The 72,089-nt window shown below is 50.5% G+C and overlaps 2 protein-coding genes across 2 annotated transcripts in view; both read right to left on the bottom strand.

Moving 5' to 3' along the window:
* Positions 1 to 8,833: 8,833 nt before the first annotated feature.
* LOC138786514 (elongator complex protein 5-like) lies at positions 8,834 to 47,893 on the bottom strand. The gene is made up of 6 exons (XM_069963497.1): positions 47,780 to 47,893; positions 26,861 to 26,921; positions 12,073 to 12,153; positions 10,262 to 10,470; positions 9,992 to 10,155; positions 8,834 to 9,052 (listed from the first exon to the last, which is right to left on the bottom strand). Exons 1-6 carry the CDS (start codon positions 47,829 to 47,831, stop codon positions 8,834 to 8,836), a joined length of 786 nt encoding a protein of 261 aa, XP_069819598.1. The 5' UTR covers positions 47,832 to 47,893.
* Positions 47,894 to 62,953: 15,060 nt separating this feature from the next.
* Positions 62,954 to 72,089, bottom strand: part of CLDN7 (claudin 7) — an 11,541-nt gene continuing 2,405 nt past the window's right edge. Inside the window, exons 2-4 of the mRNA XM_069950310.1 lie at positions 64,526 to 64,690; positions 64,148 to 64,232; positions 62,954 to 63,554 (exon numbers count right to left, since the gene is read on the bottom strand). Coding sequence (XP_069806411.1) covers positions 63,380 to 63,554; positions 64,148 to 64,232; positions 64,526 to 64,690 — 425 coding nt within the window. The 3' untranslated portion in view covers positions 62,954 to 63,379. The remainder of the gene's footprint in view (positions 63,555 to 64,147; positions 64,233 to 64,525; positions 64,691 to 72,089) is intronic.

Consider the following 72,089-nt stretch of genomic DNA (forward strand, 5'->3'; position numbering starts at 1 on the left):
CTAACCCTCCCCCCCCCACAGCACATGATACCCCAAGGTTACTACCCTTCCCCCCCACCAGCACATAATACCCCAAGGTTACTACTCTCCCCCCCACACACCACTACCACATAATACCCCAAGGTTACCACCCTTTCCCCACCACCAGCACATAATACCCCAAGGTTACTACCCCTCCCCCACAACCACCACCACATAATACTCCAAGGTTACTACCCTTCCCCCCACCACATAATACTCCAAGGTTACTACTCTCCCCCCCCCACCACCACCACATAATACCCCAAGGTAACTACCCCCCTCCCCCCCACCAGCACATAATACTCCATGGTTACTACCCTTCCCCCGACCACATAATACCCCAAGGTTACTACCCTTCCCCCCACCACATAATACTCCAAGGTTACTACTCTCCACATAATACCCCAAGGTAACTACCCCCCTCCCCTCCACCAGCACATAATACTCCATGGTTACTACGCTTCCTCCCCCCCCCCACCAGCACATAATAACGCACGGTTACTACTCTCCCCCCCCCCCACCACCACCACATAATACCCCAAGGTTACTACACCCCCCCCCCCCCCCCACCAGCACATAATACTCCATGGTAACTACCCCCCCCCCAGCACATAATTCTCCATGGTTACTACCCTTTCTCCCCCCTCACCAGCACATAATACCGCATGGTTACTACTCTTTCCACCACCACCACCACATAATACCCCAAGGTTACTACCCTCCCCCCCCCACCAGCACATAATACCCCAAGATTACTACCCTTCCCCCAAGACGACCACCACATAATACCCCAAGGTTACTACCGTTTCCTCCCCCCCCACCACCATATAATACCCCAAGGTTACTACCCTCCCCCCCCCCACCACCACATAATACCACCACCACATAGTACCCCAAGGTTACTACCCTCCCCCCCACCACATAATATTCCAAGGTTACTACCCTCCCCCCACCAGCACATAATACCCCAAGGTTACTACCCTCCCCCCACCAGCACATAATACCCCAAGGTTACTACCCTTCCCCCTACCACATAATACCCCAAGGTTACTGCCCTTCCCCCAAGACCACCACCACATAATACCCCAAGGTTACTACCCTTTCCTCCACCACCACCACATAATACCCCAAGGTTACTACCCTCCCCCCCACCACTTAATACCCCAAGGTAACTACCCTCCCCCCACCAGCACATAATAACTCAAGGTTACTACAGTTCCCCCACCACCACATAATACCCCAAGGTAACTACCCCCTCCCCCCCTCCAGCACATAATACCCCAAGGTTACTACCCTTCCTCCCCCCCCCCACCAGCACATAATAACGCACGGTTACTACTCTCCCCCCCAGCACCACCACATAAAACCTCAAGGTTACTTCCCTTTCCCCCCACCACCACATGATTCCCCAAGGTTACTTCCCTTTCCCCCCACCACCACATGATTCCCCAAGGTTACTTCCCTTTCCCCCCACCACCACATGATTCCCCAAGGTTACTACCCTTCCCCCCCTACCAGCACATAATACCGCACGGCTACTACTCTCCTCCCCACCACCACCACCACATAATACCCCAAGGTAACTACCCCCCCACCACCACCAGCACATAATACTCCAAGGTAACTACCCCCCAGCACATAATTCTCCATGGTTACTACCCTTTCTTCCCCTTCACCAGCACATAATAACGCACAGTTACTACTCTTTCCACCACCACATAATACCCCAAGGTTTGTACCCTTCCCCCAAGACGACCACCATATAATACCCCAAGGTTACTACCGTTTCCTCCCCCACCACCACCACATAATACCCCAAGGTTACTACCCTCCCCCCCACAACCAGCACATAATACCACCGCCACCACATAGTACCCCAAGGTTACTACCCTCCCCCCCACCACATAATATTCCAAGGTTACTACCCTCCCCCCACCAGCACATAATACCCCAAGGTTACTACCCTCCCCCCACCAGCACATAATACCCCAAGGTTACTACCCTTCCCCCTACCACATAATACCCCAAGGTTACTGCCCTTCCCCCAAGACCACCACCACATAATACCCCAAGGTTACTACCCTTTCCTCCACCACCACCACATAATACCCAAAGGTAACTACCCTCCACCCCACCACATAATACCCCAAGGTAACTACCCTCCCCCCACCAGCACATAATACCCCAAATGATACTACCCTTCCTCCCCCCAGCACATAATACTGCAAGGTTACTACCCTTCCCCCCCCCCACCAGCACATAATACCCCAAGGTCACTACCCCCCCCCCCCAGCACATAATACCCCAAATGTTACTACCCTTCCTCCCCCCAGCACATAATACTGCAAGGTTACTACCCTTCCCCCCCCACCAGCACATAATACCCCAAGGTTACTACTCTTCTCCCCCCACCACCACATAATACCCCAAATGTTACTACCCTTCCCCCCCACCAGCACATAATACCCCAAGGTTACTACCTTCCGCCCCACCAGCACATAGTACCCTAAGGTTACTACCCTTCCCCCACCATGACCACATAATACTCCAAGGTTACTACCCCACCAGTACATAATACCCCAAGGTTACTACTCTCCCCCCCACCACCACATAATACCCCAAGCTTACTACCCTCCCCCCCACTAGCACATAATACCCCAAGGTTACTACCTTCCCCCACCACCAAATAATACCCCCAGGTTCCTACCCTTCCCCCACCACCACTACATAATACCCCCAGATTACTACCTTTCCCCCACCTCCACTACATAATACTCCAAGGTTACTACCCGTCCCCCACCGCCACCACATAATACCCCAAGGTTACTACCCTCCCCCCCACCACATAATACCCCAAGGTTACTACCGGTCCCCCACCACCACCACATAATACCCCAAGGTTGCTACCCTTCCCCACAACCACATAATACCAGAAGGTTACTACCCCCTCCCCTACCAGCACATAATACCCCAAGGTTACTAACCTTCCACCACCCCCACCAGCACATAATACCCCAAGGTTACTACTCCCCCCCACCACCACCAGCACATAATACCCCAAGCTTACTGCCCTCCCCCCCCACCAGCACATAACACCCCACCAAGGTTACTACCCTCCCCCCCCACCAGCACATAACACCCCACCAAGGTTACTACCCTCCCCCCCCCACCAGCACATAACACCCCCAGGTTACTACCCCTCCCCCCACACCACCACATAATATCCCAAGGTTACTACCCTGCCCCCACACCACCACATAATACCCCAAGGTTACTACCCTGCCCCCACACCACCACATAATACCCCAAGGTTACTATCCTCCCCCCAGCACATAATACCCCAAGGTTACTACCCCTCCCCCCACACCACCACCACATAATACCCCCAGGTTACTACTCTTTCACCACCACCACTACATAATACCCCAAGGTTACTACCCTCCCGCCCCCCACCCATAATACCCCAAGGTTACTACCCTTCCCCACCACCACCACATAATACTCCCAAGATTACTACCTTCCCCCCCACCACCACATAATACCCCAAGATTACTACTAGTGATGAGCGAACGTGCTCGTCCGAGCTTGGTACTCGTTCGAGTATTAGGGTACTCAATGGTTCTCGTTACTCGGACGAGCATCTCGCGATACTCGAGGAAATCTCATTATCCGTTTCCTATAAGTTTGGGCGCTATTTCTCAGCCAATTAACATGCAGGAGACTCTTTGGTACATCCTGCGATGACGTGGGACCCATACATGTCGACAGCAGCGATTGGTTGGCCAGATCAGATGACCCTGCCATATAAAACTGGGCGCCGGCAGTGCTGGCTTCAGACGCATGCTGTGAGAGATCAGGGAGAGAGCTGCTGCTGGTCAGGGAGGGAATTAGCGTTCCAGTAGGCAGGGAATACTAGCAATACAAACAGCCCTTGTAAGGGCTTAAAATCGTTATTTTTTTGTATTACTAGACTGCTGGCTGGGACTTGCAGTGCAGCTACCAGGATTTCACCAGCACACTGTGGTGATCGGCTGCTGGCAAAAAGGGGGCATTAGGTGTGGCATACACCCCCCTAAGAAGTGCTCAGTACTATTATATGATTTTGTGGCTGGTGATCCTGGTGTACTACATTGTATTGCTGGGATTTGTAGTACACCTGCATAGAACTTCACTGCTCATTGTCCTGTGTAACAGGTGGCATAGAGCACAGACCACAACTTACACACAGACTCTATACGACAGACTCTATCCAAATACTAGTGTGACACTGACCACCAGTATATTTACTTATTTTTGTATTTCTTACTGAAGCCATATCCAAGCTCACTGCTAATTGCCCTGTGTAAGGGGGTGTCACACAGTGTATAGGTGCAGCCACCAACAGATTGTATACCACCGCCTCCAAAAAAATAGTGTGACCTGACCACCAGTATATTTTTTGATTTCTGTCTTTCTTACATAAGGCATATCCAAGCTCACTACTGATTTCCCTATGTGAGAGGGTGGCAGACAGTATATAGCTGCACTTGCACACCCAGACTCTATACGACTACCTCCAATAGTAGCCTCAGTAATATATTTTCTTGGCTTGCTGTGATCTGTAGTGCAGCTATCTCAGTCTTTACTGTGCAGTGTCCACAAAATGGTGAAGCCCAGGGGTAAGGGTCCAGGACGAGGGCGTGGGGTTCTAAGCAATGCAGTAGGCAGAGGCCGTGGTTCAGGGCAGGGTGACACAGCAGCACCTCGAGGAGGGAGCAGTGGCACACCGCAGATATTCACTCCCTAGCTTCTTCGCACAACTTGTGAACAGGTGATCACGTGGATAGCGGATAATGTGTCCAGTAACTTCTCCACCACCCAGTCTTCCACACAGTCCACCCACGCTACCCAAGGGAGAGGAACCCTTGCTCCATTAGCTCAGCCTCCTTCCCCACAGCCTGGCCCCTCCATCCACCACCACCACCGCCAGGCTCCCAGGAACTCTTTTCTGGACCCTTCCCTGAGTCAGAGCAACCGGAGCAGCCGATCTGTCCTGATGCCCAAACTATGCAGCTCACGCAGTCAGTGGGTGATGAGAGTGGGGACTTGTAAGCGGGGTTGGAAGAGGTGTATGATGATGACGAAGAGACCTATGAGTGCTAAACTCCCCACTCAGAGGAACCAAGGCCGTTCAGTGACTGCAAGTCGCACCCCTGCTCCTTCCCCTTTGTCACATGCTGGCTCTGTCAGTCCCCCCGCCCAGGCCCCAGGCACGAGCGCCTCCCGCCCTACACGCACCCCTTCACTTCCACTATGCTCCACACCCTCCAGCAAGGTGTCCAAGCGTTCAACTGTCCCTGCAGCAGACCTTTGCACGGAAGTGCAAGTACACTGCCACTCACCCGTATGCACAAGCCCTAAATGTGCACATAGGCAAACTGCTGAGCTTGGAGATGCTGCCATATCGGCTGGTAGAGACAGAGGCTTTTAGGAACCTCATGGCGGTGGCTGTCCCTCCGTACTCTGTCCCCAGCTGCCACTACTTTTCACAGTGTGCCGTCCCAGCCCTACCCCAGCACGTGTCGGATAACATCATCTGTGCCCTGACCAACGCGGTTAGTAGAGGCTGGGACAGAGTCTGACCCTGGTTCCGCTCATGTGCTGCCCACCCTGAGGATTGCGGGGCCTACCTCGGTTGCAGTCTCTCATGATTTGTATACCTCTTTCTCCTCCTCTTCTTCCTCCTCCTATTACCCTTCACGAGCATGTCGCCTCCATTTCGTAGCATAAGCAGTGCGGTGTTGAAACTGCTGAGCTTAGGCGACAAGAGGCACACGGCCCAGGAGCTGTTGCAGGGCATCACGGCGCAGACAGATCTTTGGCTCGCGCCACGGAGCCTCAAACCAGGCATGGTTGTGTGTGACAACGGGCGGAACCTGGTGGCGGCTCTGCAACCTCACACATGTACCATGCCTGGCCCACGTGTTTAACCTAGTGGTGCAGCGGTTCCTTAAAGAGTCACTGTCGTATTTTTTTTTTTTTGCAGAAATCAATAGTCCAGGCGATTTTAAGAAACTTTGTAATTGGGTTTATTAGCCAAATCTGCCATTATCTGCATGTAAAATGCCTTTTCCCAGGTCCCCCCCTCCTTCCTCTTTTTCATCCACTCCAAAAAATCTGAAAATTGTGACTTGTTGCAGGAGACGTCCCCTGTCTGCTCTAGGGAGAGGGGAGGGGGGAGGAGGAAGGAGGGAGTTAGCCGGCAGCAGAAAGCAGATAACAGAGGATTACAGGCACAGAGCTGGGTGACAGCTGTAATCCGAGCTCAGACAGGTCACTGGTGACTGTCACAGGAGATATCCCGTGAGGGATTTGTAGATTAACTCTTTGTTGTCCTGTTTTGGTCTTTTCTTTAGCTCTCTCCATAGGAGAACAATGAAGACAGGGGGAGAGCTTCAAACTGATTTTTCATGATAAAAATGCATTTTTCGGATAATAAACCCAATTACAAAGTTTCTTAAAATCGCCTGGACTATTGATTTCTGCAAAAAAAAATTTCACGACAGTGACACTTTAAGACCTACCCCAATTTGGCTGACCTGCTCACCAAGGTGCGGCGCATCTGTGCGCATTTCCGCAAGTCAACCACAGATGCTGCCACCCTTAGGGCAGTGCAAAGGCGCTTGCAACTGCCAACTCACCGACTGCTGTGCAACATGCCCACGAGGTGGAATTCCACCTTCCAGATGGTAGCCAGGGTTTACAGCAACGCAGAGCCATTGTGGAATGCCAGATGTCAACTCAAATCTACAATGAGGAGTGGACGTGGATGTCTGCTATCTGTCAGGTACTGGGCCCCTTTGAGGAGTCAACACAGATGGTCAGCAGCGATGCTGCCATCATCAGCCTCACCATCCTCACCATCCCCCTGCTGTGTCTGCTTCAAACCTCCCTGCTCAGCCTGAAGTCTGACACTTTGCCTTCGTCTCAGGAGATGGGGGAAGAACATCCGCCGCTAGATAGCCAGACCACCCTCACGTCAGTTTCTCAGCACAAAGTAGAGAAGGAGGAAGAAGAGGAGCCTGCTGCCGCGACTGAAGAGGGTACACATGCTCAATCCTAACTTGTTGAGCGTGTATGGCCTGAAGACGAGGAATTGTTGGAGGAGGAGGAGGAAATTGAGAGTCAGCCTATTGAGGAGAGGGAATTGCGTGTTGGTAACCTGGCGCACATAGGTGACTTTATGTTAGGCTGTCTTTCCTGTGACCCTCGGGTTAAAAAATTTTTTGACAACACAGATTACTGGGTGTTCACCCTCCTGGACCCTCGGTACAAACAGAACTTTTCCACTCTCATTCCTGCCGAGGAACGCAGTATGAGAGTGAATCAATATCAACAGGCCCTGGTGCAGAAGCTGAAAATGTACTCCCCATCTGACACCACTAGCGCCAGAGGACATACTTCTGTGGGCCAAAGAGCGGGGGAGAGAAGCGGTGGAGCAGGCAGCTTGTCAAGGGGCAGGGGAACACTCTACAAGGCCTTTGAAGGTTTCATGGCACCCCAGCAAGACTATGTCAACCGTCCCCAGTCTAGACAGAGTAGGGGGGAAGCCTTCAGGAAGATGGTGAGGGAGTACCTTGCTGACCATACCAACGTCCTTCCCGATCATTTTGCTACCTACAACTACTGGGTTGCAAAGCTGAATACGTGGCCCGAACTGGCGCTTTATGCCTTGGAAGTGCTGGGCTGCCCTGCCGCTAGAGCTAGAGCCGCTAGAGCTAGGTCTTCAGTGCAGCTGGTGCCATCATCACTGATAAGCGCACCCGCCTGTCAACTGACCGCTGACAGGCTGATGTTTATAAAAATTAACAAAGCCTGGATTTCACCTGAATCCAACTGTCCACCCGGGGAAAGCAGGTGAACATGAAGATTCTTGGTATCTCCTCTCCTCCTCCTTCTCCTGTTCCTCCTTCAATTCTCAGCCAACAGCCCATTCTACTTCCGCCATGCTGTGTCTGGCATAATTTTTGGGAGGCTCACCTGCTGCCGCTTCTACCTTGGTCACTGGGTCCTCACTACCATGCTGTGTCAGGCCTAATTTTAGGGAGGCTCACTTGCTACCTCACTCACTTTTAATGGTTCTCTCTGTCATGCTGTGTCTGGCATAATTTTTGGGAGGCTCACTTGCTACCTCACTCACTTTTAATGGTTCTCTGTGTCCTAACTGCCATGCTGTCAGGCCTAATTTTTTAGAGGCTCAAGTGCTACCTCACTCACTTTTAATGGTTCCCTGTGTCCTCACTGCCATGCTTTGTCAGGCTAATTTTTTGGGGTGGTTCATATGCAACCTCTGTTTTAATGGTTCCCTGTGTCCTCACCGCCATGCTGTGTCAGGCTAAGTTTTGGGAGGCTCCCTTGCTACCTCACTCACTTTTAATGGTTCTCTGTGTTCTTACTGCCATGCTGTGTGTTGGCTAATTTTTCTGAGGTTGAACGCCTGCCTTATCTACCTTGTTCACCGAGTTCTCACCGCCATGCTGTGTCAGGCTAAATTTTGGGGTGCTTCATATGCTACCTCTGTTTTAATGGTTCCGAGTCCTCACTGCCATGCTGTGTCAGGCTGAGTGTTTGGGAGGTTCATATGCTTACCTCTGTTTTAATGGTTCCGTGTTCTCACTGCCATGCTGTGTCAGGCTGAGTTTTTGGGTGGTTCATATGCCTACCTCTGTTTTAACCAGGCTGTTGCCCAGAATTTGGCATAATGGTGCGATTAGGCAGCCTCAGAGGCGTCCATACATGCTGACCCTGCTGTTTCCTGTCCATTTCCAGGTTTTCACACAACCTTTCCTCTAACGAACTTGTGTCCCCTGCAAAAATGCTCGAGTTTCCCATCGACTTCAACGGAGTTCGTTACTCGAAACGAGCAGCCGAGTATCGGGAAATACCCCTCCCCCAGCACATACACACGTACCTGTACCATGTCCTCCGCTTCTCTTTCCACCTTTCTGACTGTTTCCAGAGAGAAGTCATCACACACCCTGAAGGGTTCCTTCTATAACCAGAGTATAACCGACCGTCATCACCCTCCATAGCATCATCCTCATCACCCTCCATAGCATCATCCTCACCCCCCACCCTCATAGCATCATCATCCTAACTCCCCACCCTCATAGCATCATCATCCTAACTCCCCACCCTCATAGCATCACCTTCCCTACCTCCCCCACCCTCATAGCATCATCATCCTCACCCCCCACCCTCATAGCATCATCATCCTCACCCCCCCACCCTCATAGCATCATCATCCTCACCCCCCACCCTCATAGCATCATCATCCTCACCCCCACCCTCATAGCATCATCATCCTTACCTCCCCCACCCTCATAGCATCATCATCCTCACCCTCATAACATCATCATCCTCACCCCCCCTCATAGCATCATCCTCACCCTCATAACATCATCATCCACACACCCCCTCATAGCATCATCATCCTCACCCTCATAACATCATCATCCTCACCCCCCCCACCCTCATAACATCATCATCCTCACCCCCCCCCACCCTCATAGCATCATCATCCTCACCCCCCCCTCATAGCATCATCATCCTTACCTCCCCCACCCTCATAGCATCATCATCCTCACCCTCATAGCATCGTCATCCTCACCCCCCCACCCTCATAGCATCATCATCCTCACCCCCCCCACCCTCATAGCATCATCATCCTCACCCCCCCACCCTCATAGCATCATCATCCTCACCCCCCCACCCTCATAGCATCATCATCCTCACCCCCCCACCCTCATAACATCATCATCCTCACCCTCATAACATCATCCTCCTCACCCCCCCACCCTCATAGCATCATCATCCCCCCCCTCATAGCATCATCATCCTGACCCTCAAAGCATCATCATCCTCAACCCCCAACCCTCATAGCATCATCATCCTCACCCCCCCCCACCCACCCTCATCCTCCGTCAGTCACCTGGGTGACCACCCTGCCGCTCCTCTTGCGCTGGGTCAGGTGTGCTGTGAGGGTTCCTCCAGAATCGGTGAGGCTTATGATGGAATCGGCCAGAAGAGTCAGAGAGCGCAGGAGGCCGGGGGGGTGGAGATCAGTGTGGATCAGCGCCACCACACGAGTCTCACCTGTCAGGGACAGGAGGTCAGGTCATACATACAGCTGACAATATGGCAGGGCTCCTGTCCAGTGTAGCTCCGCCCACATGACACTAGACAATGATGGCATCCTTACCTCTGGAGAGCTCTCGTAGCATGTGGCAGACGGCATGTAGAGGGCGCCGCGCCAGGATCCAACTTAGAGAGTCCAGGACCAAGGTGACTGTGCCGCTCCTATCCCCCACCCGCTCCTGGATCCCCCGCACAGAGAGGTCACATAGAGTCAGCAAGTGTAAGCTCTTCTCCCAACCCAGAGGGTCCAAGAATCCATCATGGTATACAAGGCTGAGGGACAAGAGGACAAATACCATCAACATAGGAGGCACAAGGTCATCACAGTGACAGTCGAGCAATAACTCCCCCCCGCACCATCACAGTCAGAGCCGAGCAACAACCCCCCCGCACCATCACAGTGACAGCCGAGCAACAACCCCCCCCCACCATCACAGTGACAGCCGAGCAACAACCCCCCGCACCATCACAGTGACAGCCGAGCAACAACCCCCTGCACCATCACAGTGACAGCCGAGCAATAACCCCCCACACCATCAGTGCCAGCTGAGCCATAACCCCCACAACATCACAGTGACAGCTGAGCCATAACCCCCTGCACCATCACAGTGACAGTCGAGTAAAAACCCCCCGCACCATCACAGTCAGAGCCGAGCAATAACCCCCCGCACCATCACAGTGACAGCCGAGCAATAACCCCCCCACCATCACAGTGACAGCCGAGCAATAACCCCCCGCACCATCACAGTGACAGCCGAGCAATAACCCCCCCACCATCACAGTGACAGCCGAGCAATAACCCCCCGCACCATCACAGTGACAGCCGAGCAATAACCCCACACACCAACACAGTGACAGCCGAGCAATAACCCCCCCACCATCACAGTGACAGCCGAGCAATAACCCCCCACACCATCACAGTCAGAGCCGAGCAATAACCCCCCGCACCATCACAGTGACAGCCGAGCAATAACCCCCCCCACCATCACAGTGACAGCCGAGCAATAACCCCCCGCACCATCACAGTGACAGCCGAGCAATAACCCCCCCCACCATCACAGTGACAGCTGAGCCATAACACCCCGCACCATCACAGTGACAGTTGAGCCATAACAACCCGCACCATCAGTCAGAACCGAGCAATAAACCCCCGCACCATCACAGTGACAACCGAGCAATAACCCCCTGCACCATCACAGTGACAGCCGAGCAATAACCCCCGCACCATCACGGTGACAGCCGAGCCATAACCCCCGCCCCATCACAGTGACAGGCGAGCAATAACCTCTCACACCATCAAAGTGACAGTCGAGTAATAACCCCCCCGCACCATCACAGTGACAGCCGAGTAATAACCCACCGCACCATCACAGTGACAGCCGAGTCTCACACCATCAAAGTGACAGTCGAGTAATAACCCCCCCGCACCATCACAGTGACAGCCGAGTAATAACCCCCCCGCACCATCACAGTGACAGCCGAGTAATAACCCCCCGCACCATCACAGTGACAGCCGAGTAATAACCCCCCGCACCATCACAGTGACAGCCGAGTAATAACCCCCCGCACCATCACAGTGACAGCCGAGTAATAACCCCCCGCACCATCACAGTGACAGCCAAGTAATAACCCCCCGCACCATCACAGTGACAGCTGAGCCCCCCCCCGCCCAGGGTAACCAGGTACCACACCTCACCATTACAGTGACAGCTGAGCCATAACGAGGTGCTGCAACCCCCATAACTGCTCCTCTGCCCTCTACAATGCCCATAACTGCCCCCTACAACTCCAACACAACCATTCCCCTTCATCATGCTTTGCCTCTCCCCCTCACCACAACCCTATAACTACCCCCCACCACACCGCTCCCCTCACCTGGGTGACAGCTCCGGAGGTATCCCAGCACAGAATTCTTCTTTTGGAACCTCAAAGCCAAAGATATGGACATGCTCCCCTCTGTAACATAGCAACCAAAAGATTATGGTGACACACCTGCCCCACATACACCTGTACCCTCTACACCCATCCCCATCATACCCCAGACCATATACCACCCACATACACCTGTACCCTCTACACCCATCCCCATCATACCCCAGACCATATACCACCCACATACACCTGTACCCTCTACACCCATCCCCATCGTACCCCAGACCATATACCACCCACATACACCTGTACACTCTACACCCATCCCCATCATACCCCAGACCATATACCACCCACATACACCTGTACCCTCTACACCCATCCCCATCATACCCCAGACCATATACCACCCACATACACCTGTACACTCTACACCCATCCCCATCATACCCCAGACCATATACCACCCACATACACCTGTACACTCTACACCCATCCCCATCGTACCCCAGACCATATACCACCCACATACACCTGTACCCTCTACACCCATCCCCATCATACCCCAGACCATATACCACCCACATACACCTGTAACCTCTACACCCATCCCCATCATACACCAGACCATATACCACCCACATACACCTGTACACTCTACACCCATCACCATCGTACCCCAGACCATATACACCTGTTCCCTCTACACCCATCCCCATCATACCCCAGACCATATACCACCACCCACATACACCTGTACCCTCTACACCCATCCCCATCGTACCCCAGACGATATACCACCCACATACACCTGTACCCCCTACACCCATCCCCATCATACCCCAGACCATATACCACCCACATACACCTGTACCCTCTACACCCATCCCCATCATACCCCAGACCATATACCACCCACATACACCTGTACCCTCTACACCCATCCCCATCATACCCCAGACCATATACCACCCACATACACCTGTACCCTCTACACCCATCCCCATCGTACCCCAGACCATATACCACCCACATACACCTGTACACCCTACACCCATCCCCATCATACCCCAGACCATATACCACCACCCACATACACCTGTACCCTCTACACCCATCCCCATCATACCCCAGACCATATACCACCCACATACACCTGTACCCTCTACACCCATCCCCATCATACCCCAGACCATATACCACCCACATACACCTGTACCCCCTACACCCATCCCCATCATACCCCAGACCATATACCACCCACATACACCTGTACACTCTACACACATACCCATCGTACCCCAGACCATATACCACCCACATACACCTGTACACTCTACACCCATCCCCATCATACCCCAGACCATATACCACCCACATACACCTGTACCCCCTACACCCATCCCCATCGTACCCCAGACCACATACCACCACCCACATACACCTATACTCCCTACACCCATCCCCATCGTACCGCAGACCATATACCACCCACATACACCTGTACCCCCTACACCCATCCCCATCATACCCCAGACCATATACCACCCACATACACCTGTACACTCTACACCCATCCCCATCATACCCCAGACCATATACCACCCACATACACCTGTACCCTCTACACCCATCCCCATCATACCCCAGACCATATACCACCACCCACATACACCTGTACCCTCTACACCCATCCCTATCATACCCCAGACCATATACCACCCACATACACCTGTACACTCTACACCCATCCCCATCATACCCCAGACCATATACACCTGTTCCCTCTACATCCATCCCCATCATACCCCAGACCATATACCACCACCCACATACACCTGTACACTCTACACCCATCCCCATCATACCCCAGACCATATACCACCCACATACACCTGTACCCTCTACACCCATCCCCATCATACCCCAGACCATATACCACCACCCACATACACCTGTACCCCCTACACCCATCCCCATCGTACCCCAGACCATATACCACCCACATACACCTGTACCCCCTACATCCATCCCCATCATACCCCAGACCATATACCACCACCCACATACACCTGTACCCCCTACACCCATCCCCATCATACCCCAGACCATATACCACCCACATACACCTGTACCCCCTACACCCATCCCCATCGTACCCCAGACCATATACCACCACCCACATACACCTGTACCCTCTACACCCATCCCCATCGTACCCCAGACCATATACCACCCACATACACCTATACTCCCTACACCCATCCCCATCGTACCGCAGACCATATACCACCCACATACACCTGTACCCCCTACACCCATCCCCATCATACCCCAGACCATATACCACCCACATACACCTGTACCCCCTACACCCATCCCCATCATACCCCAGACCATATACCACCCACATACACCTGTACACTCTACACCCATCCCCATCATACCCCAGACCATATACCACCACCCACATACACCTATACCCCCTACACCCATCCCCATCGTACCCCAGACCATATACCACCCACATACACCTGTACCCTCTACACCCATCCCCATCATACCCCAGACCATATACCACCCACATACACCTGTACCCTCTACACCCATCCCCATCGTACCCCAGACCATATACCACCACCCACATACACCTGTACCCCCTACACCCATCCCCATCATACCCCAGACCATATACCACCACCCAATACACCTGTGCCCTCCACCCCCATCCCCATCATACCCCAGACCATATACACCTGTGCCCTCCACCCCCATCCCCATCATACCCCAGACCATATACCACCACCCAATACACCTGTGCCCTCCACCCCCATCCCCATCATATCCCAGACCATATACCACCACCCAATACACCTGTGCCCTCCACACCCATCCCCATCATACCCCAGACCATATACCACCACCCAATACACCTGTGCCCTCCACCCCCAGACCATATACCACCACCCAATACACCTGTGCCCTCCACCCCAATCCCCATCATACACCAGACCAATATTAATGCTCTATGTTAACTATGAAAAGTGTGAAAAGAGGATTGGACTCAAACCAGTGAGATATATAGGAGATTTATGAGTGTAATCTGCTGGTCATTGTAGACACAAGTAGGTTTACTTGTGATGGCCACCAGGGGGAGCTCCAGCAGGAAAACTGCTGGTAAAAGCAGCCTGAAATCCGGCTGCTGAAAAAAAAGAGGCAGTCCCTGCTCAGCTGCTGTGACATCATCACCTCCCTCCTCTTTTCACAGGGGAAAGGTGCTATTATGTGTACTGTTGGGCAGCGCCATTTTGTTGTTGTCTGCACAGCAGTCCAGATACAACAAGCATGTCCCTAGCCAATAATACACCTCAACCTGCTGCAGAACCTTCTAATACACCTCAACCTGCTGCAGAACCTTCTAATACACCTCAACCTGCTGCAGAACCTTCTAATACACCTCAACCTGCTGCAGAACCTTCTAATACACCTCAACCTGCTGCAGAACCTTCTAATACACCTTAACCTGCTGCAGAACCTTCTAATACACCTCAACCTGCTGCAGAACCTTCTAATACACCTCAACCTGCTGCAGAAGCTTCTAATACACCTCAACCTGCTGCAGAACCTTCTAATACACCTTAACCTGCTGCAGAACCTTCTAATACACCTCAACCTGCTGCAGAACCTTCTAATACACCTCAACCTGCTGCAGAACCTTCTAATACACCTCAACCTGCTGCAGAACCTTCTAATACACCTCAACCTGCTGCAGAACCTTCTAATACACCTCAACCTGCTGCAGAACCTTCTAATACACCTCAACCTGCTGCAGAACCTTCTAATACACCTCAACCTGCTGCAGAACCTTCTAATACACCTCAACCTGCTGCAGAAGCTGCTAATACACCTCAACCTGCTGCAGAACCTTCTAATACACCTTAACCTGCTGCAGAACCTTCTAATACACCTCAACCTGCTGCAGAACCTTCTAATACACCTCAACCTGCTGCAGAACCTTCTAATACACCTCAACCTGCTGCAGAACCACATACAACTCGCCTGCCCACACTCACCTCCCGCACTTCTCACCACCCATCCCCCGCATGCACATAGTATTCTTGTTACACTTATACAGACAGCTCATGCCTGCACACTTGGGAGAAGCAAATGTACAGTAGTAGGTAAATGCTTTGCTATGCTCGGCTGTCAGCCCGCTGCATTTGAGCTCCGCTCCAGGTGTCTGGAAAATCTGGGTACAGCTCTGGGAAACTTCTGTCAGGACTATCCAGATTTTCCAGACACCTGGAGCGGAGCTCAAATGCAGCGGGCTGACAGCCGAGCATAGCAAAGCATTTAACTACTACTGTACATTTTCTCATCGTTAATGCCCACTCATTCATACAGGCAGCTTATACATGCACGCTGATACACGCACACTCATACAGACAGCTGATACACGCACACTCATTCATGGATGCTCATACACGCACACTCATTCATGGATTCTCATACACGCACACTCATTCATGGATTCTCACACACGCACTCTCATACACGCACTCTCATACAGACAGCTGATACACGCACACTCATTCATGGATTCTCATACACGCACACTCATTCATGGATTCTCATACACGCACTCTCATACACGCACTCTCATACACGCACTCTCATACACGCACTCTCATACACGCACACTCATTCATGGATTCTCATACACGCACTCTCATACACGCACTCTCATACACGCACTCTCATACACGCACTCTCATACACGCACTCTCATACACGCACTCTCATACACGCACTCTCATACAGACAGCTCATACACGCACTCTCCTACAGACAGCTCATACACGCACTCTCCTACAGACAGCTCATACACGCACACACACACTCATACATGAAACATCAGACAGCTTTACTACAGAGGCTGGGCAGAAGGGGGGCAGATGCTGGGGGTGATGGTGGCAGAGGCTGGGGGTGATGGTGGCAGAAGGGGGCCAGAGGATGGGGGTGATGGTGGCAGAAGATGGGGTGATGGTGGAAGAAGGGGGGGCAGAGGATGGGGTGATGGTGGAAGAAGGGGGGGCAGAGGATGGGGTGATGGTGGAAGAAGGGGGGGCAGAGGATGGGGTGATGGTGGAAGAAGGGGGGGCAGAGGCTGGAGGTGATGGTGTCAGAAGATGGAGGTGATGGTGTCAGAAGATGGAGGTGATGGTGGCAGAAGATGGAGGTGATGGTGGCAGAAGATGGAGGTGATGGTGGCAGAAGGGGGGGGGGGGGCGATCTTGCGGTCCCTGTGGCCTCTCTCCACATACACGGCACTGAGCACACGTGGCCCTCCCGGCCGCACGCACCCGCAGGTCCCCGGTCTCTGGAAGAGGAGGCCACAGGGACCGCAAGATCGTTTGGTGACATCGCTGCGGATGGTAAAGCTGTATAGCGGAATCGGGGTCTGCACTGCACCTTCACATCCCGCTATACAGCTCTAATGCAGTGATGCCATCACACGATCCCGCTGCCCCTCTTTCAGAGACTGGGGACCTGCAGGTGCGTACGACCGGGAGGGCCACGTGTGTGCTCAGTGCCTGGTCAGCGGCTGTACGGGGTGGGGGGGGGGGGGGGTGCCTGCCGTGAGGGCCGCGTGTGTTCCCGGGAGGAGGAAATACAGCCTTTGCCCCCCTTCTGCCACCATCACCCCCATCCTCTGCCCCCCTTCTGCCACCATCACCCCCGCGTGTGCTCCGTGCCAGGTATATGGAGCGGGTCAGCGGCTGTACGGGGTAGGGGGAGATGGCTGCCAGAAGAGAAGCATGTGTCCTGGGGGGAGCGGGGTGATGAACCGATCTGGCAGTTTAGGAGCGAAAACGCAAGGAAGCTGAGGGGAGGAGAAATACCACAAATACCGGTATCGGTATTGTGCTGGTATATCCATTAGCCCTAGTGCAGGCTTCTATGCAATGGCGCCCCCACCCTCCCACAGCTGTGTACTGCGCATGTCTTTGGACATGCCTAGCACACAGCTCCTCTAACACAGTGTAAGTGAACGGGACGGACTCCGTCCCGTTCACTTCAATGTTATGTGTGTGCCGTACAGCGTCTGTGTAGGTGTTGTGAAATGACACCATACACAGAGGCTATTCAACATGGCAGCCCCCTGTGCAAACATGACATTGTTTTAAAACACTGATGCCACATGCCAAATAAAAAATACAAAACCACTTATTTTTTATAGTTAAATTTTTTTTAAAAAGAAAAAAAAAAAAAACGACATTACCCCTTTAAATGAAATCTGCTGCAGATCCTGTAGGTGTGAACGCACCATTAAAGTGACACTGTCACCCCCCTTTGTGCATTCTGACTTCTCTACACAGATGTAAAGGGTAAATTTAGCGTTTTTCATACCTTATATTATATCATACGTCATGCTGCTTGTTCAAGCAAAAAGTCATCTTTTATCAACTGCAGATTATGTTAGGTGGGCGTGGCCCCACCCACAACAGTACCATTGGCCCCGCCCCTTGACGCCCATTGGATGGCCGACGTAAAGAGGGTGGAGTCTAGACCTTTCGGACAGCCTGTTCCAATGGCCGGTGAGGGGGCGGGGCAAACTGTGTCGTTGTGGGTGGGGCTAATTGGCGCTAATGCCGCGAGGCCCCGTCCACTTAACACAATCTGCAGTTGATAAAAGATGACTTTTTACTTGAACAAGCTCCATGACGTATGATATAAAATAAGGTATGAAAACCGCTAAATTTACCCTTTACACCTGTGTAGAGATGTCAGAATGCAAAAAGGAGGGGACAGGGTCACTTTAAAGCGTAACTGTCATTTTAGGGCCAATTTTTTTGAAAACATTAAATATCAACAGTACAAGCGATTTTAAGAAATTCTGTAATAGGTTTTATAAACCAAAAGTGTTTCCTTCTGGACAGAAAAAGCAATCTCCCAGCCTCCCCCCTCACTGCAGAAGCAGCAGGATTTCTGTCTCCATTATGTGGCTATGGAGAGGGGAGGGGCTGTTAGGAGTGAGTGAGCACGGAGCAGTCCTGCACAGCACAACACCCTGCAATCTTCTCTCAGTAAGTTCATAGATAAGCACTGACCTTTCTGACCCCAGAATCCTGCGGTTTAGGTGCCCAGAGAGTCTACAAACAGCTGACCTTCATGTCACCTCTTCCTGCTCCCTCATCTCCCTCAGCCCCTCCCCCCTTCATAGGCTTACAATGGAGAGAGCAGAGCCCGTCTTCACTGGCTTCTCTGTAATGAAGACGTGTTTGCCTGATAATGCACAGATAAGAAGTCAGGGGGGGAGGCTGGGAGATTGCTTCTTGAGGACAGAAGGCGGCTTTTTTGGCTGATGAAACCTATTACAGAGTTTCTTAACATCGCTTATACTACTGATTTCTGCAATAAAAAAAATATGACAGTTACGCTTTAACTTAGATTTTTATAAGAGTGAGTTTGCTTGTCTTCTCCTCATGCATATACAGTGAAGCATAGGCCTATTGAATATAACTCATCTATTAGATTTAGCCATGTTTGGTTTGAGTTCAGTAATATAAGTTACGCACTTGCATCTAGTGGACCCTTGGGAGACCTATATGGAGGCTTTAGCATACACTATGGAACATTCATCAGTGTGCCTAGACATAGAACGAAGAACATTTGGTAAAGTCAGCTACTCATAGAAAACATGAACATAGTGAGTAGCTTGTCAACCTGGAGATCACAGAGTCTTTTTTGTCCTTTGTTGTGGGGGGGAGGGTCTTTTCGCTGGTCACTGTTAGATGGGCCTGAGCGTCTTGGCGGGTTATAGTTTGTTGGAGGGAGGATCATGGTGTGGTGTAAGCCACACCAATCTGCTAGATATAAGTTAGGAAGGTTTAGTGTCGCTAGGAAGTCTGGTAGCTCCTTGGACTCCCTTAAGGTAGTAATTCCTCCTGGGTGTCTCCCCATTAATGGGAGCCCCACATGTAAGGCAAGTTGTGTTCCTGCAGTTTCGTGATTAGAGGCTTCAGGGTTGATCTTTATCTCAAGGACAGCGGAGATAGGTCAGTAAAAGATAGATCTCAATCTCAGGTAGAACTCAATGTTGTGAAGTGATCTCTCCTTTCTCATTATATCTTCTTTTAAGCTGAAATAGTGGACCCAACATATCACGTCATATATCAGGGCTCCCCCCCCTCTGTCCAACTCCATTGGGGAGTCCTGTGCTCTTCCTAGAATGGTGTAGTTCCTGTCTTTTGAGATCTTCAGGCAGCCTGCGGATTCTGCGGATTAATGTTCTCTATGTCGTCCAGCCTTAGGGTCAACATTTGTGAAATTTCCAGTGATTTAGTGGTGTACATAAGCTTCCGTATTTGTTCATCATGTTCAGATTGTATTTTCCCCATGGACGCTGTTGTGTCTTTGAGGGTCTTGGCATCATTTTGCACTATGTTTAGCTCTTTCTGCCAGGATGATTTTAAGTCCCTGGCCATGATGCCGAGGTGGTTTTTGGTTGGCAGGAGTGTTAGTAAGGCCTGCAGCTCTGGATGGCCCTGGAGTGTCTTCATGGCCTCCTCAGTGGAAGGGAAGTGTTCTTGCATAGCTGCTGCGGGATTGTGTACGCTGAACATGAGATGTCTTGGGGGTAAAGTGATTTGTTTAGCCCATGTTTACGTGGGGGTTTTAATAGCGTTCTTTTATTCGGAGGATCTGTCAGTAATCAGATTCATATGTCGGTCTCTTAGTTTGTGCAGATTGTGCATGCAGGGGTGGTGTCTGGGCTGGTAGTGTTCTGTACTCTGATGTAATTACTGTTGGTTTCAGGGGGTCTCTTATCGGTAGGGGTGAGGGTAATTACCATGTTCATACATTCATCTCCTCATACGTCTCCTCTGTGCCTGTGCTGTATGCTGCTGCTGTTCTCTCATAAGCACTGGCTGTGTATGCCCCATCCAATATGGCCGCCATTTCCCCTCTGTCCTGTCTGCCCTCACACTGTGCTTCTTGGCTCCCTCTGCTTTCACTGAGGGTGTCAGGGGGTGTTTGGTGGCTCTCTTTACCCCTACTCACTGTTCCAAGGTGCTTTGTCTCTCTCTTAGATGTGGGAACCCGCTTTGCTGGAGCCGCTCGTGGGGCCAGGGTTTCCAAGATGGCCGCCGGAACTGCTTTGTTCTGGGCAAAGTTGAGCAAAGTGGGGCCCCAAATGCTGAAATATTGTAGCAGCAATTTAAGGTTCCCATACACTTGTTGGTGGTACCTGCTGCTCGTGGTGGGTTCGGCCATCAGTGTAAGGTGAATGGGGCTCTTTGTACAGTCCTCTGACATGATATCAGTGGACATATGGGGTTGAGCTTGATGGAAAATCAACATCCAACCTCTTTGTTCTCAGAGAGACAAGCCGTCATCAGATCTGTCTGGCTATGGCTTACCCCTCCTATAGAGAACACAGAAACGCTCAGCTGTGCCGAACATTCCTGTGTATGGGGAGGACAGGGCCAGATGAGATATATATATATATATATATATATATATATATATATATATATATATATATATATATATATATCTCATTAGTGATGTGTGTGCAGCCCTTGCTGTATATAGTGAACAATGAAGATATATACTAGCTGATCACGTTCCCCGGTGTCCTCAGGCCTTGTCTGTGGGATCCCCCAGTCCCAGCTCTCACTTCTGGTCCTCTCTCTGAAGTGATCGGCCATTCAGCCAATCACTGGCCGTAACAAACAGACAAGGCCTGAGGACACCGGGGAACGTGATCAGGTAAGTACCAGCTTTATTATGTTATACGCACAATCAGCAGACAATGATTTTTACACTTGCCAAAAGACAATGATCAGCTGATTACAGTTGTCTCTATATACACAGAGCGATATCGGCCAGGTTAGGACAATTTTTGCTCTGTATATTAGGGCCCTTAGTCACATTGAGTCAATTCAGAAGGTTACATGCCGGGACTGCCGCCACATGCGGGGACTGCCGCCACATGCCGGGACTGCCGCCACATGCCGGGACTGCCGCCACATGCGGGGACTGCCGCCACATGCGGGGACTGCCGCCACATGCCGGGACTGCCGCCACATGCGGGGACTGCCGCCACATGCGGGGACTGCCGCCACATGCCGGGACTGCCGCCACATGCCGGGACTGCCGCCACATGTCGGGACTGCCGCCACATGCCGGGACTGCCGCCACATGCCGGGACTGCCGCCACATGTCAGGACTGCCGCCACATGTCGGGACTGCCGCTACATGTCAGGACTGCCGCTAGTGGTGTAAACACAAAAACTATTTATATGCATTGTTTTAAAAAATAAAGTAAAAAATCACTATATCAGGACCAAATATTACCTCCATACCGTTATTGAAGAAAACGTTACTATATATAGGCCAATATTACCACCATAAAGTGACCGCCCCATAATGACACTATATACACGCCAATATTAGCACCACACCATGACCGCCACATGATTCTATATACACTATATACAGACCAATATTACTACTATAGACTGACCACCGCATAATGACTCTGTATACACTATATACAGACCAATATTACTGCCATAGAGTGACCACCACATAATGACTCTATATACAGACCAATATTACCGCCATAGACTGACCACCGCATAATGACTCTATATACACTATATACAGATCAATATTACCGCCATAGAGTGACCACTGCATAATGACTGTATATACAGACCAATATTACCGCCATAGACTGACCACCGCATAATGACTCTATATACAGATCAATATTACTGCCATAGAGTGACCACTGCATAATGACTCTGTATACACTATATACAGAGCAATATTACCGCTATAGACTGACCGCAACATAATGACACTATATACAGACCAGCACACACCATGACCACCACATAATGACTCCATATATACACCATATACAGACCAATATTACCACCATAGTGTGATCACCACATAATGACTATATACACACACACTATATACAGACCAATATCATGTGGCGGTCACTGTATGGCGGTAATATTGGTCTGTATATAGTGTATATAGAGTCGTTATGCAGCGGTCAGTCTATGGCGGTAATATTGGTCTGTATATAGTGTATATATAGAGTCATTATGTGGCGGTCACTCTATGGCGGTAATATTGGTCTGTATATAGTGTATATATAGAGTCATTATGTGGCGGTCACTCTATGGCAGAAATAACTCTATGTACACTATATACAGACCAATTTTACCACCATAGACTGACCACTGCATAATGACACTATACACAGACCAATATTACCGCCATAGACTGACCACCGCATAATGACACTATATATACACTATATACAGACCAATTTTACCACCATAGACTGACCACTGCATAATGACACTATACACAGACCAATATTACCGCCATAGACTGACCACCGCATAATGACACTATATATACACTATATACAGACCAATTTTACCACCATAGACTGACCACTGCATAATGACACTATACACAGACCAATATTACCGCCATAGACTGACCACCGCATAATGACACTATACACACTATATACAGACCAATATTACCGCCATAGACTGACCACTGCTTGATGACACTATATATACACTATATACAGACCAATATTACCGCCATAGACTGACCACCGCATAATGACACTATATATACACTATATACAGACCAATATTACCGCCATAGACTGACCACCGCATAATGACACTATATATACACTATATACAGACCAATATTACCGCCATAGACTGACCACCACATAATGACTCTATATACACTATATACAGACCAATATTACCGCCATAGACTGACCACCGCATAATGACTCCGTATACACTATATACAGACCAATATTACCGCCATAGACTGACCACCGCATAATGACACTATATATACACTATATACAGACCAATATTACCGCCATAGACTGACCACCACATAATGACTGTATATACACTATATACAGACCAATATCATGTGGCGGTCACTCTATGGTGGTAATAATGGTTTGTATATAGTGTCATTATACAGTGGTCAGTCTATGGCAGTAATATTGGTCTGTATATAGTGTATATATAGTCATTATGTGGCGGTCCCTCTATGGCAATAATAACTTTCTATACACACTATATACAGACCAATATTACCACCATAGACTGACCACTGCATAATGACACTATATACAGACCAATATTACCACCATACAGTGACCGCCACCTTGTTTTTTTCTCAATAAAATACACGGTGTTGCCTTAGTGACATCATCATACACTATACATAGGAGCTGCAGCCAATCAGCGGCCTCAGTGGTCACCAGGGAATGGCTGCAGCTCCTATACACAGTCTATTCACCTCAACACTTGGAGTCAGCAGTGCTAATACACACACACTAATATATATATCTATCTATATATATATATATATATATATATATATATATATATATATATATATATATATATATATATATCTCTATCTATCTATCTATATATATATATAAAAACAATCCGAGGACAGCATCTCCTTATAAAGTGCTTATTGCTTTATTGTGCCAGTTTGCAAAGATTCTTTATAAGGAGATGCTGTCCTCGGATTGTTTTTCTGGAATACGATTGGGGTGAAGGACCGAACCCCATGAGGACTGTGCATCCTGCACTGTGTAACCGCGGACCCAACCACTACTATTATATATATATATATATATATATATATATATATATATATATATATATATATATACATACACACACACACACACACACACACTAACACATCCATGAACACATTATACAGATACAACCCATCCAGCCCACACACTATACACAGGACATGTAACACACACTACAGTCATCCATTATACACCTACATTCATACACACACTACATGTACAGTATACTTACCCCCTCTAACAGCATGCTGGGTGTAGTTGTCCTTGTCCATGGCGGCAGCAGCAGCAGGAGGCTGTGCTCCTCACCCTGCAGCCCTCTCCTCCATCGTCCCGACAGCTCCACACCAGGAAGAGAGAGGAAATCACATGGTACAGAAGGGAGGGGGAGGGGGAAGCTACATACTCCGGAGCAGAGCGTCCTGCAGCCTCTGTGTGACCCCTGATAGCAGCCAGAGATCACTGACAGAGGCTGCAGGACGCTGTCTGTGCACTCCTGCACCTAACACTCACTGTAACTGGGGCAGGGGGCCCCTGGGGGATGGGGGCCCTGGGCAACTGCCCTCTTTGCCCCCCCCTAACGCCGGCCCTGACCGCACCTTCCTCTCCCTCCTCCACCCCCACACCACACCCTCCTCTCCCACCACACCGCACCCTCCTCTCCCCCCACACCGCACCCTCCTCTCCCTCCTCCACCCCCACGCCGCACCTTCCTCTCCCTCCTCTGCCCCCACACCGCACCTTCCTCTCCCTCCTCCGCCCCCACACCGCACTCTCCTCTCCCTCCTCCGCCCCCACACCGCACCCTCCTCTCCCTCCTCCGCCCCCACACCGCACCATACTCACCGCAACCTCCTCTCCCTCCTCCACCCCCACACCGCACCCTCCTCTCCCTCCTCCACCCCCACCGCACCCTCCTCTCCCTCCTCCACCCCCACACCGCACCCTCCTCTCCCCCCACCGCACCCTCCTCTCCCTCCTCCACCCCCACACCGCACCCTCCTCTCCCTCCTCCACCCCCACGCCGCACCCTCCTCTCCCCCCACCGCACCCTCCTCTCCCTCCTCCACCCCCACACCGCACCCTCCTCTCCCTCCTCCGCCCCCACACCGCACTCTCCTCTCCCTCCTCCGCCCCCACACCGCACCCTCCTCTCCCTCCTCCACCCCCACACCGCACCCTCCTCTCCCTCCTCCACCCCCACCGCACCCTCCTCTCCCTCCTCCACCCCCACACCGCACCCTCCTCTCCCCCCACCGCACCCTCCTCTCCCTCCTCCACCCCCACACCGCACCCTCCTCTCCCCCCACCGCACCCTCCTCTCCCCCCACCGCACCCTCCTCTCCCCCCACCGCACCCTCCTCTCCCTCCTCCACCCCCACACCGCACCATACTCACCGCAACCTCCTCTCCCTCCTCCACCCCCACACCGCACCCTCCTCTCCCTCCTCCACCCCCACCGCACCCTCCTCCACCCCCACACCGCACCCTCCTCTCCCCCCACCGCACCCTCCTCTCCCTCCTCCACCCCCACACCGCACCCTCCTCTCCCCCCACCGCACCCTCCTCTCCCCCCACCGCACCCTCCTCTCCCTCCTCCACCCCCACACCGCACCCTCCTCTCCCCCCACCGCACCCTCCTCTCTTTCCTCCACCCCCACACCGCACCCTCCTCTCCCTCCTCCACCCCCACACCAGACCCTCCTCCCCGCAGACCATGGTCTCCTCTGTCACCACCACAGCCTCCTCTGCCTCCTTTGCCCACACCACGGCCTCCTCTCCCTCCTCCCCCCAAGCCACGACTTCCACATTCTTTCTTCCACCATGCCACGGCCTCCTCTCCCTTTTGGCACACCACATCCTTCTCTGCCCACACCACAGCCTCCTTTCCCTCTTCTGCCCACACTACAACCTCCTCTCCCCAAACCACGGCTTCTTCATCCTTCCTTCCCCAATGACAGCCTCCCTCCTCCATTACGCCCTATGTCACCACCATGGCCTCCTCTCTGTAACCGCCACATCCTCATCCCCCCCCCCCTCCACACACACCACGGCCTCCTCCGCTCATATCTCCCACCCCTGAGCATAGTCTCTCACCTCTTCAGAGCGGCCATGATGAATGTGCACAGCACTCTCCTGCCAGGTAGGAAGGCGCCATCTGTAGAGAAAGGAGGCAGCTGTCACTACACACTAGGGAGGTCACCATACCACAAGTTTCCCTCCTTTCGTTCAGACTTGCCAGTAAATCTGGTGTCTTTTCCAGGGGGGTGGGGGGGTATGGTGGTATTGGTCAGGTCTGATATTGCCAATAGGTGCGTATAGATGGGGCGTCTTCAGGTTTAACGCCTAGGGCAGCAGCAGCTGTTAATACAGTCCTGGGTAGCTGTCATGTAAGGGAACCTGGTAAGCCTGCTTGAACAGATGATCTCACAATGGGCATTTGGAGAAGGCGCCCTTCACATCTCAGGGACTGCCAGCAATTTGCCAAAGAAGAATGGTCTAAAATTCCAGCCGAGCATTGTAATAAAATGGTTACCAGCAGCGGTTCGCAGTTATTTTGTCTAAAGGCTACCAAGTATTAGGCTGAGGGTGCCAATCCTTTTGTCAGGCCCATTTTTGGAGTTTTGTGTAAAATGATCGATGATTTGAATTTTTTTCATTCTCTTTTGTGTTTTTTTCATTGCAAGCAAAATAGATGAAGATATTATTATATCTTACAGAGTATTATCTGACAGAATGGCAGGGGTGCCAATACTTTTGGCCAGCACTGTAAAGGTTACCATCATGTCCTCCCTTCCTCCTGTAACATATATAAAGGTTTCCATCATGTCCTCCCTTTCCCTTCTTCCTCCTGTAACATATATAAAGGTTTCCATCATGTCCTCCCTTTCCCTTCTTCCTCCTGTAACATATATAAAGGTTTCCAGCATGTCCCCCCTTTCCCTTCTTCCTCCTGTAACATATATAAAGGTTTCCATCATGTCCCTCCTTTCCCTTCTTCCTCCTGTAACATATATAAAGGTTTCCATCATGTCCTCCCTTTCCCTTCTTCCTCCTGTAACATATATAAAGGTTTCCATCATGTCCTCCCTTTCCCTTCTTCCCCCTGTAACATATATAAAGGTTTCCATCATGTCCTCCTTTTCCTTCTTCCTCCTGTAACATATATAAAGGTTTCCATCATGTCCCTCCTTTCCCTTCTTCCTCCTGTAACATATTTCCCTTCCTCCTGTAACATATATAAAGGTTTCCATCATGTCCCCCCTTTCCCTTCTTCCCCCTGTAACATATATAAAGGTTTCCATCATGTCCTCCCTTTCCCTTCTTCCTCCTGTAACATATATAATGGTTTCCATCATGTCCTCCTTTTCCTTCTTCCCTCCTGTAACATATATAAAGGTTTCCATCATGTCCCTCCTTTTCCTTCTTCCTCCTGTAACATATATAAAAGGTTTCCATCTTGTCTCCCCTTTCCCTTCTTCCTCCTGTAACATATATAAAAGTTTCCATCATGTCCTCCCTTTCCCTTCTTCCTCCTGTAACATATATAAAGGTTTCCATCATGTCCTCCCTTTCCCTTCTTCCCTCCTGTAACATATATAAAAGGTTTCCATCATGTCCTCCCTTTCCCTTCTTCCCCCTGTAACATATATAAAGGTTTCCATCATGTCCCTCCTTTTCCTTCTTCCTCCTGTAACATATATAAAAGGTTTCCATCTTGTCTCCCCTTTCCCTTCTTCCTCCTGTAACATATATAAAAGTTTCCATCATGTCCTCCCTTTCCCTTCTTCCTCCTGTAACATATATAAAGGTTTCCATCATGTCCTCCCTTTCCCTTCTTCCCTCCTGTAACATATATAAAAGGTTTCCATCATGTCCTCCCTTTCTCTTCTTCCTCTTAATAGGGTTAACCTGGATGATTCTATTCCTTGGATATTTCTTCTTTCTTGAATACATGGACACAACAAGTGTTTTCTCATCATAAACTGTTTCTCAGAGACTCCTTATCAGTTCATGGCTGACTGTCTGGTACACAGAGAATGTTATGAGAAAGTGTCTTTGCACACAATGTATTTTTCTAACCTTTTGACCTATATATATATATATATATATATATATATATATATATATATATATATATATATATATATATGGTATATATATGGTAAACAACACGTTGTACCAGCCTGACTGCGCAGGACAGGAAACTGCTGACCATTTATGGACTGACCTATCAGAGTGTGACATGTATTTGTCTTGTGACTTGAAACCCCGCCTGTATTGAAAGTTTATGTATTTCATTTGAATACACTGCGCATGAGTAATACCACCCCATATTCTGTCTATAAAAGTTAACACAAAACAATAAAAGGGCGCTTCCCAAACTTGTGTTACTGATACATACATCAGGTGTCTGTGTCTGTGATTTTTAAGTAGAAATGCAGCTGCTAACTTTACTTTTTTTTTTATTCTCAATTTTATTTAGTTTTCAAATTTAATAAAACCAACAAAACAGTATACACCCAGAAGGGTGCAAATGCACAAATCCATAAATCATAACAAAATGGAACATCGAGCAACTACAATGTAACAAAACTGGATCACTCCATATCTCCCGAGTCAGTATTACGTGTGTATGAAAAAGCATGGGAGTAAGCTAACGCTCTGTCCTGGATCAAAGAAAAAAAAAAAAAAAAAAAAAGAGAGGAAGAAAGAAAAAAGGGGGGAAAAAAGGCGGGGGGAATAGGGAAGGGTAGACCAGTCCTCACTGAGCCAGGAGGGACTTATATTTAGTCATTTCAGTGAACTGATGCCAGTAAAAGGATGTCCAGAAAAACCTAGAATTACGACCATGCAGCTGTGCAGTGAGGTCTTCCATGTGTATGATGTCCTCAACTTTGCGGATCCACATAGAGACACTAGGGGGATCAGGGCGACGCCAGAGAGCAGGGATACATGCACGTGCAGCGTTAATCAGATGTCGGAGAACAGAGTTTTGAGAGAGATATCAGACACGTGCAGGAGAAAAAATTATGAAGAAAAGGGGAGTTGATGATCAGTAAAGGTAGAAGAGACATGCCACAGTTCCTTCCAAAAAGGAACCAATTTAGGGCAGCTCCAAAACATGTATAAAAGGGAGCCCTCTCCACCACAGTTTCTGCAGCAGATCGGTGAGACATCAGGAAAAATACGGTGGAGACGGGTAGGGACCCGGTACCATTGAGAAAGGAGTTTATATCCAGCCTATTGAAGGTGCAAGAAGATAGAAGAGGAATGAGCACATGTAAAAACTTGTTCTACCTGAGCTGCAGAGAAAAATGTTTAAATCTCTTTCCCAGGTGGTGAGAAATGGAGGTGGTGGCTGTTCTGGTGGAGAGCTCAACATGTTATAAAGAAGGGAAAGGGAGTGACGGAGGGGGCCCGAACCCAGACAAAGGGACTCAAATGGCGTAGAAGAGCGGGCAAAGCAAGAAGGGTTAGGAAGGAAGTGGAGAAAATGGTGAAGTTGCAGTGCTCTCCAGAGCCCCAAGGGGGCAAGGTCTGAGAGATGCTTGAGTTCAGAGAGGGGAAGCCATGACGGGCCGTTGAGGAAGGAGGTAGCACGAAAAGCGCCAGTCTGAAACTAGGCACGAAAGACCGGGTCGTCCGTGCCGGCTGAGAACGAAGGATTTCCCAACACAGGGAACATCAGGAAGGGGTGTGGGGCCAAAAAAATGGAGGAAAGGTGTTTCTGACATATCCTCAGTGTCGGAGCAACAGTGGGATAGAGACCGACAAAGCAAGAGGAGGCCAACAGCCACGGAGCCGCCAACAGGGAGAATGGGGAGAGCGCCATCTCCAGGCCCACCCATAGTGGCGATGCCAGTCTAACACCTTAGAGAGGTGGGCAGCAATATAGTAGTGATAGAGGTTAGGGAGTCCGAGTCCCCCTCGAGCTTTAGAGCGGTACAATACAGATTTTGCTAGCCTGGGTTGTTTATGTGCTCAAATAAATTTAGTAAGAAGTGTTGAGAGTTGGCAGAAGTAGGACAAGGGCACCGCCACCGGGAGGGCCTGGAAAATATAAAACAAGCGAGGCAAAACATTCATCTTGAAGATAGAACAGCGTCCAAACCATGTAAAGGTACCCTTGTGCCACCTGAGCAAATCTGTTTCAATGCGTTTAAGCATAGGCGGGAAATTTGCCTTGAATATGTCAGAAACAGAGGGCGTGAGTTGAACACCTAGGTATGTCAGAGAGGTACGCGACAAGCAGAAGGGAAAAGAGGAGGGAAGAGAAAGGTTAAGCACTTCAGATTTTTTAAGTTGATCTTGTTGTTAGAAAGGGTTTGGTAACGTGAAAGCTCCGAGAGAAGGTTAGGGAGGGAGACTTAAAGTTGAGTGAGGAAGAACAGGAGATCGTCTGCATACACCACAACTTTATGATCTACAGGCCCCACTCGCACCCCAGAATTATTCGCATTGTTCCTGACATGTCTGAGAAAGGGCTCAAGGGTCAAAATAAAAATAAGGGGGGAGAGGGGACAGCCCTGTCGCGTCCCATTAGATATAGGGAATGATGAAGAGAGAATGCCATTGACCGAGACCTGAGCCGAGGGGTGGGAGTATAGGGAGCCCATCCACTCTAACATGTGAGGTCCGAGGCCAAGGTGTCTGAGCGTGGCAAAGAGGAAGGGCCAACTGACTCGGTCAAAGGCCTTCTCCGCATTAGTGGATAACAGCATGGTTGGAAGGGCTGCAGAACGAACGTGGTGGATAATATTAAGGGCCCTGGTAGTGTTGTCACGGGCTTCTCTCGTGGGCATGAAACCCACCTGGTCAGGATGTATGATGGGTAGAAGAAGAGGGGTAAGGCGGGTGGCCAGTATTTTGGAAAAGAATTTAAGGTCCAAGTTCAGAAGGGATATAGGACGATAATTTTGACATTGGGAGGAGTCTTTGCCTTCCTTGGGAATGACAGAGACATGGGCACGTAAGGAATCTGGGGGGGGGGGGGGGTTGAGAGGAGCCCGTAGAGATAGAGTTACAGTATATGCAGACAGGAAATGATCTCGAAGAGCCAAGGGCTTTGCCAGAAGGGGAGGACTTAATCGCCCAATCCCATTCCGTAGCAGTGATGGACGATTCAAGTAAGGAACTGCTTTCCTCTGGCAGAGAAGGAAGACCGGAGTCCAGCAGGTAGGAAGAAATAGAAGAGTGAAGGGAGTCAAGACTGGTAGGGTCCACGGTGGGGGAGAGACCATAGAGGTTCACATAATAGGAACGGGAGGCATCTGCTATTTAGGAGAATAGGGTTAGTCGTGAGCCGGCAGCTGAAGAGACCTGAGGGATAAAAGAGCGGGCTCTCTGAGACTCTAGGGCCCGGACCAGGGTCTTGTAGGGCTTATTGCCGAACTCGAAGCAATGATGACGGAATCTCGCTTGAGAGGCCTTGGCATCTGCAAAAGTGAGGTCACACAACTTACTCCGCAAGAATGCAAGGTCCGCTTCGATAGCTATAGCAGGCTTGTGTTGTTTATCAAACTCCGCGATTTTTGAGACCAGTGACATTATTTTAGCAGACCGTTCCTTCTTGAGACGCGTGGCCAGCTTAATAAATGTTCCTCTTATGTAACACTTATGGGCCTCCCATACCACCAGGGGTGCAGAGTCGGCAGTGACATTAGTAGTGAAGTAAGCTGTTAGATCCGAGCAGATTTCAGCAAGAACTCCAGGATCTCTCAGCAAGGTGTCATTTAGACGCCAGTGTCACGACCGGGGTTGAGGGGGGGCAAAAGTCAGGGAAAGGGAGATCAGCGCATGATCTGAGAAAGAGATTGGCTCAATGGATGCCGCAGTCACACAATCAAGATGTGCATGAGAAAGAAATAAGTAGTCAATACGAGAGTAAAGGTTGTGAGGGTGCGAGAAAAAGGTGTAATCCTTGTCACGGGGATGAAGAAGCCTTCAGACATCCATTAGCTGGTATGAGGGTAAAGGTTTGCTTGGTACGGCGCAGGGAAGACAAAGACAGAAGAGTGACCCGTAGAGGAGTGCAAGAGGGGGTCAAGGGCCACATTGAGATTACCACCAAAAACAACCACTCCTTCAAGAAAATCATCGACTTCAGCAAAGCAGCCCTCTAGGAATTCCAACTGGCCAGTGTTGGGAAGGTAAACTGTACCAAAGGTACATAGAGTACCAGCCATCTTACCTTTCACAAACAGGAACTGGCCCTCTGGGTCCGACATCTGATCCACAAACTCCCAAGGAGCAGTGTCGGCAATTAGGATAGTTGCCACCTTCGTTTTGGAGTCTGAGGAGCAACTATGAAAGACATCAGGAAAGTTACGGTCTGACAATCTCTGCACCTGATCTTTGCTAAAATAGGTTTCCTGGATAAAAGCCACCGAAGCACGTTTAGCCCAGAGGAGACGCAGTAAGGAAGACCGCTTCTTCGGTATAGTCAGGACTTGCGCGTAATCGAAACACAAAGTACAGAAGACATGGCTCAGTGAGGGGAAGAGAGAGAAGAAAAATAAATAAAAATAGAGAGAAGATAAATGGGTAACAAAGACCCAAACACTAGGGAGGGCGGAGGCCGTACAGGTAACCAACCAAGAACCTGTGTATAGCACCACGTGGGGAAATGCGGAACAGACCTAGGATATCAGCTTGGGCAGGGAGCTCCAGAGGAGAGAAAAGTCAATAAGGAAACCAGCATCGAGACAATAACCAGGGGCCAAGTAGCAGGGACGGAGAGAGGAGTGTGTGGGGCCCTGAGGGGAAAGAGGTAGAGAGGCAGAAAATAAGAGAGGTGCTTCCAACACAACTTGGGTTACATAGGCAGGGACGTAAGTTAGTATCCACAGCAACCGTGAAACCGATCCACCCGGGAGGGCACGAAGCAGCGATTAATGCAAATGTAACAAAAACAACACCTCGAGAACACAAAACCAATCCCCCCAGAATAGCACAGGCGAATTGCCAGTGCAGAGACAGACGGGAAGGGAATGCAGTCATAACAAGGGAAAAACACCGGAAAGAGGAAGGAGGGGGTAGTAGAAGAATGGAACAGACCATGGAGTGATAGTGGTAAGGGGTAGGGGGGCAACAGGAGCAGGGCTGCAAAGAAAAAAGAGGGAGAAGGGGCAAAAGAAGGTCATCTCCGTGTCTGATAGCGACCACGAGGAGGGTGCAGCTGCTCACTCTAATCTGTAACCATCCTATCTTGGGGAGTGTCTGGCTTTATTAAGTCAGGCAAATTAAAAAAGTTAACCTTATCATTTTGACCACTTGCAAACCAGAACACGAAGAGACGGGACGTGGTGATACCTCCGTCATCGGACACACAGATATATCTGGCCAGGTAAGGAAAACTTTTTTTCTTACGTACTTTCTGTGCCTCAGAGTAGTGGGTCTATCTAGACCTGTCCTCTGTGTTTTCAATGTCGGGTCTAATTTGTTAGACAAAGAACTCTGTAACCCAGGATAGGACAAGGTTAAAGTGCTGCATTGCCGTCGCAAACTTTTGTGCGATTGAGATAAGTTGTTGCTGTATTTATGCTGAATTAAGAAAAGGGATTGCTGAACGTGATCACTTTTATGTCCTTTCGGGGAGGCTGTGATTAATGCTTAACCCTTGTAATACAGCATGGCATCGAGAACAGCTGCAAGGTCACAGACAGCAGGCGCATAACTTCTTTTTAGTGAAAGGGTTCCTGAAAGTGATCTCTGTCTCTAGTAGTGGGACTTGTATTGATCCTATTACTTATATTCGACCTTTGGATTGGAAATAGGTGAGCTTGTACTGGAGTAGAGAGCAGGTCAAAAGACCTGTGAAATACCCCCTTGCCCCCTAGGAGGAATTAGCAACAAGGGAGTGTAGGTTGCTACAGTGTGTTGCTATGGCGGCTGGGCCTATAGCGGCTGTGCTTGTCAAGACCTACGGTTTGGGTCTAGTCCCCAATACGCTACCTAGGGTCCGGATGAGCAAGGATGGGGCAGTTATTCACTAAAAGAAGGGATCCCCAGTCTTCAGAAGAAGTTTATGTGAAGCTAAGATATAGTTCGTGATGGGCATGAAAAGATGCTGTACAAGATCTAACAGATCTTGAGGAGGTTTGATATGAAGGCAGATACATGCCTTAGCCCCACCAACCTCTGGCTCTCTGACCAATACCTGGGAAACTCCTCACACACCTGTGCACACTTATTTTGCCTTGTGGGTAGGTAACCAGACCTACATGTAACATGCAGGGCAAATGGGTCCTTGGAATTTCCAGGAACCTTAGGGGCCAATCTAAGTACTATCCCTAGTGGGGTAGAAGACGCTTAGACAACTAAGGGGGAATCAAGGATTAGAGTTCTAAGAGGGGAGGGTGTGGAGTAGACGGAGTAGAGATGAGAGCCAGAGGGTCAAACAGAAGGAAAAACTTTAGGATAATGGGTGGGGAGCACAGGTCCAGCTGGGTGGAGTAGAATATCGTAGTGTGTGTGGCAGACCCAAGCCACATCATTATGTTATACCATTGTACCCAGTTTATATCTGTATATAAACCCCAGATCCTGCAGGAGCGAACCTACCCCCAATGGTGGCGTATAGACTATGTTCTACAGGAATTTTGCCCTTGGTCAGTTTTTTAAGTAGTTACTTTGATTCAAAGTGCCCCTGACCTGATAGTAAGACCAATGCCTTTTTGGAAGTGGGCAGCCTAAATTCAAATGGTGTACAAGGTCACGTAAGTAGAGATGGTAAACCTCTGTAGTATGAAGGTGCCGGATGACACTTTTTAGATGCTCCTTGCCTTTATAACAAGTGCTGGCTAACCATGAGTGAGAGGTTATTAGACTCCGGTACGGCATATGTTGATACCTTAGCCAGATGGTGTAGAGACGGGCAAGGAGAACAGTCTAGCTCATTGCTAGATATAGTACTAAGGGAGCTGAAGAGGTTAATGAATATGCTGGAGGAGTTTTTAGCAGCATACAATGATTTGGCACATGAGGTATATAATCAGCCTCACAAAAGTTCTTTCTTTTTTTTTTTGTTGAGATGTCTATCCCCCATATTGTCTATCCCAACAATATTGTAGGCAAATTGTCTTTATGTGTCTGTGTCTGGTATTTTACTTACACAAGATTTTCAAAGAAGTTTTTGCTCTTATAAATCTGTGATTTAACTAATTCAAGGTTACCCAGGAGATGAGACTGTGGGGGCTACATAAGCGCTGTGTACATTGTGATTGGGCATTTTGTCTGGTTGCTTCTGTGACTTCAAGGATAAATAATGTTACAAACTACAAATTAAGCTGAAGCTGCTGACACTTATGTTTTACATTACATTTTAAGGTGTCTTTTATTTGGATTTATAGCAAAAGCAGCTTAATATGATACCAGCCAGAAATAACACGTTATGTTATATTTCTTTACTTTATTTTTAGTTTTAACCGTTTTGTGATTATTAAAGCAAACTACTATAATATACCAAGCTAAACTTAGGCCTAATCATGACTTTATCCCTAGTAAAGCCAAACCCATATCCATGGCTCCAGGCTGCACTCTTTATACCCCCCCAATATTTCTTCTGCTAGGTGCACTCTATATTGAATCCAGCATCTCTGTGGCCTCTAGATGTAGATTCAAATGGGGGATAGAGGTGAATGGAAATGGGAGTATTTGGATTTTTTGTATTTTTTTAAACACCACACAAAACTTTTTATTTTTGATGGCTAAAGAGGTTTATTGTGTTATTGTTACTTATTGTGTTTGATATTTCAAATCTAAAAGGTGAAAATGTAAATGAAGCCCAAATATTAATGAAACTTTTAAGTTTTCATTGTAGGTAATCGCTGATTTTAAAGATGGATGACGCAAGGATGTATGGTGACCACCAAGCAGCGTGACGTTCCACTGCAGAAACCGCTCCTGCCATAAGCTGGAGGTGAGAACAATCACTGAGACATGTAGGATGGTTGGAGGTGACTGTGCAGAGGTCTATATGAAGCCCACCATTATGGGTTACTTGGAGTTAGAGATTTTGTTGGGTCCCTGGGCTTACCAATAACTAAAAAAACAGTTCAAAGAAGAGGAAGAGCTGCCATACAGGTTGGCTGACGCAACGTTCAGATTCACACAGTCAACTCCAGAGACGGATGATAGATGAAGCTGCCGATACTGCAATTTCTGTGCTCTTCCCAAGGTAACCGTACATAGTATACAGGGGAATGGGGAGATGTTTCCGGTCTCTTCCTGAGGTAACTGTACATAGGGTACAGGTGGAGGGGGAGATGTTTCCGGTCTCTTCCTGAGGTAACCGTACATAGTATACAGGTGGATGGGGAGATGTTTCCTGTCTCTTCCTGAGGTAACCGTACATAGTATACAGGGGGATGGGGAGATGTTTCCGGTCTCTTCCTGAGGTAACCGTACATAGTATACAGGTGGGGGGGGGGGGGGAGATGTTTCCGGTCTCTTCCTGAGATAACGGTACATAGTATACAGGTGGATGGGGAGATGTTTCCGGTCTCTTCCTGAGGTAACCGTACATAGTATACAGGTGGATGGGGAGATGTTTCCGGTCTCTTCCTGAGGTAACCGTACATAGTATACAGGTGGATGGGGAGATGTTTCCGGTCTCTTCCTGAGGTAACCGTACATAGTATACAGGTGGATGGGGAGATGTTTCCGGTCTCTTCCTGAGGTAACCGTACATAGTATACAGGTGGATGGGGAGATGTTTCCGGTCTCTTCCTGAGGTAACCGTACATAGTGTACAGGTAGATGGGGAGATGTTTCCAGTCTCTTCCTGAGGTAACCGTACATAGTATACAGGTGGATGGGGAGATGTTTCCGGTCTCTTCCTGAGGTAACCGTACATAGTATACAGCTGGATGGGGAGATGTTTCCGGTCTCTTCCTGAGGTAACCGTACATAGTGTACAGGTGGAGGGGGAGATGTTTCCGGTCTCTTCCTGAGGTAACCGTAAATAGTGTACAGGTGGAGGGGGAGATGTTTCCGGTCTCTTCCTGAGGTAACCATACATACTATACAGGTGGATGGGGAGATGTTTCCGGTCTCTTCCTGAGGTAACCGTACATAGTGTACAGGTGGAGGGGGAGATGTTTCCGGTCTCTTCCTGAGGTAACCATACATACTATACAGGTGGATGGGGAGATGTTTCCGGTCTCTTCCTGAGGTAACCGTACATAGTGTACAGGTGGAGGGGGAGATGTTTCCGGTCTCTTCCTGAGGTAACCATACATACTATACAGGTGGATGGGGAGATGTTTCCGGTCTCTTCCTGAGGTAACCGTACATAGTGTACAGGTGGAGGGGGAGATGTTTCCGGTCTCTTCCTGAGGTAACCATACATACTATACAGGTGGATGGGGAGATGTTTCCGGTCTCTTCCTGAGGTAACCGTACATAGTGTACAGGTGGATGGGGAGATGTTTCCGGTCTCTTCCTGAGGTAACCGTACATAGTGTACAGGTAGATGGGGAGATGTTTCCAGTCTCTTCCTGAGGTAACCGTACATAGTATACAGGTGGATATGAGATTTTTCCGGTCTCTTCCTGAGGTAACCGTACATAGTATACAGGTGGATGGGGAGATGTTTCCGGTCTCTTCCTGAGGTAACCGTACATAGTATACAGGTGGGGGGGGGGAGATGTTTCCGGTCTCTTCCTGAGGTAACCGTACATACTATACAGGTGGATGGGGAGATGTTTCCGGTCTCTTCCTGAGGTAACCATACATAGTGTACAGGGGGATGGGGAGATGTTTCCGGTCTCTTCCTGAGGTAACCGTACATAGTGTACAGGTGGATGGGGAGATGTTTCCGGTCTCTTCCTGAGGTAACCGTACATAGTGTACAGGTGGATGGGGAGATGTTTCCGGTCTCTTCCTGAGGTAACCGTACATAGTGTACAGGTGGATGGGGAGATGTTTCCGGTCTCTTCCTGAGGTAACCGTACATAGTGTACAGGTGGATGGGGAGATGTTTCCGGTCTCTTCCTGAGGTAACTGTACATAGTGTACAGGTAGATGGGGAGATGTTTCCAGTCTCTTCCTGAGGTAACCGTACATAGTATACAGGTGGATATGAGATTTTTCCGGTCTCTTCCTGAGGTAACCATACATACTATACAGGTGGATGGGGAGATGTTTCCGGTCTCTTCCTGAGGTAACCGTACATACTATACAGGTGGATGGGGAGATGTTTCCGGTCTCTTCCTGAGGTAACCATACATAGTGTACAGGTGGAGGGGGAGATGTTTCCGGTCTCTTCCTGAGGTAACCATACATACTATACAGGTGGATGGGGAGATGTTTCCGGTCTCTTCCTGAGGTAACCGTACATAGTGTACAGGTGGATGGGGAGATGTTTCCGGTCTCTTCCTGAGGTAACCATACATAGTGTACAGGTGGAGGGGGAGATGTTTCCGGTCTCTTCCTGAGGTAACCATACATACTATACAGGTGGATGGGGAGATGTTTCCGGTCTCTTCCTGAGGTAACCATACATAGTGTACAGGTGGAGGGGGAGATGTTTCCGGTCTCTTCCTGAGGTAACCATACATACTATACAGGTGGATGGGGAGATGTTTCCGGTCTCTTCCTGAGGTAACCGTACATAGTGTACAGGTGGATGGGGAGATGTTTCCGGTCTCTTCCTGAGGTAACCGTACATAGTGTACAGGTAGATGGGGAGATGTTTCCAGTCTCTTCCTGAGGTAACCGTACATAGTATACAGGTGGATATGAGATTTTTCCGGTCTCTTCCTGAGGTAACCATACATAGTGTACAGGGGGATGGGGAGATGTTTCCGGTCTCTTCCTGAGGTAACCGTACATAGTATACAGGTGGATGGGGAGATGTTTCCGGTCTCTTCCTGAGGTAACCGTACATAGTATACAGGGGGATGGGGAGATGTTTCCGGTCTTTTCCTGAGGTAACCGTACATAGTGTACAGGGGGATGGGGAGATGTTTCCGGTCTCTTCCTGAGGTAACCGTACATAGTGTACAGGTGGAGGGGGAGGGGAAGATGTTTCCGGTCTCTTCCTGAGGTAACCGTACATAGTATACAGGTGGATGGGGAGAGGTTTCCGGTCTCTTCCTGAGGTAACCGTACATAGTACATAGTTCTTACAGGGGGCCTATATAGGTGTGTCCTTACAGGTGGTATATACACTCACCGGCCACTTTATTAGGTACACCTGTCCAACTGCACGTTACCACTTAATTTCTAATCAGCCAATCACATGGCGGCAACTCAGTGCATTTAGGCATGTAGACATGGTCAAGACAATCTCCTGCAGTTCAAACCGAGCATCAGTATGGGGAAGAAAGGTGATTTGAGGCCTTTGAACGTGGCATGGTTGTTGGTGCCAGAAGGGCTGGTCTGAGTATTTCAGAAACTGCTGATCTACTGGGATTTTCACGCACAACCATCTCTAGGGTTTACAGAGAATGGTCCGAAAAAGAAAAAACATCCAGTGAGCGGCAGTTCTGTGGGTGGAAATGCCTTGTTGATGCCAGAGGTCAGAGGAGAATGGGCAGACTGGTTCGAGCTGATAGAAAGGCAACAGTGACTCAAATATCCAACCGTTACAACCAAGGTAGGCCGAAGAGCATCTCTGAACGCACAGTACGGCCAACTTTGAGGCAGATGGGCTACAGCAGCAGAAGACCACACCGGGGGCCACTCCGCTCAGCTAAGAACAGGAAACTGAGGCTACAATTTGCACAAGATCATCGAAATTGGACAGTAGAAGATTGAAAAAACGTTGCCTGGTCTGATGAGTCTCGATTTCTGCTGCGACATTCGGATGGTAGGGTCAGAATTTGGCGTCAACAACATGAAAGCATGGATCCATCCTGCCTTGTATCAGCGGTTCAGGCTGGTGGTGGTGGTGTCATGGTGTGGGGAATATTTTCTTGGCACTCTTTGGGCCCCTTGGTACCAATTGAGCATGGTTACAACGCCACAGCCTACCTGAATATTGTTGCTGACCATGTCCATCCCTTTATGACCACAATGGACCCAACATCTGATGGCGACTTTCAGCAGGATAATGCGCCATGTCATAAAGCTAGAATCATCTCAGACTGGTTTCTTGAACATGACAATGAGGTCACTGTACTCCAATGGCCTCCACAGTCACCAGATCTCAATCCAATAGAGCATCTTTGGGATGTGGTGGAACGGAGATTGGCATCATGGATGTGCAGCCGACAAATCTGCGGCAACTGTGTGATGTCATCATGTCACTATGGACCAAAATCTCTGAGGAAGCTTCCAGCACCTTGTTGTATCTATGCCACCAAGAATTGGGGCAGTTCTGAAGGCAAAAGGGGGTCCAACCCGTTACTAGCATGGTGTACCTAATAAATGGCCGGTGAGTGTAGGTATGTCCTTACAGGTGGTATATATAGGTGTGTCTTTACAGGGGGCCTATATAGGTATGTCCTTACAGGGGGCCTATATAGGTGTGTCCTTACAGGTGGCCTACTGTATATAGGTGTGTCCTTGCAGGTGGCCTATATAGGTGTGTCCTTGCAGGTGGTATATATAGGTGTGTCCTTGCAGGTGGCCTATATAGGTGTGTCCTTACAGGTGGCCTATATAGGTGTGTCCTTACAGGTGGCCTATATAGGTGTGTCCTTACAGGTGGCCTATATAGGTGTGTCCTTACAGGTGGCCTATATAGGTGTGTCCTTACAGGTGGCCTATATAGGTGTGTCCTTACAGGTGGCCTATATAGGTGTGTCCTTACAGGTGGCCTATATAGGTGTGTCCTTACAGGTGGCCTATATAGGTGTGTCCTTACAGGTGGCCTATATAGGTGTGTCCTTACAGGTGGCCTATATAGGTGTGTCCTTACAGGTGGCCTATATAGGTGTGTCCTTACAGGTGGCCTATATAGGTGTGTCCTTACAGGTGGCCTATATAGGTGTGTCCTTACAGGTGGCCTATATAGGTGTGTCCTTACAGGTGGCCTATATAGGTGTGTCCTTACAGGTGGCCTATATAGGTGTGTCCTTACAGGTGGCCTATATAGGTGTGTCCTTACAGGTGGCCTATATAGGTGTGTCCTTACAGGTGGCCTATATAGGTGTGTCCTTACAGGTGGCCTATATAGGTGTGTCCTTACAGGTGGCCTATATAGGTGTGTCCTTACAGGTGGCCTATATAGGTGTGTCCTTACAGGTGGCCTATATAGGTGTGTCCTTACAGGTGGCCTATATAGGTGTGTCCTTACAGGTGGCCTATATAGGTGTGTCCTTACAGGTGGCCTATATAGGTGTGTCCTTACAGGTGGCCTATATAGGTGTGTCCTTACAGGTGGCCTATATAGGTGTGTCCTTACAGGTGGCCTATATAGGTGTGTCCTTACAGGTGGCCTATATAGGTGTGTCCTTACAGGTGGCCTATATAGGTGTGTCCTTACAGGTGGCCTATATAGGTGTGTCCTTACAGGTGGCCTATATAGGTGTGTCCTTACAGGTGGCCTATATAGGTGTGTCCTTACAGGTGGCCTATATAGGTGTGTCCTTACAGGTGGCCTATATAGGTGTGTCCTTACAGGTGGCCTATATAGGTGTGTCCTTACAGGTGGCCTATATAGGTGTGTCCTTACAGGTGGCCTATATAGGTGTGTCCTTACAGGTGGCCTATATAGGTGTGTCCTTACAGGTGGCCTATATAGGTGTGTCCTTACAGGTGGCCTATATAGGTGTGTCCTTACAGGTGGCCTATATAGGTGTGTCCTTACAGGTGGCCTATATAGGTGTGTCCTTACAGGTGGCCTATATAGGTGTGTCCTTACAGGTGGCCTATATAGGTGTGTCCTTACAGGTGGTATATAGGTATGTCCTTACAGGTGGCCTATATAGGTATGTCCTTACAGGTGGCCTATATAGGTGTGTCCTTATAGGTGGCCTATATAGGTGTGTCCTTACAGGTGGCCTATATAGTTGTGTCCTTACAGGTGGCCTATATAGGTGTGTCCTTACAGGTGGCCTATATAGGTGTGTCCTTACAGGTGGCCTATATAGGTGTGTCCTTACAGGTGGTATATAGGTATGTCCTTACAGGTGGCCTATATAGGTGTGTCCTTACAGGTGGTATATAGGTATGTCCTTACAGGTGGCCTATATAGGTGTGTCCTTACAGGTGGCCTATATAGGTGTGTCCTTACAGGTGGCCTATATAGGTGTGTCCTTACAGGTGGCCTATATAGGTGTGTCCTTACAGGTGGTATATAGGTATGTCCTTACAGGTGGCCTATATAGGTATGTCCTTACAGGTGGTATATATAGGTGTGTCCTTACAGGTGGTATATAGGTATGTCCTTACAGGTGGCCTATATAGGTGTGTCCTTACAGGTGGTATATAGGTATGTCCTTACAGGTGGCCTATATAGGTGTGTCCTTGTCTGTACTGGTGTCTTCTTTACAGGTCAGCCAAAGCTATGGGAGAGAACAAAGCCAATGTCTGAGGTGATACTAGTGGCCTATATATAACTGAGGCCAAGTGTCCGAGCGGCTGTAAAGAGACCTGTCAGTCACAAGATAGGTGTAAGGATCCATACCTATGCTACTAACCATTACAGAAAATGATATGTGGATTTTCATTATAAGAAAAGTGTGAAACCTTAGATGATGTATAGTATATACTTTGCTGTTATTTCTATGGTGGTTATTTTATGTGTAATATGTGATGATCTCAGTGAGACAAGAGACAATTCAGTAGGATCCAAATATTATATCGGTAATAAGCGCCCAGTTACTTCATATTATTGGTGTATGTATTATACTATATGATTATGTACAGGAAGAGATGGGACCATGTGACCAGTCATTGGACCTGTGTGATCTAATCATAAAGAGGTTTTTAGGTATAAAATAAAGTAAAAAGACTAAGAAGTGGTGGAAATTCTGAGAATCCGATACTGATGATTGTGAAGTCACTGAGTGGTTATTATAAGTGACTAGTGGTTACATAGTAGGTGACGACATTGTGGGGATGTTATTGCATTTATCTGTTGTGCTGTTTTTGGTTTATGTGTCAATCAATTCTTTGCTTTTGCCATGAGATAAGATTTGCTCTAAACTTTTCCTTTTCAGAAACTTTTTAGAGTTAGTTGTTGTGACTTTCCAATCCCCACATGATGCCGAAGTGGTAGAGTCCTTGTTATAGAGTCAGGTCTGTTATATGCAGGGGATAGCTTATTATCCGATCACTCAGTGTCACAGGGAGACGTAGGAGTGACAGGAGGATAGTTAGGTACAAGATGGAGGAAGTCCTAGCTTTACGGCCAGTCCTACGGTGAAGGGACCTACAGCAGGTTGGCTACATCTGTAGTCAGGTTTAGGGACAGGAGTGATGAGACAATAAGGTTTGGTTATGTTGGTATCTCTCACGTGATTGGATGGATATGCTGCCACTATGTAAATGTAACTAAGAATTCTATTTGTATCAGCACCAGAGGATTATTGATTATTATTGTCATAATTAGACTCTTAATTCTACATCTGATTGGAAGACGATTTCCATGGGTATGTGCAGTGTGTATATGATGTATATAAACACACACACACATATATATATATTTATTATGTTTTGGTTTGGATACCGATAATAGCTTTTGTTTTGTTGTAAGTTATATATTGACGTATACTGTACAGGATTGTTGGCAGAACTTTGCACAGAATGTATTTTTCTAACCTTTTGACCTATATATAATAGTAAACAACACGTTGTACCAGCCTGACTGCGCAGGACAGGAAACTGCTGACCATCTATGGACTGGCCTATCAGAGTGTGACATGTTTGTCTTGTGACTTGAAACCCCGCCTGTATTGAAAGTTCATGTAATTCATGTGAATACACTGCGCATGAGTAATACCGCCCCATATTCTGTCCTTTCCCAAACTTACATTACTGATACGTACATCAGGTGTCTGTGATATTAAGGCGTAAGCAGAACTGCAGCTGCTATCTCTAAATCTGAAACCATCCTCTACCTGGGGAGTGTCTGGCTAAATAAAGTCAGGCAAAACAAAAGATGACCTTCTTCCCCCTGTAACATATATAAAGGTTTCCGTCATGTCCTCCCTTTCCCTTCTTCCTCCTGTAACATATATAAAGGTTTCCATCATGTCCCTCCTTTCCCTTCTTCCTCCTGTAACATATATAAAGGTTTCCATCATGTCCCCCCCCTTTCCCTTCTTCCTCCTGTAACATATATAAAGGTTTCCATCATGTCCTCCCTTTCCCTTCTTCCCCCTGTAACATATATAAAGGTTTCCGTCATGTCCTCCCTTTCCCTTCTTCCTCCTGTAACATATATAAAGGTTTCCGTCATGTCCTCCCTTTCCCTTCTTCCTCCTGTAACATATATAAAGGTTTCCATCATGTCCCCCCTTTCCCTTCTTCCCCCTGTAACATATATAAAGGTTTCCATCATGTCCCCCCTTTCCCTTCTTCCTCCTGTAACATATATAAAGGTTTCCATCATGTCCTCCCTTCCCCTTCTTCCCCCTGTAACATATATAAAGGTTTCCATCATGTCCCCCCTTTCCCTTCTTCCTCCTGTAACATATATAAAGGTTCCATCATGTCCTCCCTTTCCCTTCTTCCTCCTGTAACATATATAAGGTTTCCATCATGTCCTCCCTTTCCCTTCTTCCTCCTGTAACATATATAAAGGTTTCCATCATGTCCTCCCTTTCCCTTCTTCCTCCTGTAACATATATAAAGGTTTCCATCATGTCTCCCCTTTCCCTTCTTCCTCCTGTAACATATATACAGGTTTCCATCATGTCCTCCCTTTCCCTTCTTCCTCCTGTAACATATATAAAGGTTTCCGTCATGTCCTCCCTTTCCCTTCTTCCCCCTGTAACATATATAAAGGTTTCCGTCATGTCCTCCCTTTCCCTTCTTCCTCCTGTAACATATATAAAGGTTTCCGTCATGTCCTCCCTTTCCCTTCTTCCTCCTGTAACATATATAAAGGTTCCCATCATGTCCTCCCTTTCTCTTCTTCCTCCTGTAACATATATAAAGGTTTCCATCATGTCCTCCCTTTCCCTTCTTCCTCCTGTAACATATATAAAGGTTTCCATCATGTCCTCCCTTCCCTTCTTCCTCCATGTCGCCCCCCCTTTCCCTTCTTCCTCCTCCATGTCCCCCCCCTTTCCCTTCTTCCTCCATGCCCCCCCCCCCTTTCCCTTCTTCCTCCATGTCCCCCCCTTTCCCTTCTTCCTCCATGCCCCCCCCTTTCCCTTCTTCCTCCATGCCCCCCCCTTTCCCTTCTTCCTCCTCCATGTCCCCCCTTTCCCTTCTTCCTCCTCCATGTCCCCCCTTTCCCTTCTTCCTCCTCCATGTCCCCCCCCTTTCCCTTCTTCCTCCATGTCCCCCCCCCTTTCCCTTCTTCCTCCATGTCCCCCCCCCTTTCCCTTCTTCCTCCATGCCCCCCCCCTTTCCCTTCTTCCTCCATGTCCCCCCCTTTCCCTTCTTCCTCCTCCATGTCTCCCCCCTTTCCCTTCTTCCTCCATCTCCCCCCTTTCCCTTCTTCCTCCATGTCCCCCCCTTTCCCTTCTTCCTCCATGTCCCCCCCTTTCCCTTCTTCCTCCATGCCCCCCCTTTCCCTTCTTCCTCCTCCATGTCCCCCCTTTCCCTTCTTCCTCCTCCATGTCCCCCCTTTCCCTTCTTCCTCCTCCATGTCCCCCCCCTTTCCCTTCTTCCTCCTCCATGTCCCCCCCCTTTCCCTTCTTCCTCCTCCATGTCCCCCCCCTTTCCCTTCTTCCTCCTCCATGTCCCCCCCCTTTCCCTTCTTCCTCCATGTCCCCCCCCTTTCCCTTCTTCCTCCATGCCCCCCCCCTTTCCCTTCTTCCTCCATGTCCCCCCTTTCCCTTCTTCCTCCATGTCCCCCCCCCTTTCCCTTCTTCCTCCATGTCCCCCCCCCTTTCCCTTCTTCCTCCATGTCCCCCCCCCTTTCCCTTCTTCCTCCATGTCCCCCCCCCTTTCCCTTCTTCCTCCATGTCCCCCCCCTTTCCCTTCTTCCTCCATGCCCCCCCCTTTCCCTTCTTCCTCCATGCCCCCCCCCTTTCCCTTCTTCCTCCTCCATGTCCCCCCTTTCCCTTCTTCCTCCTCCATGTCCCCCCCCCTTTCCCTTCTTCCTCCATGCCCCCCCCCTTTCCCTTCTTCCTCCATGTCCCCCCCCTTTCCCTTCTTCCTCCATGTCCCCCCCTTTCCCTTCTTCCTCCTCCATGTCTCCCCCCTTTCCCTTCTTCCTCCTCCATGTCTCCCCCCTTTCCCTTCTTCCTCCATCTCCCCCCTTTCCCTTCTTCCTCCATGTCGCCCCCCCTTTCCCTTCTTCCTCCATGTCGCCCCCCCTTTCCCTTCTTCCTCCATGTCGCCCCCCCTTTCCCTTCTTCCTCCATGCCCCCCCCCTTTCCCTTCTTCCTCCATCTCCCCCCTTTCCCTTCTTCCTCCATGTCGCCCCCCCCTTTCCCTTCTTCCTCCATGTCGCCCCCCCTTTCCCTTCTTCCTCCTCCATGTCTCCCCCCTTTCCCTTCTTCCTCCATCTCCCCCCTTTCCCTTCTTCCTCCATCCCCCCCCCCCTTTCCCTTCTTCCTCCATGTCCCCCCCCCTTTCCCTTCTTCCTCCATGTCGCCCCCCCTTTCCCTTCTTCCTCCATCTCCCCCCCCCTTTCCCTTCTTCCTCCATGTCCCCCCCCCTTTCCCTTCTTCCTCCATCTCCCCCCTTTCCCTTCTTCCTCCATGTCCCCCCCCCTTTCCCTTCTTCCTCCATGTCCCCCCCTTTCCCTTCTTCCCCCTGATACATAGAGGTGCAGCACTGTAGACTGAGCAGCAGGGGGCGGTAGAGCACTGACTACACTACAGTATATGAAGCCGCATGTCTTTAGCTCCTCTCTCTCACCGTCACATATAGGCCGGGCGATGATTGGTTGCTAAGGATAACAGCGACCCCCAGGGATGGATCTGTGGCCCCCGTGATTACCTGTGAGCAGCAGCAGCCCTGGGGCCCCCAGGCTTCTCACTTCTTCTAACATCCTCACAGAACAACTCCAAGGAGCACCAGTATGGCGTAACCAACGTCATCACCATGCGTCAGATAACGTGCTTCACATTGATGACGTAAGAGAGTGGCTGCCGGGGGCGTGCCATGGATGCGATCACGTGCTCACACTACAGGAAGACTTCTCGCCTTATAAAGCGCATGCGCACTGTGTGGGTCAGATTTCTCAGACTCCTGCAGATGGCGCTACACACTCAGAGATTCGTCTACATAGTTTCTACCGGTCACATGTCCTAATCACGTGAGCACCGTATTACGTCACCGCGCGCCGACTCAGGAGACACTAGCTAGGGCGGCAGGGGTAAGGTACAGAGCAGTGCCTCATCCCCTCATCCTCCTTCCCGCCGCCATCTCAGCGCGCTGACGTCACCAAGCACGTACGCCTCGGGCGCCATTTTATTATTGTAAGTGTTACCTGATAACCACCAATAAAATGGCAGCCACGTCCTCAGGAGGGTCTTCTCCCCAAAAGTCATATCTACAGGAGTGGGGACCCCCCCCAGTGTTACATCTACAGGAGTGAGGACTCCCCCCCCCAGTGTTACATCTACAGGAGTGGGGACCCCCCCCAGTGTTACATCTACAGGAGTGGGGACCCCCCCCCCAGTGTTACATCTACAGGAGTGAGGACTCCCCCCCCCAGTGTTACATCTACAGGAGTGGGGACCCCCCCCAGTGTTACATCTACAGGAGTGGGGACCCCCCCCCCCCCAGTGTTACATCTACCCCCCCCCCCAGTGTTACATCTACAGGAGTGGGGACCCCCCCCCCCCAGTGTTATATCTACAGGAGTGGGCCCCCCCCAGTGTTACATCTACAGGAGTGAGGACCCCCCCAGTGTTACATCTACAGGAGTGGGGACCCCCCCCCCAGTGTTACATCTACAGGAGTGGGGACCCCCCCCCCCAGTGTTACATCTACAGGAGTGGGGACCCCCCCAGTGTTACATCTACAGGAGTGGGGACCCCCCCAGTGTTACATCTACAGGAGTGGGGACCCCCCCAGTGTTACATCTACAGGAGTGGGGACCCCCCCAGTGTTACATCTACAGGAGTGGGGACCCCCCCCAGTGTTACATCTACAGGAGTGGGGACCCCCCCAGTGTTACATCTACAGGAGTGGGGACCCCCCCCCCAGTGTTACATCTACAGGAGTGGGGACCCCCCCCCCAGTGTTACATCTACAGGAGTGAGGACTCCCCCCCCCAGTGTTACATCTACAGGAGTGGGGACCCCCCCCCAGTGTTACATCTACAGGAGTGGGGACCCCCCCCAGTGTTACATCTACAGGAGTGAGGACCCCCCCCAGTGTTATATCTACAGGAGTGAGGACCCCCCCCCCCAGTGTTACATCTACAGGAGTGGGGACCCCCCCCAGTGTTACATCTACAGGAGTGAGGACTCCCCCCCCCCCAGTGTTACATCTACAGGAGTGGGGACCCCCCCAGTGTTACATCTACAGGAGTGGGGACCCCCCCCCAGTGTTACATCTACAGGAGTGGGGACCCCCCCCAGTGTTACATCTACAGGAGTGGGGACCCCCCCAGTGTTACATCTACAGGAGTGAGGACCCCCCCCAGTGTTACATCTACAGGAGTGGGGACCCCCCCCCCCCCAGTGTTACATCTACAGGAGTGGGGACCCCCCCCCCAGTGTTACATCTACAGGAGTGAGGTCCCCCCCCCCCCGTGTTACATCTACAGGAGTGAGGACCCCCCCCCCAGTGTTACATCTACAGGAGTGGGGACCCCCCCAGTGTTACATCTACAGGAGTGGGGACCCCCCCCCCCCAGTGTTACATCTACAGGAGTGAGGACCCCCCCCCCAGTGTTACATCTACAGGAGTGGGGACCCCCCCAGTGTTACATCTACAGGAGTGGGGACCCCCCCCAGTGTTACATCTACAGGAGTGGGGACCCCCCCCCCCCAGTGTTACATCTACAGGAGTGGGGACCCCCCCCCCCAGTGTTACATCTACAGGAGTGGGGACCCCCCCCCCCAGTGTTACATCTACAGGAGTGAGGACCCCCCCCAGTGTTACATCTACAGGAGTGGGGACCCCCCCCCCCCCAGTGTTACATCTACAGGAGTGAGGACCCCCCCCCCCAGTGTTACATCTACAGGAGTGAGGACCCCCCCCCCCCCCCCAGTGTTACATCTACAGGAGTGAGGACCCCCCCAGTGTTACATCTACAGGTGTGAGGACCCCCCCCCAGTGTTACATCTACAGGAGTGAGGACCCCCCCCCAGTGTTACATCTACAGGAGTGGGGACCCCCCCCCCCCCCCCAGTGTTACATCTACAGGAGTGAGGACCCCCCCCCCAGTGTACATCTACAGGAGTGAGGACCCCCCCCCCCCCCAGTGTTACATCTACAGGAGTGAGGACCCCCCCCCCCAGTGTTTACATCTACAGGAGCGAGGACCCCCCCCCCCCAGTGTTTACATCTACAGGAGTGAGGGACCCCCCCCCCCCCCCAGTGTTACATCTACAGGAGTGAGGACCCCCCCCAGTGTTACATCTACAGGAGTGGGGACCCCCCCCCCCCAGTGTTACATCTACAGGAGTGAGGACCCCCCCCCCCCCCCAGTGTTACATCTACAGGAGTGGGGACCCCCCCCCCAGTGTTACATCTACAGGAGTGAGGACCCCCCCCCCCCAGTGTTACATCTACAGGAGTGGGGACCCCCCCCAGTGTTACATCTACAGGAGTGGGGACCCCCCCCCCAGTGTTACATCTACAGGAGTGGGGACCCCCCCCCCCAGTGTTACATCTACAGGAGTGAGGACCCCCCCCCCCCCCCAGTGTTACATCTACAGGAGTGGGGACCCCCCCACCAGTGTTACATCTACAGGAGTGGGGACCCCCCCCCCAGTGTTACATCTACAGGAGTGGGGACCCCCCCCAGTGTTACATCTACAGGAGTGGGGACCCCCCCAGTGTTACATCTACCCCCCCCCAGTGTTATATCTACAGGAGTGGGCCCCCCCCCCAGTGTTATATCTACAGGAGTGGGCCCCCCCCCCCAGTGTTATATCTACAGGAGTGGGGACCCCCCCCAGTATTATATCTACAGGAGTGGGGACCCCCCCCAGTGTTACATCTACAGGAGTGGGGACCCCCCCCCCCAGTGTTACATCTACAGGAGTGGGGACCCCCCCCCCCAGTGTTACATCTACAGGAGTGGGGACCCCCCCCCCAGTGTTACATCTACAGGAGTGGGGACCCCCCCCCAGTGTTACATCTACAGGAGTGGGGACCCCCCCCCCAGTGTTACATCTACAGGAGTGGGGACCCCCCCCCCAGTGTTACAACTACAGGAGTGGGGACCCCCCCCCCCCAGTGTTACATCTACAGGAGTGAGGACCCCCCCCCCCCCAGTGTTACATCTACAGGAGTGGGGACCCCCCCCCAGTGTTACATCTACAGGAGTGGGGACCCCCCCCCCCAGTGTTACATCTACAGGAGTGAGGACCCCCCCCCCCCCCCCCCCAGTGTTACATCTACAGGAGTGAGGACCCCCCAGTGTTACATCTACCCCCCCCCCAGTGTTACATCTACAGGAGTGAGGACCCCCCCAGTGTTACATCTACAGGAGTGAGGACCCCCCCCCCCAGTGTTACATCTACAGGAGTGAGGACCCCCCCCCCCAGTGTTACATCTACAGGAGTGAGGACCCCCCCCCAGTGTTACATCTACCAGGAGTGGGGACCCCCCCCCCAGTGTTACATCTACAGGAGTGGGGACCCCCCCCAGTGTTACATCTACAGGAGTGAGGACCCCCCCCAGTGTTACATCTACAGGAGTGGGGACCCCCCCCCAGTGTTACATCTACAGGAGTGAGGACCCCCCCCAGTGTTACATCTACAGGAGTGAGGACCCCCCCCAGTGTTACATCTACAGGAGTGAGGACCCCCCCCAGTGTACATCTACAGGAGTGAGGACCCCCCCCCCCCCCAGTGTTACATCTACAGGAGTGAGGACCCCCCCCCCCAGTGTTACATCTACAGGAGGTGGGGACCCCCCCCCAGTGTTACAATCTACAGGAGTGGGGACCCCCCCCCCAGTGTTACATCTACAGGAGTGGGGACCCCCCCCCCAGTGTTACATCTACAGGAGTGAGGGACCCCCCCCCCCAGTGTTACATCTACAGGAGTGGGGACCCCCCCCAGTGTTACATCTACAGGAAGTGAGGACCCCCCCCCCAGTGTTACATCTACAGGAGTGTGGACCCCCCCCCAGTGTTACATCTACAGGAGTGAGGACCCCCCCCCAGTGTTACATCTACCGGAGTGAGGACCCCCCCCCCCCCAGTGTTACATCTACAGGAGTGGGGACCCCCCCAGTGTTACATCTACAGGAGTGGGGACCCCCCCCCCCCCAGTGTTACATCTACAGGAGTGAGGACCCCCCCCCAGTGTTACATCTACAGGAGTGAGGGACCCCCCCCCCCCAAGGTGTTACATCTACAGGAGTGGGGACCCCCCCCAGTGTTACATCTACAGGAGTGAGGACCCCCCCCCAGTGTTACATCTACAGGAGTGGGGACCCCCCCCCAGTGTTACATCTACAGGAGTGAGGACCCCCCCCCAGTGTTACATCTACAGGAGTGAGGACCCCCCCCCCCCCCAGTGTTACATCTACAGGAGTGAGGACCCCCCCAGTGTTACATCTACAGGAGTGGGGACCCCCCCAGTGTTACATCTACAGGAGTGGGGACCCCCCCAGTGTTACATCTACAGGAGTGAGGACCCCCCCCCCCCAGTGTTACATCTACAGGAGTGAGGACCCCCCCCCCCCCCATTGTTACATCTACAGGTGTGCGGACCCCCCCCAGTGTTACATCTACAGGAGTGGGGACCCCCCCCCCCAGTGTTACATCTACAGGAGTGGGGACCCCCCCCCAGTGTTACATCTACAGGAGTGAGGACCCCCCCCCCCCCCAGTGTTACATCTACAGGAGTGGGGACCCCCCCAGTGTTACATCTACAGGAGTGGGGACCCCCCCCCCCCCCCAGTGTTACATCTAGAGGAGTGAGGACCCCCCCCCAGTGTTACATCTACAGGAGTGGGGACCCCCCCCCCCCCAGTGTTACATCTACAGGAGTGGGGGACCCCCCCCCCCAGTGTTTACATCTACAGGAGTGAGGACCCCCCCCCAGTGTTACATCTACAGGAGTGAGGACCCCCCCCCAGTGTTACATCTACAGGAGTGAGGAACCCCCCCCCCAGTGTTTCATCTACAGGAGTGGGGACCCCCCCCCCCCCCAGTGTTACATCTACAGGAGTGGGGACCCCCCCCCCAGTGTTACATCTACAGGAGTGGGGACCCCCCCCCCCCAGTGTTACATCTACAGGAGTGAGGACCCCCCCCCCCCAGTGTTACATCTACAGGAGTGAGGACCCCCCCCCCCAGTGTTACATCTACAGGAGTGAGGAATAACACCCCCCTCCCCAGTGTTACATCTACAGGAGTGGGGACCCCCCCCCCCCAGTGTTACATCTACAGGAGTGGGGACACCCCCCCCCCCCCCCCCAGTGTTACATCTACCCCCCCCCCCCCCCAGTGTTACATCTACAGGAGTGAGGACCCCCCCCCCCCCAGTGTTACATCTACAGGAGTGAGGACCCCCCCCCCAGTGTTACATCTACAGGAGTGGGGACCCCCCCCCCCCAGTGTTACATCTACAGGAGTGAGGACCCCCCCCCCCAGTGTTATATCTACAGGAGTGAGGACCCCCCCCCCAGTGTTACATCTACAGGAGTGGGGACCCCCCCCAGTGTTACATCTACAGGAGTGAGGACCCCCCCCCCAGTGTTACATCTACAGGAGTGAGGGACCCCCCCCCCCCCCCCCCCCCCCAGTGTTACATCTACAGGAGTGGGGACCCCCCCCAGTGTTACATCTACAGGAGTGGGGACCCCCCCCAGTGTTACAACTACAGGAGTGGGGACCCCCCCCCCAGTGTTACATCTACAGGAGTGAGGACCCCCCCCCCCCAGTGTTACATCTACAGGAGTGAGGACCCCCCCCCCAGTGTTACATCTACAGGAGTGAGGACCCCCCCAGTGTTTACATCTACAGGAGTGAGGACCCCCCCCCAGTGTTACATCTACAGGAGTGAGGACCCCCCCCAGTGTTACATCTACAGGAGTGAGGACCCCCCCCCCAGTGTTACATCTACAGGAGTGAGGACCCCCCCCCAGTGTTACATTTACAGGAGTGGGGACCCCCCCCAGTGTTACATCTACAGGAGTGGGGACCCCCCCCCAGTGTTACATCTACAGGAGTGGGGACCCCCCCCCCCCAGTGTTACATCTACAGGAGTGAGGACCCCCCCCAGTGTTACATCTACCCCCCCCCCCAGTGTTACATCTACAGGTGTGAGGACCCCCCCCAGTGTTACATCTACAGGAGTGGGACCCCCCCCCCCCAGTGTTACATCTACAGGAGTGAGGACCCCCCCCCCCCCCAGTGTTACATCTACAGGAGTGAGGACCCCCCCCAGTGTTACATCTACCTGAGTGGGGACCCCCCCCCCCAGTGTTACATCTACAGGAGTGAGGACCCCCCCCAGTGTTACATCTACAGGAGTGGGGACCCCCCCCCAGTGTTACATCTACAGGAGTGGGGACCCCCCCCCAGTGTTACATCTACAGGAGTGGGGACCCCCCCCAGTGTTACATCTACAGGAGTGAGGACCCCCCCCCCCCCAGTGTTACATCTACAGGAGTGAGGACCCCCCCAGTGTTACATCTACAGGAGTGGGGACCCCCCCCCCCCAGTGTTACATCTACAGGAGTGGGGACCCCCCCCAGTGTTACATCTACAGGAGTGGGGACCCCCCCCAGTGTTACATCTACAGGAGTGGGGACCCCCCCCCCAGTGTTACATCTACAGGTGTGGGGACCCCCCCCAGTGTTACATCTACAGGAGTGAGGACCCCCCCCCCCAGTGTTACATCTACAGGAGTGAGGACCCCCCCCCCCAGTGTTACATCTACAGGAGTGAGGACCCCCCCCAGTGTTACATCTACAGGAGTGGGGACCCCCCCCAGTGTTACATCTACAGGCGGGGGGACCCCCCCCAGTGTTACATCTACAGGAGTGAGGACCCCCCCCCCCCAGTGTTACATCTACCGGAGTGAGGACCCCCCCCCCCCAGTGTTACATCTACAGGAGTGAGGACCCCCCCCCAGTGTTACATCTACAGGAGTGGGGACCCCCCCCCAGTGTTACATCTACAGGAGTGGGGACCCCCCCCAGTGTTACATCTACAGGAGTGAGGACCCCCCCCCCCCCCCCCAGTGTTACATCTACAGGAGTGGGGACCCCCCCCAGTGTTACATCTACAGGAGTGAGGACCCCCCCCCCCCAGTGTTACATCTACAGGAGTGAGGACCCCCCCCCCAGTGTTACATCTACAGGAGTGAGGACCCCCCCCCCAGTGTTACATCTACAGGAGTGGGGACCCCCCCAGTGTTACATCTACAGGAGTGAGGACCCCCCCCCCCAGTTTTACATCTACAGGAGTGGGGACCCCCCCCCCAGTGTTACATCTACAGGAGTGAGGACCCCCCCCCCAGTGTTACATCTACAGGAGTGGGGACCCCCCCCCCAGTGTTACATCTACAGGAGTGAGGACCCCCCCCCCCCCCCCAGTGTTACATCTACAGGAGTGGGGACCCCCCCCCCCCAGTGTTACATCTACAGGAGTGGGGACCCCCCCAGTGTTACATCTACAGTAGTGAGGACCCCCCCCCCAGTGTTACATCTACAGGAGTGAGGACCCCCCCCAGTGTTACATCTACAGGAGTGAGGACCCCCCCCCAGTGTTACATCTACAGGAGTGAGGACCCCCCCCCCCCCCCAGTGTTACATCTACAGGAGTGAGGAATAACACCCCCCTCCCCAGTGTTACATCTACAGGAGTGGGGACCTCCCCCCCAGTGTTACATCTACAGGAGTGGGGACCCCCCTCCCCCCGTGTTACATCTACAGGAGTGAGGAATAACACCCCCCTCCCCCCGTGTTACAGTGCTGGCCAAAAGTATTGGCAGCCCTGCAATTCTGTCAGATAATGCTCAATGTCTTCCAGAAAATGATTGCACACAAATGCTTTGGTATTAATCTCATGTAATTTGTCTTCAATGGAAAACCACAAGAAGAATTGTCAAAAAGCCAAATTGGATATAATTCCACACCAAACATAAAGGGAGTGGGCAAAAGTATTGGCACCCTAAGGGTGTGTTCACATCTCGTTTTCGTCAGCACATCGGGCTTCACGTCAGGAATCAGTTAAAAAAGGATGCGGATGTGCAGCCCGGCGTGCGACTGACGACCACATTGACTTAAATGAACAGGACGGAGTCATTATGTGACTACGTTCTGCTCATTTGCCGGACGTTCACTGCTTTTGTGCAGGATCTGGTCGACCACGCTTTTGAGTCCTACACAAAAGTAGTGTACATCCCGCAAATGAACAGAACATAGTCACATAATAACTCTCATGCTGCTCATTTAAAGGGGAACTTCGGATAAGAAAAACTTGTTTTCTATTAAAAGTAAATTAAAAGTTCTATAGATGTGTCTATACATTGTATTACCGTATCTGAACAGTTCTATAGGTGTGTGTATACAATGTATTACTGTATCTGTACAGTTATATATAGATGTGTGTATACAATGTATTACCGTATCTGTACAGTTCTATAGATGTGTATACAATGTATTACCGTATCTGTACAGTTATATAGATGTGTATACAATGTATTACCGTATCTGTACAGTTCTATAGGTGTGTGTATACAATGTATTACCGTATCTGTACAGTTATATATATAGATGTGTATACAATGTATTACCGTATCCGTACAGTTATATATAGATGTGTGTATACAATGTATTACCGTATCTGTACAGTTCTATAGATGTGTGTATACATTGTATTACCGTATCTGTACAGTTCTATAGATGTGTGTATACATTGTATTACCGTATCTGTACAGTTCTATAGATGTGTATATACAATGTATTACCGTATCTGTACAGTTCTATAGATGTGTGTATACATTGTATTACCGTATCCGTACAGTTCTATAGGTGTGTGTATACATTGTATTACCGTATCTGTACAGTTATATATAGATGTGTGTATACAATGTATTACCGTATCTGTACAGTTCTATAGATGTGTGTATACATTGTATTACCGTATCTGTACAGTTATATATATATATATATATATATATATATATATATATATAGATGTGTGTATACAATGTATTACCGTATCTGTACAGTTCTATAGATGTGTATACAATGTATTACCGTATCTGTACAGTTCTATAGATGTGTCTATACCAGTAGCGAAAATAGGCGGGGGCAAAGGGGGCGGTCGCCCCCGGGCCCACTCAGGCAGGGGCCCACTAAGGTCTCAGACAGTTAATGCTGTCTGCAAAAGCTATTGCTTTTGCAGACAGCCTTAACACATGTCTGTCCTGGCCGGGGCCCCCAAGAAGCCAACAGCACCTGGCAATAGCGGGCCCCCTCAGCTGTCGGATGCCGTGCCCGGCCAGGGCTGGATCTTCTCCCTGCTTCTTCCTCACAAGCTGCTGCTGGCCCCTCCCCCTCATACCACACTCTGTAGGACAGTGAGGGGGAGGGGAGAAGCAGCAGCGTGTGAGGAAGAAGCAGGAAAAACATCCAGCCCTGGCCGGGCACGGCATCCGACAGCTGAGGGGGCCCGCTATTGCCAGGTGCTGTTGGCTTCTTGGAGGCCCCGGCCACTACAGACGTGTGGGGAGGGACCAGCAGCTGGAGGGATCCTGCCGTCCATGGCTGCCAGAGAGGGACTGAAGTCATCCAGCAGCAGCTCTGACAGTAAGTGAGGCTGCTGAGCGCTGGAAGGTGTCAGGTACTGTGAGAGGAGTGACAACACACAGACACACAACCACCCACCCACACCACTGACCAGACACAGCAGCTATATACAGTATATATATGACCAAATAATCAGGAGGAGCCATATATATATACAGTATATATATATATATATATATATATATATACAGTGTATATATATATATATATATATATATATACAGCTCTGGTGGGACCATCTTGTACTCAGTATGATGGAGGTCACACAGCTTTCCAGAATCTTCTATTCAGTATAATGGAGGTCACCCAGCTTTCCCAGTATCCTGTAGTCAGTGTAATGGAGGTCACCCAGCTTTCCCAGTATCCTGTAGTCAGTATAATGGAGGTCACCCAGCCTTTCCAGTATGCTGTAGTCAGTGTAAGGCTCCGTTCCCACTGAGCAAAGGTAGCGGAATTCCGCAACGGAATTGTCCGCCGTGGAATGCCGTTATCCTCCCGCTCATAATGGGACTCTATGGGAGGCGCGCGCTCCTGCCCTGTCCGCGCTGAAGAATGAACATGTTCATTCTTCAGCGCGTACAGAGCAGCAGCGCGCGCCTCCCATAGAGTCCCATTATGAGCGGGAGGCTAACGGCATTCCGCGGCGGACAATTCCGCTACCTTTGCTCAGTGGGAACGGAGCCTTACACTGACTCTGGTAAAGCTTGTGTGGTATCACAACTTGGCTCCATTCACTTTAGTTGAATACCACACACAAAGTGAGGACAAGAGGGGTGCTGTCTGTGGAAGAAGGCAGCTATATTTTTCTAATCTTAAGCCCTTTTACTTTTTTGCGGTTCTATATTTCAGATGTAGAAGCCTCTTACACGGCTCTTTATTCTTATTCACTATCAGAAATGTAGAACAATATTCCCTTTATTATTCAGAAATCCTTGTCACCTGCTGAGGTTTCCTATGGGTAACCTTGGTTGGGGGCCCACTCAGACTCACTTGCCCCCCTAGGCTGAACCCCTAGCTACGCCCCTGGTCTATACATTGTATTATCGTATCTGTACAGTTCTATAGATGTATCTGTACGGTTCTGCCACACTGGTAGCTGATAGAAATCCAGGAAGTGAAAAAAAAATGGCCTCTGTGCCAATCCACATGGTCTCCTGCTCCTTCTGCTATCCCCTAGGAAACAAATCTTTAATGCCTTTATCTCACATTGTGTGTGTGTCTGCTGAGCACAGGCGGATGATGCAGACAGGGGGCGGGGCATGATGTCACAGGAGGCGGGGCTGGAAAACCCAAACCCCTGAGTGATTCACCACCTCTGACCAACTAGAAGCTGCACTAATTTTACTGTTTTTAATGGGTGGGGGCTGTGATGATCACATGAGGGAAAGCATTGCATTCTGGGAAATGCCAAACCAGGAAGAACAGAAACATAAAACATAGCAAAAAAACGTTTGTTTTTTTTGTAGTTTCAAAACTTGTATAGACAGGTAGGTAATGCTATATGCTTCTGCATAAGTTTCTTTTTTTAACCTCTACCTGGAGTTCCCCTTAGGTCAATGTGGCCGTCAGCCGCACATCAGTATCCTTTTTTCACTGATTCCTGACGTGTAGCCTGACGTGCTGACAAAAATGATGTGAACATACCCTTAGAAAAATCCTGTGATGCTACTGTAATCTGTGTAACTCCCAGCAGCTGTTACTTACCTGTGGCACATAATAGGTGGTGGCAATAACTACATCACACTTGCAGCCAGTTGAAACAAATTGGAGAAAAGACCAAAGAACTGTGAGGATACGAGAAGCCAAATTGTGAGGAAGCCTGAGCAATCTCACCGCTACAAGTCCATCTCCAAAGACCCAAATGTACCGGTGTCTACAGTGTGCAGTGTCATCAAGAAGTGTAAAGCCCATGGCAGTGTGAATAACCTCCCGAGGTGTGGGCACTGCGGCTAACCTCCCACTTCTGACCCAGAGACAGAAAAAAGTCAGGCCGGAGTTTGCCAAAACTTACCTGAGAAAGCCAAAAACTTTTTGGAAGAATGTTCTCTGGTCAGATGATGCAAAAGTAGAACTTTTTGGGAAAAGGCATCAACATGGCATTTACAGGAAGGAAAAAAAAAAGTGCCTTCAAAGAAAAGTACACGGCCCCTACAGTCAAACATGGCAGAGGTTCCCTGATGTTTTGGGGTTGCTTTGCTGCCTCTGGTGCTGGACTGCTTGACAGTGTACATGGCATTCTGAAGACCACCAACAAATTTTGCAGCATAATGTAGGGCCCAGTGTGAGAAAGCTGGGTCTCCCTCAGAGGTCATGGCTCTTCCAGCAGGACAATGACCCAAAACGCACTTTAAAAAGCACTAGAAAATTGTTTGAGAGAAAGCACTGGAGACTTCTTAAGGTGGCCAGCAAATGAGTCCATACCTGAATCCCATAGAACACCTGTGGAAAGATCTCACAATTGCAGTTTAGAAAAGGCGCCCTTCAAATCTCAGGGACCGCAAGTAATTTGCCAAAGAAGAACTGTATAGCTACAGGAATGAGGACCCCCCAGTGTTATATCTAATGAAGTATATAGAAATCAGAGGAGTCTGGAGAGGGGTAAACGAGCATATATTATACAGGAGAGGGGCATACGTGTATATAGGATACAGGAGTCTGGCATGGGGCAGGCCTGCTGACTCAAGACGCCATACAGATGACAGGGCATAACTGTATTAGCAGCATGGCGTTCAGAGAAGGTCACATAAAGCACTTCTGTCTGAGGTCAATGACGGGGTCTGGAATCCAAACCATCCGTTCTTCGGCCTCGAATTTCCTTCTTGTAACCTTTAGGTTTTATTTTTGTGATTATAAGAATGCGGTAGGACAGTTCATGCGGTTATACATCAGCCATTGCCCCCGATCAGCTGCTGTGCGCACGTTATAAGCGTTCTCACCCTGCGCTGCATCACAAATTCGGCCTTCTTCCCACTGCTCATATGTGACGTACCCAAACACTAGAACTCCACCTGGGAGGAGGCTCAGCTGCAGAACGTATAGGAGAGTCGCAGTGCGGAACACTTTACCACATGGGGCCACCATGCAGGATGTTTGCAATGTTGCCCCCAGTTTTTTCAGTGATACCATTGCCATCTTACACACACTGATGGCACAGGAGGAAGGCCTTTCTCCTAGTTGTCATCACTGTCCAGCCAGAGGACAGTTTTGGAGGAAGATGTGACCTCAGGGCGTCTCACAGGCATCACTAGAGCATGGCTGGGAGAGGATGAAGAGGAGGCACCTCTTAGGCTAGGACAGCTTGTCCTTGCCCCTGGGCAGCCTGGCTCTAATGAGCAGTTACACGCTGCAGTGCCTGCACAATGACTGCCAAGGTGCCAGGATTCTTACCAGTGCTTATTACGGGGTAGGCACCCTGCTCAATTCCCACTATAAGGACAACATTGCGTGCCTAATTCCATCAGTAGAGCGTGTTAGTAAGACGTGGGAACACAAGCTGGTAGAGACACTACATTACAGAGAGCGTATAGGAGTACAAGACCAAGGAGGAGGAAGTTTCCAACACAGCTGGGGGACCCACACCACCTCAGACAGGAGGGCAAGCATGGTCTCAGTGTGGAACACCTCAGCACTCCACCACATCCATTACCACCTGATAAGACACGTATTGGCAGAGAGTTGTAGTTATTTGGTGGATAAGAAGGAGTCTTCACATCTATTACAGAGCAATGGGTCTGCTTTCAGTTTCTAGGTTGCTAGATTGGACACCTGGCAAGAGGTTGTAGCGGCCCAGACAGGACCCACGCCAGGGCAGCACAGAGTAGCGGCCCAGACAGGACCCGCGCCAGGGCAGCACAGAGTAGCGGCCCAGACAGGACCCACGCCAGGGCAGCACAGAGTAGCGGCCCAGACAGGACCCACGCCAGGGCAGCACAGAGTAGCGGCCCAGACAGGACCCACGCCAGGGCAGCACAGAGTAGCAGCCCAGGCAGGACCTCCCTAATCCCTGCTGCCATTCAGAGAGCAGAATTAAAAAGGTAAGAAGGAGCCCAACAGCAGATTCAGACTACATGGTAAAGTCACAATGGAAACCTCCCGACAGGATGAATGAGACTATACAGGTGCAGCATAAACCTTTGCTGTGCAAAGAAGTCCTAAACCTTGGTAGTCCCAGCAGGAAAGTGCATACATACAGGGTGATTGATAAGTATCTGACCAGTGGTAGGTTGTTTTAGTAATAGACATTTAAGGAATGTGCATATGGCGAGGACAGCGGAGTCCCAACACTCTTTATCTTATGGTGAACAAGGAATTGTGTAAGTTGGGCTGAGCTAGCAAACACTTCTGGCAGGGAAAGGGTTATATGATCAGCCAGTGGGAGTCCCATGACCCAGTCTATCTTACCAGTCACGCGTCTTGGGTTGGTTACTAGGCCTGGGGCATATAGGAAGACATCTGGAGACACTGGCTCAGCATCATACGTGTCTGCTATAAGCTACCCAGACTTTCCTGGGCTGTATGAAGTGCGGCAGTCAGGACGAGATGGTAGGACAACCACACTGGTGTACAGACAGAAGACCAAGCCCAACTGTGACGGAATGACCATGTCACCCAGGAAGGAAACATGAATGTGGCTGCGTCTGAGTGTTTTTTAGATTTATTTCTGGCTCTGGCTTCAGAAATTGGTCAGATATCTATGTGTGTAGAAGTACCCTTACAATGGCAGCGGTCACCCAAGATGAGTGACTGTCACAGAGAAGATGTGGAGATCATATTCCCAGGAACAGTCACAACTAGAGATGAGTGAACCTGGAGCATGCGCGAGTCGATCCGAACCCGAACTTTTGGCATTGGATTAGCGGTGGCTGCTGAACTTTGATAAAGCCCAAATGGTGCCTTTACACAGAGATTTATCTGACAGATTTTTGAAGCCAAAGCCAGGAACAGACTATAAAGAGGGACTAGGTCATAAAGGAAATACTGAGATTTCTCCTGTTTTCAAATCCATTCCTGGCTTTGGCTTCTAAAATCTGTAAGATAAATCTGTGTAAACGCACCATAAGGCTATGTGGAAATCATGAATATAGTCATTGGCTGTATCCATGTTCTCCAGACAACCTTAGCAGCCCCAGCTAATCAAATGCCGATCGTTCGGGTTTGGATCGATTCGAACCCGGTTCGCTCATCTCTAGTCACAACATAGATCCAGACATGAACTTCTATTCAAAACATTTATTTACAAAACATTTCTATTAAAAAGTCAACCATACAATCACTAAGAAAGGTAACAAGGCTGGAGAGCCCCCCTGGCCCTTGTCTGCATGCCCACCCACCCACCCCCATTATTACACGGAATAAAGTTAAACTGCAAAAGTGTTGTAGAGACTGGGGGAAAATATGCCAGGATTGAGAACCAGTTCTTGTAGAGCAGCAGCCGCCTCGATGCCCGGCACACCGCAGACCCACACCTAGACAATCTTCTTTCACAGAACGAAAAACAGATGTTTAATAAAATGGCCACCTAGTCTCTTCACTATGGATGAAGCCATGGTGCGGCCACTTGTGCCGTCCGCTCGGATCAAAGTGCTGCAGTGTGGGATTGATGACAGAACCTAGAGATGGATAGGCCACCTGCCACTGGAATCAGACGTAGTCTTTGCCACCGCTGGAGGCCGCTTTGGTTCTTGCGCCTCCGCTCTTGGGATAACCTTTGGCATAGGTGTTTTTGCGAGGACATGAGCAGCACAAAAGGGAACCGCCAATAAGGACCAGGAGAGAGCCTGCCCAGCCAAGAAACACCCCGGCACCAAACTCATACCTGCAAAGAAAGGGCACAGGTCAGAATCTACAGAGGGCACAGGTCAGGGCTACGAGGATGTTCAGATACGTAGAGGTTTTATATACAGCCACAGAGGTTGACTATATCCCACTATCCCCACTCTAGATGTTTACTATAAAGAAACAGAAGATTGTCGACGGGGGGGGGGGGGGAAGTTACTTGATTCTTCACTTTCTCCAATTGACAATAAATCACCAGCAAACGACCTGCAAACAAACAAATGGTGCACATACACCAGAAGATCTGCCAACGATTGGCCATTTTATCGTCCGCTCAAAAGATGCTTCTGCAACATGATAGTTTGATCGCTGCCTACGTACACACAGATCTTAAATTCCAGCTATATGGTTTTTAACATGAAATGCGTAATAGGACCCTTAAGAGGGAAAGTCCAGCGTGGGGCATTTTTTCCACAAGAGCTGAACAATCACCTATCTACCCCGCTCCAGCCCCCTCCTAAAGCCCACCACCTCGATCCTCCACCCATGGCCTCAGCCCTTCCAGCCCAATATCTCTCAGCAACCTCACCACAAGCTCTGAGGCGCAACCATGCCCACTCAGACTATACTCACTTTGTATTGATTGGTGTAAGTGGGTTGTAGAAGTCCCGGATGATCTGGTTACCGTACCAGGAGCAGGCAATGAGAGCAGCCAGGCCTGGAAGACAAAAATCAGTTATAAGTGTGTTACACGTGGAGATAATGTTATTTTATAAGGTCTCGTTCCAAGCCAGCCCAGTTACTTAAAGGCATTACCAAGAACATACCACTTTCTTCCAGAGACAGCATCGCTCTGGTCTCCAGTTTGGGTGCAGATTTTGTAATTCAGTTCCACTAAAGTGAATGGAGCTTCATTGCTAACCGCACCTGAACTAGAGACAAGAGCGGTGCTGTCTGTAGAAGAGAGCGGCCATGTTCTCCTAACCCCTTTCTCACACACATGGTACTCACCAGCCAGCAAGAAGACAAAGCCTCCAGTCATGGCGATGCGTGCCTTCTTTACAGGGTCATCTCCTCCACATTTGGTGCATTTCATACCCATGGCAGAAATAGCAATGCCAAAGATGCCAACCACAATAGAGACCACCATGAGGGCCCGAGTGGCCTGAAGAGCAGCTGCAAAAGAAGAATCACATGAGATCTTCACGTCTAAAAGAATGCAGAGATCCATCATGGGTTACGTCTGTCAGAAGACTGCAGAGATCTACGCCAGGTCACAGTTGTCAGAAGACTGCCGAGATCTACGCCGGGTCACAGTTATGAGAAGACTGCAGAGATCTACGCCAGGTTACAGTTATCAGAAGACTGCCGAGATCTACGCCGGGTCACAGTTATGAAAAGACTGCAGAGATCTACGCCAGGTCACAGTTATCAGAAGACTGCCGAGATCTACGCCAGGTCACAGTTATCAGAAGACTGCCGAGATCTACGCCAGGTCACAGTTATCAGAAGACTGCCGAGATCTACGCCAGGTCACAGTTATCAGAAGACTGCCGAGATCTACGCCAGGTCACAGTTATCAGAAGACTGCCGAGATCTATTCTTACAGGTCTCGTCTGTCAGAAGACTATTGAGCTCTATTAAGGGTCATGGGTAACTCCAACAGTCATACATCACATTCCCTGGACAGCACCCTAATGGTTTCTAGTAATACATGCTGAAGTTCACACTGAACCATAGCATGCATCTCATGTACACTGGGATAGGCAACATGTTACCTAGGGTCCTATTACACTGAGCAATTTTTAACGACTAACGATAAACAATCGCAAATGAGATTGTTTATGGTTAACCTGAAGTCGTTCACCATATTACACAGAGCTATAATAGTTACTATGATTGTTTGTTCTGGGATCAAAAGGAATAAAGTGCAATTACACTGAACGATTAGCGAAAAAAACGCGGAACTTGAGCGAAGGAACGTGGAATTACAGCGAACGATTAGCAATAATTTTAGGTTCAGATCTAAAGCGACGTACAAACAATATCGTTGCCTGCAAGTACACAGAACGATCGTTTAAATGCGAGTGATTTAACGATTTTTCGCACGATCATCCCGTGTAATAGGGCCCTTACTCCTTAGGAATACCCCTTAACCAGGAACGGACCTGTATGACCACAACCAAAATGGTTAAGAGGTAAATACAAGCGTGGAAAGCAGATTGTGGTATCCTTGTCCTATCTCCACAGATGTGGTACAAGATACCTGGCTTATCACAGTGGAGAAGTCCGACACCATGCCACAGGGCCACTCAGGGCCGAGCCCACACCACAGGACCTCTCCGGCTGAGCCCACACCAACGCCACAGGACCTCTCCGGCTGAGCCTCCACCAATGCTGACATGCCACAAGGCCACTCAGGGCCGAGCCCACACCAACGCCACAGGACCTCTCCGGCGGAGCCAACGCCACAGGGCCTCTCCGGCTGAGCCTCCACCAATGCTGACATGCCACAAGGCCGCTCAGGGCTGAGCCCACACCAACGCCACAGGACCTCTCCAGCTGAGCCTCCACCAATGCTGACATGCCACAGGGCCACTCCGGGCTGAGCCCACACCAACGCCACAGGACCTCTCCGGCTGAGCCTCCACCAACGCCACAGGGCCTCTCCAGCTGAGCCTCCACCAACGCCACAGGGCCTCTCCAGCTGAGCCTCCACCAACGCCACAGGGCCTCTCCAGCTGAGCCTCCACCAACGTCGCCATGCCGCAGTGCCACTCTGGCCGAGCCTCCACCAACGTCGCCATGCCACAGTGCCACTCTGGCCGAGCCTCCACCAACGCCATGCCACTCCAGGCCAAGCCTACACCTAGAATCTTGTGTTCACAGCTTCCTCTTAGGACCCCCATGCCCCTACAGGAGAACATGTATGGACAGCCTATACATTCTTTACAGGAGAAGACACAAGTTCTACATTCCTAAGGACGCGTCACCGGCATTAACCCTTCATGTGACCATAGGCATTACAACCGGACTTCTAAGGCAAAGAACCTGCCCAACCGCCCAGGGCAGGAGCTGCTCATATTACACTACAGAAACCTTCATCCTTAACCTGATTGGTGAGGCTGCCGGGCAGGTGTGCTACAGCCCCCCCCCCCCCCCCCCAATACAGGGACCCTGGGCACCTGATCATGACTTTACACTGTAGCATCACCATGAGTTTCCCAGATGGAGGGTGAGTCAGCCACAGGGAGAGAGGTGACACTTCCGTATGCTGAAACACCTGGGTGTGACATCGGGGGAGGGGAGGCAGTTTCATAGAAACTGGAGTCACCGTGAGCGAGAGAAGGCAGAACCCCCCCCCCCCCCCCCCCCAACACACAAAGGGACATTCCGCTCTGTACACAGCTGCTGTACTACACAATATACACTGGATAAACCACACCCCAACCATAGAATGTACATCCTATACAACCAGCACCACACACTGGATAAACTACACCCTATACAGCACCACACACTGGATAACCTACACCCTATACAGCCATACACACACTGGATAACCTACACCCTATACAGCCATACACACACTGGATAACCTACACCCTATACAGCCATACACACACTGGATAACCTACACCCTATACAGCCATACACACTGGATAACCTACACCCTATACAGCCATACACACACTGGATAACCTACACCCTATACAGCCATACACACACTGGATAACCTACACCCTATACAGCCATACACACACTGGATAACCTACACCCTATACAGCCATACACACACTGGATAACCTACACCCTGTACAGACATACACACTGGATAACCTACACCCTATACAGCCATACACACTGGATAAACTACACCCTATACAGCCATACACACTGGATAACCTACACCCTGTACAGCCATACACACTGGATAACCTACACCCTATACAGCCATACACACTGGATAAACTACACCCTATACAGCCATACACACTGGATAACCTACACCCTATACAGCCATACACACTGGATAACCTACACCCTATACAGCCATACACACACTGGATAACCTACACCCTATACAGCCATACACACTGGATAACCTACACCCTATACAGCCATACACACACTGGATAACCTACACCCTACACAGCCATACACACACTGGATAACCTACACCCTACACAGCCATACACACTGGATAACCTACACCCTACACAGCCATACACACACTGGATAACCTACACCCTACACAGCCATACACACACTGGATAAACTACACCCTACACAGCCATACACACTGGATAACCTACACCCTATACAGCCATACACACTGGATAACCTACACCCAAACAATAGAATGGACACAGAGACAGGCAGGATTTTGCAGCAGAAAGTTCCGCCACAGAATTCCGCCTAAGTGTGAGCACACCCTGATATTACACAATTTCAAGGCCACAAACAGGCGCCAATGGAGATGGGTGCAGAGCCTTTACACGGCATGAGAAATGGGGCAGCCGGGCTGCTCAAACAATCCTTATATTGTCCGTGCAGCCATGGAAACAGCACAGATATAGCGTACATATGCTGTCAGTTTCCAGACACCGCAGTCCATACTTACCTAATGCGCTGCTGTAATCTGGCACCCTATTCTCAGACACTCCCATCCAGCTGCTGTATCTTTAGACCCCGCCTCCTACAGCTGTCAATCATGTTGGAGGAGGTGGCCTGAAGATACAGTAGCTGAACGAGAGTGTCTGAGAGCAGGGTGCCAGATGACAGAAGTGCACTAGGTAAGTATGTACTGCTGTGTGATCTGGAAACTGACAGCACATATATACACATCCTATAAGTACAGTTTACCCTCTATGTATATATGGATGGTATACGCTCTATGTACAGCCGTGCCTTTACACTAACACATAACCCTGTCTACACGGGAAGCTGCTCTAAAGACCATCAGCGGAGGATCAGACAGTTTCCTGCTCCTCTGATCGCTGTCACCTTTACACTGACCGATCAGCAGCCGCAGGAGCCATAACCTACACCCCCTGCCGATAATCATCAGACACAGGAGCCACAATCTACACCCCCTGCCGATAATCAGCCGCTATAATCTACACCCCTGCCGATAATCAGCCGCTATAATCTACACCCCCTGCCGATAATCATCAGACACAGGAGCCACAATCTACACCCCCTGCCGATAATCAGCCGCCACAGGAGCCATAACCTACACCCCCTGGCGATAATCGTCAGACACAGGAGCTATAACCTACACCCCCTGCCGATAATCAGACACAGGAGCCATAACCTACACCCCCTGCCGATAATCAGCCGCTATAATCTACACCCCCTGCCGATAATCAGCCGCCACAGGAGCTATAACCTACACCCCCTGCCGATAATCAGCCGCTATAATCTACACCCCCTGCCGATAATCAGCCGCCACAGGAGCCATAACCTACACCCCCTGGCGATAATCGTCAGACACAGGAGCTATAACCTACACCCCCTGCCGATAATCAGACACAGGAGCCATAACCTACACCCCCTGCCGATAATCAGCCGCTATAATCTACACCCCCTGCCGATAATCAGCCGCCACAGGAGCTATAACCTACACCCCCTGCCGATAATCAGCCGCTATAATCTACACCCCCTGCCGATAATCAGCCGCCACAGGAGCTATAACCTACACCCCCTGCCGATAATCAGCCGCTATAATCTACACCCCCTGCCGATAATCATCAGACACAGGAGCCATAACCTACACCCCCTGCCGATAATCATCAGACACCGGAGCCATAATCTACACCCCCTGCCGATAATCATCAGACACCGGAGCCATAATCTACACCCCCTGCCGATAATCATCAGACACAGGAGCCATAATCTACACCCCCTGCCGATAATCATCAGACACAGGAGCCATAACCTACACCCCCTGCCGATAATCAGCCGCTATAATCTACACCCCCTGCCGATAATCACCAGACACAGGAGCTATAATCTACACCCCCTGCCGATAATCAGACGCTATAATCTACACCCCCTGCCGATAATCAGCCGCTATAATCTACACCCCCTGCCGATAATCATCAGACACAGGAGCCATAACCTACACCCCCTGCCGATAATCAGGAGCCATAATCTACACCCCCTGCCGATAATCAGCCGCCACAGGAGCCATAATCTACACCCCCTGCCGATAATCATCAGACACAGGAGCCATAACCTACACCCCCTGCCGATAATCAGCCGCTATAACCTACACCCCCTGCCGATAATCATCAGACACAGGAGCCATAACCTACACCCCCTGCCGATAATCAGCCGCTATAATCTACACCCCCTGCCGATAATCATCAGACACAGGAGCCATAACCTACACCCCCTGCCGATAATCATCAGACACAGGAGCTATAACCTACACCCCCTGCCGATAATCAGCCGCTATAACCTACACCCCCTGCCGATAATCGTCAGACACAGGAGCTATAATCTACACCCCCTGCCGATAATCATCAGACACAGGAGCCATAACCTACACCCCCTGCCGATAATCAGCCGCTATAATCTACACCCCCTGCCGATAATCATCAGACACAGGAGCCATAACCTACACCCCCTGCCGATAATCAGCCGCTATAATCTACACCCCCTGCCGATAATCAGCCGCCATCAGAGCTATAATCTACACCCCCTGCCGATAATCAGCCGCTATAACCTACACCCCCTGCCGATAATCAGCCGCTATAACCTACACCCCCTGCCGATAATCAGCCACTATAACCTACACCCCCTGCCGATAATCAGCCGCTATAATCTACACCCCCTGCCGATAATCATCAGACACAGGAGCCATAATCTACACCCCCTGCCGATAATCAGCCGCTATAATCTACACCCCCTGCCGATAATCATCAGACACAGGAGCCATAATCTACACCCCCTGCCGATAATCATCAGACACAGGAGCCATAACCTACACCCCCTGCCGATAATCATCAGACACAGGAGCCATAACCTACACCCCCTGCCGATAATCATCAGACACAGGAGCCATAACCTACACCCCCTGCCGATAATCAGGAGCCATAATCTACACCCCCTGCCGATAATCAGCCGCCACAGGAGCCATAATCTACACCCCCTGCCGATAATCATCAGACACAGGAGCCATAACCTACACCCCCTGCCGATAATCAGCCGCTATAACCTACACCCCCTGCCGATAATCATCAGACACAGGAGCCATAACCTACACCCCCTGCCGATAATCAGCCGCTATAATCTACACCCCCTGCCGATAATCATCAGACACAGGAGCCATAACCTACACCCCCTGCCGATAATCATCAGACACAGGAGCTATAACCTACACCCCCTGCCGATAATCAGCCGCCACAGGAGCCATAACCTACACCCCCTGCCGATAATCGTCAGACACAGGAGCTATAATCTACACCCCCTGCCGATAATCATCAGACACAGGAGCCATAACCTACACCCCCTGCCGATAATCAGCCGCTATAATCTACACCCCCTGCCGATAATCATCAGACACAGGAGCCATAACCTACACCCCCTGCCGATAATCAGCCGCTATAATCTACACCCCCTGCCGATAATCAGCCGCCATCAGAGCTATAATCTACACCCCCTGCCGATAATCAGCCGCTATAACCTACACCCCCTGCCGATAATCAGCCGCTATAACCTACACCCCCTGCCGATAATCAGCCGCTATAACCTACACCCCCTGCCGATAATCAGCCACTATAACCTACACCCCCTGCCGATAATCAGCCGCTATAATCTACACCCCCTGCCGATAATCATCAGACACAGGAGCCATAATCTACACCCCCTGCCGATAATCAGCCACTATAATCTACACCCCCTGCCGATAATCATCAGACACAGGAGCCATAATCTACACCCCCTGCCGATAATCATCAGACACAGGAGCTATAATCTACACCCCCTGCCGATAATCATCAGACACAGGAGCTATAATCTACACCCCCTGCCGATAATCAGCCGCTATAACCTACACCCCCTGCCGATAATCAGACCTTCACTCCATAATCTACACTATACTAAACCTTCTCTACAATAGACACTACACAGCAGCACAGTATATAGCGGTATGTAATTTCTGTATACACAGCAGCACAGTATATAGCGGTATGTAATTTCTGTATACACAGTATATAGCGGTATGTAATCTCTGTATACACAGCAGCACAGTATATAGCGGTATGTAAGCCGTGTATACACAGCAGCACAATATATAGCGGTATGTAAGCCCTGTATACACAGCAGCACAGTATATAGCGGTATGACAGCCGTGTATACACAGTAGCACAGTATATAGCGGTATGACAGCCCTGTATACACAGCAGCACAGTATATAGCGGTATGACAGCCCTGTATACACAGTATATAGCGGTATGTAAGCCCTGTATACACAGCAGCACAGTATATAGCGGTATGTAAGCCCTGTATACACAGCAGCACAGTATATAGCAGTATGACAAGCCCTGTATACACAGCAGCACAGTAT

Source organism: Dendropsophus ebraccatus, chromosome 1, assembly GCF_027789765.1.
Source record: "Dendropsophus ebraccatus isolate aDenEbr1 chromosome 1, aDenEbr1.pat, whole genome shotgun sequence".
Lineage (NCBI taxonomy): Eukaryota > Metazoa > Chordata > Amphibia > Anura > Hylidae > Dendropsophus > Dendropsophus ebraccatus.

What these genes read in the sequence shown, in the direction of transcription:
- LOC138786514 (XM_069963497.1), bottom strand. Translation starts at nt 47,831, where the DNA reads ATGTTAGAAGAAGTGAGAAGCCTGGGGGCCCCAGGGCTGCTGCTGCTC. An exon ending in AGGGCTGCTGCTGCTCACAG is followed by an intron (nt 26,922 to 47,779) that starts GTAATCACGGGG and finishes CTTTCTCTACAG; the next exon opens with ATGGCGCCTTCCTACCTGGC. An exon ending in GCTACGAGAGCTCTCCAGAG is followed by an intron (nt 10,156 to 10,261) that starts GTAAGGATGCCA and finishes TGTCCCTGACAG; the next exon opens with GTGAGACTCGTGTGGTGGCG.